Source organism: Lycium barbarum, chromosome 6, assembly GCF_019175385.1.
Source record: "Lycium barbarum isolate Lr01 chromosome 6, ASM1917538v2, whole genome shotgun sequence".
NCBI classification, from domain to species: domain Eukaryota; kingdom Viridiplantae; phylum Streptophyta; class Magnoliopsida; order Solanales; family Solanaceae; genus Lycium; species Lycium barbarum.
Window position 1 is genome coordinate 101,070,567 of NC_083342.1, and position 72,089 is coordinate 101,142,655.

Below are 72,089 nucleotides of genomic sequence, written 5' to 3' on the forward strand. Positions count from 1 at the left end.
ATGGTTGCAAAAGAAATGGTGAGAAATGGGTACCAACCTGGATTTGGGCTAGGGAAAACACTAAATGGGCGGGTTGAGCCAGTCGTTCTCCCTACGCAACAATTTACATTCGGTTTGGGATATGAGCCAACTGAGGAAGAAGTGAAGAAAGCACGAAAGAATAAAAGGAAGGAGATTGCATTGCCAAAACCTATTCCTACCATTGATCAAACTTTCTCAAAACCTTCAGATTTGATTGTTGAAGTTGCCTATGATGATATCGTGGAGGGAGTCAAGAACCTGTTCGTGGAAGATGAAAATGATCATGCTGCGATAATCAAAGACTTTGCTGAAATATTGACTTTATAGGCTGCTGAGCCAGGACCTGAGTTGCAAAATTGAACTTCTATCTTAGCCTCGGTTCGCCGGGAGTTTCAGTATTTTAAGTTTAAATTTCCTTTTGTAGTAGGCCGGAGGCATCAACTAGAACATTTAGTTCCTTTTGTCATGTTGCCTCTATGTTTTGTTACGGCCTTTTTAAATTAAGATTCTGTCATTTTGTTTGTAACGAACTACGTTTGGCCTGACTTCCTGTTGGATACGTAGGCAGCCCACATCGGGTTCGGCCACTTTTTCAAAATATTTCAGTGTTTTGTTGTATGAGTGGAACTACGCATGGCCTGATTTCCTTTTGGATACGTAGGCAACCCACATAGGGTTCGGCCCCTTTTTTAAAAAAAAAACTCAAAAGTCTTTATTTGTATCACGAACTACGTCTGGCCTGATTCCTTTGGGATACGTAGGCAACCCGAGGCGGGTTCGGCCCTTCTATCTTAAAATTTTTATCTTCAGTTTGTCCAAACATTTTGGTTCCTATAAAATACATAAGGATTTTTTATACAAGACTTGGTCTTCCCACCGCTTAAATTCATATGTCTTAGTATCTTGAAACTGGGACAAATTTTTGAAATCGGTCAAATCACTTTCAAAAAATTTTCATTACAATTTTCTCACTTTTCGATCGTTTAGAACCAAGCGTTTCCAGGACTTGAAACTGGGACAAATTTCGAAGTCGGTCAAATCACTTTCGAAAACTTTCATTATAAGTTCTTATTTTTCAATTGTCCAGAATCAAGCATCTCTAAGACTGAAACTGGGACAAATTTTTAGAAGTAGCATAAAAGTGGTTTTAAACAAAAGTCCATCCATATTTCTAAAATGTGAGTAAATTCAAAAATCGAGTCTTCTTAATCATGTTACATATTAGAGCCACTAAGTATTTCCTTTCAAAGTCATCCAAATCTCATTACTTTTATTTTCAAAATACATTTTTTTATAACTGAAACTCCCCGGCAAAGCAAGATATGTGGTGAGACATCGAAGAACGTGGACGCGACCGAGACAAAAGTCAATTCAAGGGCCAAGTTCCCCGATATGCACAAGTCAACCAATTTTCTTTTAAACTCACAATTTTTCTTTGTTGAGACAGATCCAATTAACATGAACACGGTGCATGTATTAAATTATGGGCGTGATCAAAAAGTTAACTTTCTTCAAAATGCAAATACTCTTCAGCGTGGATGCAAAGGTAGCTTATGCCGAACGGTGGGCGTCGTTCCACTCATCACGAAATTTCAATTGCAACAGTGGATACAAGTTCATCTTCTCAACCAAGGGCTGTAAGTATAATTCTTTTAGACCCAGCTATTGATTCTTATCACTAACAGTTGTTTTAGCTCGTGACATTCATCGATGGATCGAATACATATAATCATGGACACTGACCTTGATCACCTGTTATTGGTTAGAATTCCTCAATTTCGTCATCACTTCATACATGTTCAAATCATTATCAAATTCTTTTAGAATGAAGTGTGTTAATAAGATAACAAGATCGAAATATTGCATCGTATATCAAATTGTGGGGGTTAATTATATATTTAACTTCCGTCACAACGGGACATGGATTAAGATGTGGATATCTTTTTACAATACTATTTCTAAAGTGGACGTGGATTTACATTTACATTGTGGATGCGAGCATGGAAGTGGAAATAGAATCATATTACAAAAAAAATATACATATAATTGTAGAAAGTGGATACAGATTTATGTTTTTGAAAGTAAAAGTGAATTTATTTTTGCGCCGTATAATGCAGACGGAAAGTAGATGTAAATTTATTGTTGTACCGTATAATACGGACGTCAAAGTCGACGTGGATTTATATTTTGTACCGTGAAATGCGGACGTAGATTTATATTTTGAACTGTGAAAGTGAACTTGGATTTATTTTTCTGCACCCTGAAAGTGGATGTGGATTTACATTTTTTGCACCATGGGAAGTGGACATGATATAGGCACCCACCTTAAAATGCGGGTATTTCAAAGTTCAAATTAGGCACCCACCTTAGAATGCGGGTATTTCAATGTTCAAATTAGGCGCCCACCTTAGAATGCGGGTATGTCAATTTTCAATATAGGCGCCCACCTTAGAATGCGGGTATTTCGATTTTTAATTTAGGCGCCCACCTTAGAATGCGGGTATTTCGATTTTTAATTTAGGCACCCACCTTAGAATGCGGGTATTTCAATGTTCAAATTAGGCACCCACCTTAGAATGCGGGTATGTCAATTTCAATCCAGGCACCCACCTTAGAATGCGGGTATGTCAATTTCAATTCAGGCACCCACCTTAGAATGCGGGTATTTCAATGTTCAATTCAGGCACCCACCTTAGAATGCGGGTATGTCAATTTCAATCCAGGCACCCACCTTAGAATGCGGGTATTTCAATGTTCAATTCAGGCACCCACCTTAGAATGCGGGTATTTCAATGTTCAAATCAGGCACCCACCTTAGAATGCGGGTATGTCAATTTCCAATTTAGGCACCCACCTTAGAATGCGGGTATTTCAATGTTCAGTTCAGGCACCCACCTCCGAATGCGGGTATCTTATATTTCAAGTTCAGGCACCCACCTCCGAATGCGGGTATCTTATATTTCAAGTTCAGGCACCCACCTCCGAATGCGGGTATCTTATATTTCAGTTCAGGCGCCCACCTCCGAATGCGGGTATCTTATATTTCAAGTTCAGGCACCCACCTCCGAATGCGGGTATCTTATATTTCAAGTTCAGGCATCCACCTCCGAATGCGGGTATCTTATATTTCAAGTTCAGGCACCCACCTCCGAATGCGGGTATCTTATATTTCAGTTCAGGCGCCCACCTCCGAATGCGGGTATATTATATTTCAAGTTCAGGCACCCACCTCCGAATGCGGGTATCTTATATTTCAAGTTCAGGCACCCACCTCCGAATGCGGGAATTTTATATTCAAGTTCAGGCACCCACCTCCGAATGCGGGAATCTTATATTTCAGTTCCGGCATCCACCTCCGAATGTGGATTCAACTTTCGAAGCAGGGTTGCAAGTGTAACTTCTCCAACCCTGCCTTATTTACATATATTTCTTTATTGCTAACACTTGTTTTTAGCTGATGGCTTTTGACAATATCAAAGTTGGCATCACACATCAAATCGTGGAACTATTTCTTCGGCAGCGAACTGGGGCAATTTGTCGGGAAGGATAATCAGACTTCCCAACACGGGTCAAAGATCTATCTCGAACACTCGTCTCTAATTACAAGTATTCTCTTGCGTTCCAACAATTCAATTTTCAGAATTCTCAAGTTTCTATCACAATACCCAGTGTTATCATAATTCAGCACTGAGACAATATTTTGCAAGTTTCGCGCCAATTGGGGTTCAAGTGTCGTAATTGTCCCAGAACTACACTCGACCTGATTCTCGTATAGCCCGAGATATGTAGGCAACTCAGAGACCGGAGTCCGGTCATAATCCTCTCAAGTTTCCTTTAGCCAGGACAAAATAGGCTACTGAGTCAACGTCTTTGCCCGACAATTCTTTTCATCATTACCGGGCAAAGAGGGACAAGTTGTTGACACCCAATTTTGTCCCGCCTCTCCTCCGAAATACCTATTTCGCGCTTCTAATATTTTTGAAAAATAAAATACATATATTATGTTTACTATAATTATTAGCCTCTTATCAATACCGACACTTTATTTTTCTATTATAATAATTATTATTATTATTATTATTGTTATTATTATTTATTAATATTATTATAATTCACAATTCTTATCATTTCGGCATTTTACCAGCTTACGCATTTATCTTTACATAATTAAATAATAGTATTTATTTAGTGCGGATTTTCAAAGAAAAATAATATGTATTATTACACGGCTATTATAACACCATATGATCTTATTACCCGAGTATAATAATCACACATTTTTGGTATTAAGTAATATTTTGTCACCCTCGGTATATCATTAATTAAAATGGGTCTTTTATTCAAATTTAAAAGTCAAACTATTTTTTTGCACTCGGTCCGTATTTTGACTTACCGGACCCCAAATTAAAGTCCTAGTAACTCCTAATATCTTTTGGACTAGTCTATATCTTTTATCTCAATTTTTAGATCAGTCCATGTTTAATTCATTAGCTATTCTTTTAATACCCGGTCTAAAAAATTGACCCGGTCCATTTATGGACCGGGTCCAGCCTATTTTCGTTCAGGATAAGGGAAACCCTTTAGGGTTTCCTTATCATATTTTTTGCCCCTCCGCCGTCTCTCTCTTCCTCTCTCTCACTCTCTCTTCCGCCTCCCCACCTCCCCATCGTCACCTTCACATCCCCACCTCCCCATCGTCACCTTCACATCTCCACCTCCCCATCGTCACCTTCACATCCCCACCTCCCCATCGTCACCTTCACATCTCCACCTCCCCATCGTCACCTTCACACCTCCACACCCATCACTCCACTACACCACGCGTCTGACGCCACTCCCACTATACCTCTGACACCACCCACGCCGCTGTCCTCGCCACTTCATCTTGTCTCCACCCACCTTCGTCTGACACCCCACTCCCTTCGCTCCATCTCACGCTTTCTGACATTTCCACCCACGCCTCTGCGCTCCACTCTCCTTTGTTCCCTCTCCTCTGAAACTCGAACCAAAAATCAGTCTATAAATGTGTTTTCATCATCCATTAGAAAGGGGGGGATTTTTTGGATTGGTGAAATTCATCAAGAACAGAGGATCTTTGTTCGATTCATAAAATTCCTCCAAGAACCTGTTTCCTTTTAGCCGTAGAAATCCCCTGAAGATTAAAGATCTTGAAACCCCAAAATTCTCCGAATATAGATATATATATCAAGTTTTCAGTAGTCGTAAGAAATTCGAAAGGTCGAACCAAAAACATTAAATCAATTTTCTATTTTTTCTGCTTGCCTCTGGGTAGCTTTTAATCCAAGCATACGCAAGTTCGAATTTCAAAGTGTTCGAGTGGATATCGAAACCTTCGCCTCACTTCGCTGCACCCGAAGAAGGTAATTTCCCTCTCTTCCTTGAAATTCATTTTTTTTGTTTGGGGTTTACTTGAACTATTTTCTGCAAAATTGGTTAATCTCAGCTTAATCCTACTCAGTGTAAATTCATGTTCGTTTAGTGTGTTAATCATGTTGTTCAATTGGTAGCTGATTTAGATTAGGCATCAAACCTGTTTATATGTCTAATTAGATACCCATGTTAAGTGTTAATCTATATTCATATGCTTAGTTCAGCGATTAGCATACTTACTGCTTAAAATTCTGAGTCAAATAGGTTCGATGGGTTTTATGTGTACCACGTATTAACTGATAATGACAATCTTGAAACCATGTTACTAGATTACACATGATTAAGTTGTCCTATTTTGAAGAACATGGTAAGTTCGCATTCAGTTAACAATTCTTTCATAAATTTAGATCTGACTAAATGAGCTGTTTTGTATGTTAATGATGTTGTTATTTTAAGTGTGCATATGTCGAGTGAAGTCCAGTCTAAATCATGACTTCTTATTTGGAAAGTCCAAATTTGTTTGTAGAAGGTTCGGCAGAGTCGAATTGTGGTTGTAATGGTCTGAAATGTGATCTGCGTATAAATGATAGGTTCTTCTTTTAAGCCATTTATTTTCCTTGAGCCTTGAAACAGAATGGGAATCATGGTGAATAAATAAATGTATACATCTCTTAAGTGTAAATATCTTGTTCAACATATTTCAACAAAACCAGTAGTTCCAGTACTTTTTTTTATATCAGAAAACTCATTTTTGAACCAAATAGAACTTCTAGGAATGATTTCATCTATGGATTATTGTTAGCCCTGTTTGTATTTCCCACATCATGTTGCATAAGCTAGAAATGACATATCAAGATTCTCTCTTTTCCAGTCAGCTGCTGCTGGTAGGCTTTAAAACAGTAGTAAAAATGACTCTAAATCCTAAGTCTCTTTAAATTTTGGACTGATCTGTTGCTGCTTGATAAATTCATTGTTATGGCTTGTTGTTTTGGTTGCTGAGTATTAAAAGGAAGAGCAAAGCTTAACAAAGATGGGATCTAAATCTTAAACTCATTGAAAAGGAATCATCTGATCACTAGGATTATTTAAAACCTTTGCCTTTCAAAGAGCATAACTGATTTCCTGATATCATGTGCAAGTCTTGACTTCATCTATGCATCCTTGAGATCATTTCGAATTCGATACTCCCTCTGTTTTTGCCTCTGTAATGTACGCATGTATGCCGCCTCCTGTAACTTTTAAAATTCATCTTAATGTGCGCTTCACGATTTGAATTGGGTTAAACCATGCCAAGGATAAATTTGATAAATGTAAGTTGATTGCCACTCAGTTTGTATATTTTTCATGTGTTATGCTAGTTTCTCGATATCTCGCCTATGAGTTTTAATTTAATGCAAATATGAACAAGGAGGATTATTGTTAGAACTAGTATGCGGACCTGTTTTATAAAGAGTTGATTTGGCTTTTCCGCTTCTTTGCATACTAGATTTTAATATGCTAGAAATGATCGATAATGGTTGTTTAAGTAATCCTACCTTTCAGGAAATTTCTTTTACATGCTCTTTCACCTTTAATCCAAGTTTAAATGCATTCTCTTAATAGTCTAGTTAATGCATGAAATGCTGCATATATTGGCTCGTCTGTTGATGTTGAGTCTGGAACGCAATTTTTCCACCGCTGTGTATACCTTTATTCTACTATAATGATAATATATGTTGCCCCACTAATCTTTATCTCCTCTTCTTTACATGTACACTTCGGAGCGAAATGGAGTCTTCATAAAGACTCACTGTCTGAGCAGTCTCATTTTGAGACTATGCCGCCGCTAGACCTCAATGTGCATCTCCATCTCATTTAGTTTTCTCGCTCCCTCGAACAAGTTTGAACAGAAACAAAGAGGAAACCCGGGACTTTCAGTTGCTTCTTAATTCACTCTTCTTCCTCTCCTGGATATGGTCTGAATGAAGGCAAGAAAAGAGGGAGGAAGGGGAGAATAACTACTGCATTGTTTAATTTTCTCTTATGATTAAAGGTCTCGGTTTTTCTATATCTTACTTATTTAAAACTACCAGCCTTAGAAGTTAGAATATTTTAGCTATTAGAAGGGAAATGGGGATATCAGTTTTATAAAATCTTGAGAAATAATATTAGTTTCGACCCTTAGTTGAGCTCACCTCCTGAATGGTTCAACTACTATTTTTTATGACTCTAAAAGCTTCAAAATCAGCTATATATTTCTCAAAGGGAAGCTGAAGATATTTATAATGATTTGAATTCGTCTTTAAAGTTTTTTTTTCCTTGAAAATAAGTTGTTGTTAAGTGCAAAGATAAATGAGATTTCTTATAACTTTTTAGAATTGACGTGATAAAAGAACTACAGGATTCAGTTCATTCGTAAGGTTGAAGTCTATTTTTGTTTCACAATTAATTTTAGGGCTTTGAGTCAAACCAGTTTTAAAACTGCCTGTCAATGCAAATTAGAATCAGATTTTTTATCTTTCATAATAATTTTCTATCTAATTAAGGTGTCAGGAACTTAGCTGGACAAAAGTTTAAATTTTTTTCTATTAATTTCTATCGCTTAGCCATCAAATAGTTTTTCAAATCAGTTAGCTTAACGCTACTTCTAAGTGTATGTTTTCCAACTGTTCCTATTCTTTTTTTAAAAAAAAAATATATAAACATACAAAAAAAAAAAAAAAAAAAATCTTAGAAGTCTTTAACAATCTATTATTTTATATTTAACCTTAATTAATTAACCTAAGTTTGGTCGGATAACCGTAAGTTAACGGATTCTAAAGGATGCCTAACCCCTTCCCTTTAGGATAATATAGAGCCCTTACCTAGAATCACACTGGTTAAGCAGACTATTAATGGAGGTTTAGTTTTAACTTTACCTTAGTTAATATTTAGGTGTCCTAATTCACCGTTAAATTAATTAGGTGGCGACTCCTCAAAACAAAATAAATAGGAATCACCAATATGTCATACTTCTAAATCAACCCGGTTAAAATGGGGTGTGACAGTTGTTTGTCTATTACATTGATAATTGCAATGTCTATGCATATATATATGCATATCATGTATATTATATATTTACAGAAGCTGGTACTAGCAAAAAGCTAAAAAGTAATGCAATCTGCTATTTTGTTGGTAGCAGTCATCTTGCAGCTGTGTTACGCTATGGTTGACAAAATACTTGTTGAAATTTGTAGTTAAAATTAGCGGAAGTGTTTAAGTGATGGATGTAGAAAGTGTAGTAGTAGTGCAGTTGAGTTAGTTGTGTCGCGTACTTTTTCAAAGCGTGAGGCGTCGCATATGCTCGTCTTTTTTTAATCCAGATTTTCAAAAAGACAGTGTTGTGGCAATAAGATAGTTGTTTGTGCTTTACTGTGCTTCAAAAGTTTGCTGGAAAACAAAAGGCCAAAGGTGAGGATAAGAATCTTGCAAGGAGATGATAGTAACAAAAAATGATGAGCCCTGATAACAAAATGATGCCACCATTGTTTAGAAATCAAAGTAATAAAAAATTTGCGGTTGAAGTGACACAAATTGCTTATTTCGAATTCATAATAGGGGTAAATCAGAATCCAAATCCCAAACACGTAATCTTCGAGTCTAACAATCATAGAATCCCAAATGAAAACTCAAAAGCAAATTCAGACGCATGAAATAGGCAGAGGTTTGCTCATTTTTTAAGGAAAAGCCACCACTTTTTACAACTTCATGACTTAAAAATGCATAATTATCAAACACAAAACCCATAACATAAGCAAAACTCATAAATTAAAGAATATATATATATATATATATATATATATATATATATATATATATCCCCACTCCTCTTCTTTTATATTTTTTATATTTTTGAACCTTAATTTTGTTGCTTCTAAAACAACCCCATCAAAAATATTTTTAGCAAAAACTATAAAAAAAAAAAAACTAAACAGAAAGAAGGTATTGATAAAGCGTGAATCTTGAACTATTAATACTAGAGGAAGGGGAATACGAAACACACGAATAGACTTTTAGATTGGTAATTGCAAGCCACGTGTGATGTGAAGTGCAATGACCAAATTGTGACAACTTAAAGGTAAAAAACTTACAATTTAGCCACTGCCAAAGTAGGAAAACTCTTTTTAGGTATGAAAATTGTGTCACCAATTAGAAACATCTAATGGCAGCATGGACAAGTCCTCTTTTGCAGCTAATATTCTATCCATTTGTTCCATTCATTTCTCCTTTGCCATTGCTGGAGTTGCCGAGCAACAATTCCATACATAATCCTGGTCAATCTGCCTTCAAATATTCACACACGAAAAAAAAAAAATTGGTTAGACTTGTTCAAAGCTCTAAAATCACAAAAGGGTCAATCAAAGAAATTAAAATAGAATTACTCGCTAGAAAAGTTAAAGCACATAGATTGTCATCATTTCAACATATGTAAGATGACCACTTATGGTGAGATCCCTTCTCATAAGGCAATGTTTCAAATAGACAGGAGAAAAAAAATCTTTTTGCTTAAAAAGGAAAGATCCTAACAACAACATTTAACTGTTCTGAAGCTATCTGTATTAACCGTCAAATTAGCTTCATATATGCAAAACATGATAGATTGATGCAGTCCCCAAACTGCTGCTATTCCATAAATGACCACGATGAAGCCATTCATGAATAATCAGATTTTGCACCCGAAACAATGTAGCAGTTCCTTTTTAAAAAATAACATTTCTACCAATTATGTCATATTGAACTAAGGGTAAATTATAATAGAAGGAGTTTTTAAAATCTAAATACATAGGAAGAAATAGGGGTCCTCCTAGAAGAATAAATTATACCCTCTTCAATTGAGACCAAGATATAAATTCTAGGCATTTAAAGTGAAAGATTAACATTAGAAAAATCTCATACCTTCTCAGAACATCATATGCTACGATTGGAACTTGAAAATACAAAAATCAGGCAACACGACATCTTTGTGTTTCCAAGTTTCTGTCATCAGGAAAAATGAAGCATAAACAGTAATAATGAACTTAAACTCTGCTGAAACAATTCTCACTTGTGAGATCAAATCACTGGTTAAGTAGTTTCACTTATTTTATTTTTAATTTTCTTGAGGTCGAAGCTAGGAAAATAAAGTGAAGCACTAGAATAGATAATTAAATCATCACAATCCGATTATACAGAAAAGGAACACAGAAAAAACATGGAACAAATAAAATAAAATAAAAAAGAGAAAAAAGCATGGCTAGAAAATCAAGAAGTCATTTTGTTGGTGGCTTTCTTAAAATACAAAAGTTTTGTTACATATGAAGTTGAAGTTCTACTTGATAGTGAAGTTTTAATCAATGAAGGAAACAAACACCAAATGCCAATATTCACATTCTCATAGCAAGTTCAAGCTCCTATGAGTGAGAATTAAAAACTAACCTGCCGAACCCATATAAGCCACAAACAGTCACAATCTTAAGGCAAGGAAAATTTAGGTGAAGTGAAGTGTTATAAATCAATCAATGAAGTAAATCAATTTAACTACACCACCCCGGTTAATAATATCTTATAGCACTTGGATACACAATTGAGAAAATTATAAATGAAAGAACAACTTGTCAGGCTAAGTTTATCCCATAAAATAAAACTTCAGCTCATTAATTGAGCATTTGTGCCGGCACATGCAAGCACATATGAAAATCTACGGCTACTTACCATATGGGCTTCCATTAGGTCCTTTAGCTGTGCATTTGACCCACCAGAGCAACCACGCTCTGGATCTTAACAGTCTCCTTGTTTGCCTTTGTGAAATGGTAAAAGTGCCAGAGAACGTACAGAGAAAAATGCAGTTTCAAGAAACCAAAAAAAATAGTAACACGTGTTGGTAAAGCGGAAAGTCATCTCTCACAACACCAAGATATAGTTGTGAAAATCAGCATTCTAAAACATATAAAGCTACAGAAATATGATCTTAAGGTAGCTTCGGCAAAAGATGAAGTAACATGGTACAAGCTGTGCCAAATATATGAAATAATGTGAAAACTGTTTTATTCAAAACTTTCAGAAATCCATGAAATTTCAAAGCCATTAAACACCCTAAAAAAGCATACAATCTATTGAAAACATATCAAAAATTAATTTAGTTTCAAAAGTGTTCCGATTTATCTGCTTGCATCACTCTATATAATTCACATTATCTAGCCTCTTTGTCATCATATACTTGCTCAAAAGTTTGATTAATTTTATTCAACATTTCAATGAAAGCCTGCTAAGTGCTAATTATCCAACAGGTGAGAGTTTTTTTTTTTTTTTTTTCTCCAGCCCTCAATGGCTACTTCACTCCCTAGAGCTTTCTCTTTACTCTCTTGCTTCGTTCAACCATTAATAAACCTTCCTTATCACCATTTTCATCTCCAACACCTTCTTTCTTCACCATGAAGCCCAAGGTCCCACGCCCACATAATTTCTTGATTCATCTTATTAAAAAAAATAAAAAAATTTGTTCACTTTTTCACATACCCATATAAATTCTTACAAATCCAACGAAAAAACAAAGATGAAGGGAAATAAATTCCTTTTTCTCCTTTTTTTTTTTAGTACCAACTGCGGCAATTATGGAATATAAAATTAAAAGTACCAATTTTTATAGACTACGATATCAACTCCCAAACACAACTTAGAAATTTTGATTGGAAGTTGCTTGTTTGGAGATTCTTTGAGCTGATTTGGTGTGATTTTGTTTTTTTCAATTCCTAATGAAGATGATGATGATGTTGATGAGGATGAAGGAGAATTAGGTATGGATTTTCAGATCCTCATATTGAAAACGGAGTATGGAAAATTGAGAGATTTTTTTTTTTTTTTTTTTTTTGAAGAAGAAGAGTAGATGGATGGAGGAAGGGGAGAAATTAATAAAAAATGGAGGGAAATTAAAGATGTGTCACGTTGGCCAGGTGCGTGTGGACAAACGCCTATTAATAATTGAGAGTTGTCATATTGGACTGCCACATCAGCAAAAAAACGGGCATTTTGATACTGAAAAAATTTATCCAGGAATAATAGGACCCTCGCAAAGATTAGGTGTGTAGTTAAAATTTTAATCAAACGTTCAGTTATTTTGAGTATTTTCTCATGAGATTTTTCAGATGAGCACATAGGGCGTTTGGCTGAAAGCCACGTATAAGAACACGTGTATTGAAATAAGAACAGGACATAGAACCTAAAATGACAAAAATGCCCTTCAACAGTGAGAATGGGCTGAAGCAGGGATGTCGATCCAGTGGTTAAACCCACTCGTGAAATAATTTTACCCCAAAATATACTCAACCAAAACACCAAAATTTGAAAAGTTGATTCGATTAGATATTTAAAAAAATTGTCCTACTCTATTAAATATTCTAAATAAGAAATAAATATTTAAGTAGTAGAACCACATAACAAAAAATGAAATGTATTGACCATGTTATTTTTCTCGGTAATGAAATAATACATTATGGACTTTACTTCATCACCCCTGAAATCTGAATAGATTGAACATGAAAGAACCCTATGTTTAGCCAGGATCTTGTACTAATCACTCTCAACTAGTTTTTGAAGTGAAAAACTCCTCACATGTAACTTCTTAGAGCATAAACCCTAACACTGCTTAAACCCTTTCTGAAATAACTTTAGGGTCCATTTTTAGTTCTTGGGGGTATTAAATTTGTCCATCCAAATCTCCGTGCTATTCCATTTTTTGGAAAGTATTTGAGCAATCAATCAGAGGTATATGATTTACTTACAAAAATGCAAGTCCCAGTCTTTCTTCTCCAATTCTTGTTTATTTTTTTCTTCTTCCTTTGTTTTATCTGATTTTCCTTATTTCATGAAATTGGTTGCAGCCCGGTTATGGTTTTTCTTTGTATTGTAGGATTTTCTAGTTGACCAAGAAAGCTTAACTTTGCAAGCCATATTATAGATTGGTCTTTTATTTCAAATTTAGTTGCCATTTAGTTCTTATATTTCATTGCTTTGCGTTAAATTCTCCATTTGAACTAGTAAAGTTTTGAACTTTGAAAGCCAGAACATAAAGAATTGGTCTTTTATGTCAAAATTTTAATTGTGGTCTATCTTGAAATACTTCTGCAGGACTGTTGTAAGATAATTTGAATAATTACTTACCAAAAATAGATTGTATTTGCAGCCTATTTGTTGTCTGGTACCTAGTATTCTATGTTCTATTCATTTGTTTGTTTCAGGTTGAACTAATCTTTTCCTTTCTACTGTAGGTCTCGACTTCTCGATTTGTCTACTTGACAGGTTGAGATGCTTGCAGGAGAATAATGACATAGCCGCAGCTGGAACGTGCTAGTATGAGGTTACAATTTATTAACAGAGGTACCCCAATTTTATTTTTAAACAAGTCAAATGTTCCCTAATTATTTGGCTGCCTTTTCCTTGGAGAACTGGAAAAATTGGAAGAATTTCTTGCCTTGTGTTGCTTATCACCTTCCATTATCTGTGATGCATTGTTTCCCTTGCTGTAAAACTGCATATTCTGATATTTATGTGTATAGCTCAGCTACAAAATTGGTCTTCAAATACCTACATGATGCAATAGTTGGGATTGATCTATCTTAAGCAATTTTTAGCACATAGCAGTAGGAGGCACAGTGCTGATTCCTAGCTGTTCTACTGATCTTCCTATAAACTCCATTCTGAAAAACGTAGCAAAAACAAATTATTGAATATTAGGATGAAGCAGGTCCAATTGAGCGGAATGGTTATTGAGGATTTATATAGACAACCTCAACTAGTTCAGGATTGCGCGTAATTGTTGTTGTTGCTGTTTAAGTACCTAGGCAATGGTTATTGATTAGGCTTTGAGGATACTTTTTTTGTTGAAATTTACTTAAAGAACTTTGGGAAAGAAGAAACAAATTACACAGTGAGGGGGGAGGGGGATGCCTTGGTCTAAATGCTTTGCCAATAGAGGTACTGATCTTTCTGGAAGCCAGGAGTATTTTATTTCCTTGTAGTCTCCTTTTCTTTCGTTGCAGCACTGTATCGTAGTTGCTTACTCTTTTTATGTTCTGCTTTAGGATTGCGATCTCAGTACAACTTAAAATGCACCCCTGTATTTGCTTATTGCAAGAGGTACTCAGTTTCCAATAATGGAGATTCCAACTTGGATAGACCTGTCAGTTCCTTCATTCCAGAGAGGAACCCCGAATTTTCAGGCCGATTGGAGAACGTGCAGAATGGAGTAGATAATGCGCATGGGTGGAACGAGGCTTTTTCAAGCAAATTGGAGGGTGTAAGACAAGCAGTGGGTAATGTTTGCAAGATCTTGCAGAGTGGTCCTTGGGGACCTTCCATGGAGATTGCTTTATCCAAATGTGATGAAAATCCTAGCACTGAATTGGTCACCGGAGTATTAAGGCGGCTAGAGGATGTCAACGCAGCATTAAACTACTTCCGATGGGCTGAGAAGACAACTCGTCAAGCACATTGCCCTGAAGCATATAATTCACTTCTCATGGTAATGGCCAGGACTAGAAATTTCGAATATCTGGAACAGATTTTGGAAGAAATTAGTCTCGCTGGATTTGGCCCATCTAACACTGTATCGATTGAGTTGGTTGCAGGCTGTGTAAAGAAGCAAAAAGTTAAAGAAGCGTTTGATCTAATTCAAACCATGAGAAAGTTTAAGATTCGCCCTGCATTTTCTGCATATACAACTGTAATAGGTGCGCTGTCTGCTAGACAAGAACCTGATCTCATGCTCACGCTTTTTCATCAGATGCAGGAATTAGGATATGAAGTAAATGTACATTTATTCACGACAGTAATTCGAGCTTTTGCTAGGGAGGACAGAGTTGATGCTGCTTTGTCCTTGTTGGATGAGATGAAAAGCAATGCTTTTGATGCAGATATTGTCCTCTATAATGTTTGCATTGACTGTTTTGGTAAGGCTGGTAAAGTTGATATGGCCTGGAAATTCTTTCATGAGTTGAAGGCGCATGGTATTTTGCCTGATGATGTGACATATACCAGTATGATTGGGGTTCTTTGCAAAGCTAATAGATTGAATGAAGCTGTAGACTTGTTTGAGCAGTTCGAGTTCCACAGGACTGTTCCATGTGCATATGCTTATAATACCATGATCATGGGTTATGGATCTGCTGGAAAATTTGATGAAGCATATAGTTTGCTTGAGAGACAAAGACAAAAAGGGTCCATACCGAGTGTGATTGCGTATAATAGTCTTCTTACTTGCCTTGGGAAGAAACAAAGAGTAGACGAGGCATTAAGGATATTTCAGGAGATGAGGAAAGATGCTGCACCTAATCTTTCAACCTATAATATTCTCATAGACATGCTCTGCAGGGCACGGAAGCTTGATGTTGCTATAGAAATTCGTGACACCATGAAGGCAGTTGGCTTGTTTCCTAATGTATTGACTGTGAATATAATGATTGATCGTCTATGCAAGGCTCAGCAACTTGATGAAGCATGTTCTATCTTTGAAGCTATGGATCATAAAGTTTGTAGACCAAATGAATTCACATTTTGTTCTCTGATAGATGGCCTGGGTAGGCAAGGGAGAGTCGATGATGCATACAGACTCTATGAACAAATGTTGGATTTTGATCTTAGCCCTACTGCCATTGTCTATACATCTCTCATCAGGAACTTTTTCAAGTGTGGGAGAAAAGAAGATGGCCACAAAATTTACAAGGAGATGGTGCGGCGAGGAACTTCTCCTGACCTTACCCTCCTTAATACTTATATGGATTGTGTTTTCAAAGCTGGTGAAACAGAGAAAGGTAGGTCTCTGTTTGAGGACATCAAGACTTGGGGATTCACTCCAGATGTCAGGAGCTATTCCATACTAATCCATGGCCTCATAAAAGCCGGCTGTGCTCGTGAAACATATGAGCTGTTCTATGCAATGAAGGAACAGGGGTACGTGCTGGATACTTTTGCTTATAATACTGTTATAGATGGATTCTGCAAATCAGGTAAAGTGAATAAAGCTTATCAGCTGCTGGAGGAGATGAAAGTAAAAGGTCTTGAGCTAACTGTAGTAACATATGGCTCTGTCATTGATGGACTTGCTAAGATTGACAGACTTGATGAAGCTTACATGCTTTTTGAAGAAGCAAAATCTAAAGGTGTTCCATTAAATGTGGTTATATACAGTAGTCTTGTAGACGGATTTGGTAAAGTGGGTAGAATAGACGAAGCATATCTAATTATGGAAGAATTAATGCAAAAAGGCTTGTCACCAAATGTATACACATGGAATTGTTTGCTTGATGCACTAGTGAAGGCTGAAGAAATAGATGAAGCCCTTGTTTCCTTCAAGTCGATGAAGGAGTTAAAGTGCACTCCAAATACTTTTACTTATAGCATTATCATTAATGGTCTCTGTAGAGTAAGAAAATTCAATAAAGCATTTGTATTTTGGCAAGAGATGCAGAAAGAAGGGCTAAAGCCCAATATGATCACCTATACGACCATGATCGCAGGGCTTGCAAAGGCTGGAAATGTATCAGAGGCTGATAAACTCTTTCAGAAATTTCAAGCCAAGGGAGGTAAACCAGATTCTGCTTGTTACAACACTATGATAGAGGGGCTAAGCATCGCAAACAGGGCAGTGGAGGCATATGAGCTATTTGAAGAAACAAGATTACGAGGATGTAATATATATACCAAAACTTGTGTTATTCTTTTAGATGCATTACACAAGGCTGAATGCCTTGAGCAGGCTGCAATTGTGGGTGCTATATTGAGAGAAATAGCAAAATCGCAGCATGCTTCAAGATCTTTATAATGTTGAAATATGTACTTTGTCACAATAAAGAATTTTTCGGTTTCATAATTCAAGGTCTGATCTTTTATTTCTTATTTATTGGTCAAACAATTGCCCCATTAAATGTTTCTTTCGTCATGCTTTCTGTTCTTCCACTCTGCTACACACACACACACTCGCTTACGCATGATATATAACTACATTTTTAAATGTCTTCTAAGGGGAGTCAGTTGAATATTCTGTAGAGAATCAGCCTCACATAATGGTGTTAGATGCCTCACAGTGCTCGCAATTGAACAGTCATGGTAGAGCAATGTTTTGTTGTTCTCTCTGCTGAAACTCTAAACCCATTGCTGAACTGGAAATCAAAGTCGCTCACTCTCAAAACCAGTCCTGTATCTCTAGTAGTTTAACTACTTCTACACTTTGGCATTTCTCAAGCTTAATGGCTGTGAGGTTAATCTTTTGAAGTTATAACCACTGTATATTCAGTGAGGGAATCTTGTTAAGTTTAGCCTGACATTGATTCTTAGTATATTAAGGTGTTTTGACTATGTTAAATGATGCTTGACATGTTATACTGGTATCAGTCTTTGAAGAAACTTGGATGCTTGTATCTTTGCTTGCGTACTATAATGTGTTTTATCCAGCTTAAAGGCTACAGCTGTGCAAGCCTATGAACAGAACCCGTGCTCTGAAACTGCAAAAACTCCCGCGGTGGGTGATGTAGCAAGAAGCCTGTGATGTACAGGGCGCCACAAATTATGAATTCGCCACTCGGGACACAAAAAGAAATGAAGAAATGTTCTTTTAACCAAACGTGAAAGTGATTTGTCATTCGATGGCTTTTTCATGTAACTTTACTCTCGACTTTGATAAATATCCACAAAGGTCCACCATCAGCCATTCCACATTGTGCCTAGCAGAGACATACGGGCCTTCATGTCCATTTAGAAATTCAGCTGAGGAAGTAGATTCAGTTCGGAGACTTGAAAAATCTTTTTCCTCCCACTGGAATAGAAGAATGAAGGAGTGAAGTTAATTGGCCCTTCTCAGGCTAACCGATATGGAAATCTTACTCAATCTTCAGCTCTTACCATGGTTGTCTAAAACAAAAAAAAGGAGATGAATCTTCCTAAAGTTACAAAGAGGTAATAGGTGCATTGAACCTACATTTACTGGCTTAAAATTCTAGATTTGTCTCTGCTCATCTTCTACTTTAACCAATTTGTCTAGCGTTTGTGCGCTACTCAGAACAACTAAAAGCAATTGTGCTGTGTTGAAATACTTGATAGTAGTGTATTTTTGTTGTATGAAATAAAAATGGTTATTCTAAAACAGCAAGTGACAGAGAGCTTCAATGTTAATTTTGCCTCTCCGGAATTTCAATCTACCTACACATTGGGCACGTTCGTCTTTCTTATATTTCCTGATTGTTTTTTATTCTTTAAGCAAAATATTCACATTCTTAAATATGTTTAATAGCATTAAACTGTGTCCGATCGATCGATTTTACTTAATAAACTTTTAACCTATATGGGAACCTCAAAACAACTCTAGTCCTCCTCCTATGTACTATTGTTTGGTGATAATATACAAGGTAGGGGTAAATGTCAATCCCCCAACACCCTAAGGTACTATAACCTGGGTGAACAACATTAAGATTAATAAAAAAAAAAAAAAAAAACACAACAGAAAACTGTTTTCCTATCGACGTAAGGACTGTGAGAGTTGTACGATCAAAAGTTTTATGTATAGACTTTGTAAGAAATATTTAATAATCAGGTCAGCTATAATGTGATTATAAGTAATCTTATACTAATAATAATAATAATTGGTAACCTATTAGAATAATAATCAATTTACTATCACATGAAACTATATAAAGTAATGTAAAATATGCACACAGTATCGATATACTATATAATTTAAACTTAAAATGATAGAAAAAGAAAAAGTAAAATCTTGGATAGTATACGTTCCCCCTTTACTTTTTCAAAATGATAGTCAATATAGGATTCCTTGTCAATTGTGACAAAATCCCACAAAAAAAAAAAAAAAAAAGTGACCGTTGCAAAAAGTCTCCCTTTTCTTCCTATTGCTATTGCTATTCGTTATCCCTTTTCAAATTCAAAACTGACCGTTGCAAAAATCTATCCTTTTACTAATGCCCCAAACTCCAAAACCCATTCATAAATCACTCTCATCTCATCTCCTCCAAAAGACCATTCCAAGAAAAATTGTACAATCTGAAATTCAAAATGGCACTCAGATCTCTCGATAACGCTCTCCCAGTGGCAATAGACAGACCCAAAAAGCAAGCAAAAGTAGTCATAGCAGTAAGCCAGAATCCAAAACAACCTGATTGTGTCGTCGTCAATGACGAAAACAAGGCCCCTTTGCCACCCGCAGATGCCACCGTTGATTACATCCCATCTGAGAATCTTGAAGCCATTGCTGATCCAGATAGCAAAATCCAAGTATGTCTCACTTTTTTTCTTTTCATTTCCTCCTTAAGTTCTTCACTTTTTCTTGAAATTACGTTTTTAAAACCGTTTCTCTTATTTTCTTCTCTTTTCATTTCTCTGAGCCGAGTATCTTTTGGAAACAACCTCTCTACCCCACAAAGGTAGGGGTAAGGTCAGGTACATTCTACCCTCCCCGGATTCACTTGTGGGATTACACTGGGTATGTTGTTGTTGTACTTCTTAAAAACCATTTGATGGATTTTGTAAATTTCAGGGACTTGTTGGAGGGTTGGAATCCAAAGATTGGTTGGAAATTTGTCGCTCGCTGAATGATACTAGGCGATTTGCACTGTTTCACTCTGCCCTCTTACTTCCAATTCTGTAAGTTCATCTCTTTAATTGTTTTTGTCTGATTTAGTTATTGAAATTTGTGGAATGGGAGATGGGAGATTTACTTTTTGGGGTTTTATAATTTGTAGGGACAAAGTCTTAGTGGTGATAGTTAAGTCAATGAAAAATCCAAGAAGTGCTCTTTGCAAGACTTCTGTCATGGCTTCAGCTGATATCTTCAAAGCCTTTGGTGATGAGTTATTTGAATCACCTTATTCTGATGCATTTGACAATCTGGTATGTATATCTCCCCTTAACGCGGCCTTCCCTGAATAATCGAAGTTGGTAACATTCTGGTAATGTTGGGCTTAATTGGATTATATATGGTTTTTACAGATGTTGCAGCTACTACTGAAAGCATCTCAAGACAAAAAGTTTGTTTGTGAAGAAGCAGATAAGGCACTCAAGACAATGGTGGAGTCCATGACTCCTCTTTCTTTGCTTCATAAGCTTCATACCTATGTGAAACATTCCAACATGAGAATCAGAGCAAAAGCTGCTATCTCAATATCACATTGTGTTTCTAAGATGGAACTGGATGGAATGAAGGAGTTTGGACTTGTTTCGTTGGTTCAAATTGCTGTAAACTTGCTTAATGATAGACTCCCCGAGGCAAGAGAAGCAGCTAGAAGTATCGTGGTTTCAGTATACGAGGCGTTAACCCAGAATGAAGAGGAGAAACAAGAGACATGGCAAAACTTTTGCCAGTCTAATCTTTCAGCTATTCATGCACAAGCCATAGTTAAAATTGTCTCCTCCTAGTAGACTAAGTTTAGCAGTAAAAGCTCTTGTTTAGTCAGTCTTTGGGAGCAGCAGCAGCAGGCTGCGAACTTCATCTATGAATTGTTATCTTTATATATGTAATCTTTCCTAGGTAATTATTATTGGTTCCTAAATTAAAATAGGCTCTCTTTATCATCTTCTTGAGCTCAAGAAAAGCAGCACAAAGTCAATAAAATGCCGACCATGAAAAATAATGCCTCGTGAAATTTAGAGGAGAAAAAAGATCACCAAAGAGAGGCTACGTATGTAAACACAATGCTTGCTGCTGCACTATCAAGGTTATTGAAACAGTAAATTTTTTTTTCAGCTTAGTGTGTACCGCTCAGACTAGGGAATTGATATCTTAGCAAATTCATTGCCAGGCAAAGGTTTTCTCACCCAACAATGCAAAAGAAAAGCATAACCCCCAATAAAATGTTAGCGTTGATGCACATTTCACATGAATTCTCGAAGCTTCATAAATAGACAAAAAAAGAGGGGGCAGCCCTTTCTAAAAGAAAAAGAAAAGGCTATTTGATCTTACAGAAACAAGATTTAGACCACCACATAGAAATCCGAAATGATCCTCATTCTCAACCAAGGACTCCAAATAAAGATTTTGTATCCCACATAGATAAAAATGCTCTTCCGAAATGATCCATCAGTAAAGATAGAGACCCTCATTCTTGTATCTACTGCAACCAAGGATTCCAAAACAAGATTGTATCCCCAATAGATAAAATGCTCTTCCGAAAGATCCATCAGTACGATAGAGACCCTCATTCTCGTATCTACTGCAACCAAGGATTCAGGTGGATTCAATATCTGTTGCAACCAAGGATTCAGGCGGACTCAATCTCTCACTATCATAGATGCCAGGATATCCCCAAAATTTCTCCAGCGACAAAGGTCTAATCCTTTTCTATAGAAACCCTTCATTCTTGTTCTACCAATGAGCGCAAAGCCATCTCAGCATCAGCCAATGGTTGTCCAGCATAAAGCTTCAATTTCCCCTTCTTCACAACGATTACCTTCATAGTATGTGATCTAATTGCCTCACTAAGTTCCTGAAAATATGTAAGTATTGTATGTGACTTCTTAATAAGTGAATGGTCAACATCAAAAAATCCATGGTACATGCACAAGTTGAGGATTTCAGTTATAAATGCAAAGGTTCATAGATAATGTCACATCTTTCAGAGTAACAAATTAACCAAATTTTCTTGAGTGTCAATCTCAACAGTACCAAAAGTCCTTGAAAGGGTAGTAGGGCTCTTGTCATCAAAAAGTTAGTAAGGCCCTCCAAATGCAAGTGGAATAGAATATATTATGCACCGTGTGGAAATGACATAGATATACGCAATACAAGCTTCATATTCTTACTTTAACTGGTAAAGGGACAATTTCAGCACTGAAATCTCCCAAGTCGTCAAAGAAGGACTGTAAGAGATAACAAAAATTGGTGGCATCACCACGATCTTCAAAGGCGACTGTATGAGATAAGCTACCATTCACTTGAGAGCTACTTTTTAAGGCAAATAATCCTTCTGTTCCTTCATCATCATGACCTCTCCGCATGCGTATAGCCTGCATAGAACAATGGCATTTAGTGACAGAAGCATGAAGCAAGAGCCACAGCAAACACATTAATTCAGACTTCGGAAAAATTGAATCAGATAAGAAAAGCAAAAACATATCCATTCTGACATGGAATGATTAAGATTTGTCCACACAAAATCATAATACATAAATATTGTTGTTACTTGTGAATATCCAATATAAGGTCGATGAATCACACAAGACAATTGCCAAATACCTATCTTGCTATACTGCATGACTGGTACTTCAACAACCGGATGTCAGCAATACCCAACTAAAAAGTACTCTAATCTCAGCACAGATATTCAAGTGCCTCAGTAAGGGGTATCCATGAGGTATAATAAAACACAATCATAGGGGAGAGCAACAACCAAAAAAGAAGGGTACAGTAATACAATTGGCAAGACACAAATGGCTGGTGGTTAAGCACTTCTAGCACGATGCTATATAAAATCTGATTAATATTCCTCACATGATAATACAATGATTCCGTTCATAAAAATAATGACAATGCAATTATCCCTAGTTCAAGTAAACTGCAATAACATTAGTCATGGACTCTTGGCTTCAGTTCCACATATTTTTTTTTTTTTTTGAGAAACAAATTCAGTTCCACATATTAGCTTCCTCCCGGACTCGCGTCACTTGACATCTTCCAAAATATAAGCAGGGCTCAATTTTGTGTAGGGGATTGCCCACTTTAGTACATTCCAATCACCATCTTGATGCTGGTTCCTGACTCATTAATAAAATCTCTTGCTTACTGATGAAAGATATATATATATAAGCAGGGCTCAACCATTTTTTTCTTTTGACACTACCAAGTTGTAATACTTAGAACTACATGTGCAGATGCTATCAGATAATCAGAAAGTAAAACAGCTACAGAAGAAAACATTATATAGCACAAATGCAAGCTGTCGAAAACAAACAAGTAGCAAGTGGACATAGATCCCATATACATACAAGAACATAAGGAAGACTGAACCACCAAATGTCAGTATCATTTCCTGATTTCGTACCCTCCTTTGGTTTCACTGCTTTTTGGTCCTTAACCTCCATATTTGAAGTTCCATTTCTATTTGACTTCTTGCGTCTGTTCATCGTTGTAGTACTCTTCAGACGACGTGATTCTCTTGAGTCCATAGCTTCAACCAATGTATTTCCAGTATTTGAAATAGTTGAAGTCTCCTGAATGCTTGATTCGTTTGAGTCTACAGCTTCAAACAAACTGCTCCCATTGTTTCTATCTACAGAAATATCTGTAGGTTACAATCAAACAGTGGTACAATTAAAATGCATCTCTTATTGATTACAGGAGCTAGTGTAACAACAGACAAAATACTGGTTCCCCAGTTTCTCACATTTTTTTTCAACAGGGTATTCAATAGGTGCAAGATACAAATGCTTAACACTATAAACTACATATTCAGAAGGTAAACAATAGAATACAAACCTTAGGCCGCGAGATAGCATGCGATCACACAAAAACGAGTTCTTTGCATTTTGCACCCTTAACATGTGCACAAATTTTTAATTTGCATCTTGTCCTTTTATTTTAAATGATTTACCCCCTATCCTATTTGTTTCTTTAAAAAACTACAACATAGTTCATTTCAGATGGGATAAAGTGGGGGAATAGAGGGAGGAAACACGAGTAAGTGCAGTTAATCTCTGTTACAATAGGATATTGAGTAGTGTAGCCGTTAGTTTGTTTGTACCCTAAGGTTCTAAAGAATGACATTGAGAAGGATGTTTGATGACTTGACATATCTATGAAACTAGCCAAGAACATACACTCTGCAACTAATTTGGAGTTTCTCCGATTCAAACAACTATAGTGAATATTCTCCCCATTAATTGCAACATGATTTTTCTTTAGAATACTTCTTTGCAGTATTTCTTTCCACATGGGAACTAAATCAATGGAAACTTGGGGAAAAGAAGTGGATGAAATGAGGAGGTACAGAAAATCTTATTCTTAATTACCTGAGCTCATTGAAACTGACATGAAACTGCTGATTATTAATTTACAGATCACAGATGCCGCCACTTTGATGACTTGCAAATTATTAATGTCACTGAATTGTCATTGTTAAGTGGCTAGTCTTGGTCTGGAAACTTCTTGCTCCCTCTCTTCAGTTCCTTTTTCTTTAGTTAATTATGTAAGTTTCTATTTTACCCCTCACATAACAAACCCTTGTAAGGTTTTGCAATGAATTATATAGATGTGGGAGTAAACTGTAAAAGATAAGCGGATAAGGTGCAAATCAAAAAGTTGTATACACAATGGGGTGTAAGATGCATAGAACTCCATAAAAACAAAACCAGCTGAAAGGGTTTTTAGAGTATTACCAATTTCTGGTTCAGATTCCTCTAAGTCTGACGCAATTCCTTTTTTCTTCCTCCCGCTCTTCTCCAGTGAGTTCTTCTTGACAGCTTTGATAACATCAACTTTTCCACCTTCGACTTTTTTAGCACTCCTTTCTCCCCTCGCCTTGTTTTCAGAAGATTTCTTCACCCATACAGGTGATTCGGTTTCTGCATCTTCAGTGCGAGAATCAGGGGTGAGCAGGTCTACCTCATCATCACCTGACACATCAACTCCACCTTCTCTATTTCCATTCTTCAGCACTTCGGTGTTGCCTTTCAATGTTTTATCTCCATTTGTACCAACATTTTGATGGTCAAGGGCCATAAAACCCTTTGGTTTATTACTTGGTTTACTGGAAAAATCTCTAAATTTCTGCTTTCTTTTAAATATTAAAGCAGCACTAAGCTCTTTATCATCCAATTTACCACCATCATCCCTGTCATTTTTACCAGCAAAATTTGTAGGCTGTTTGTTGCCAACCTTTCCCAGTCTCTTTTTCAGCTTGATTAATCGTTCATCAACTTCCTTTTTTATCCCCATTTTAACATCACTATCCTCAATTTCTTCCTCGTGCTCCTCATCAACGTCACCGCCCTTCGACTCCAACCTTTCCTTCTCTCTTGCCTCCCTTGCCATATGTTGAATTTCCTCAATCTTCTTCTCCATTTCAGCCTCGTCCACAAAAACAATTCCCCCATTTTCAATACTCTGCTTTCCATCCCCATTCACTAACATTCTCATTTTGTACTTACTTTTACCTTTCGAATCCAACTCCAGGACTTCATTTTTATAGTCATTACGATCCAAACTTCCATTTTTCCCACTATAATCAGCTGACCCAAATACCCAAATAGCACAAACCGTTTGAAATACAAAGGCTCCAAAAACCCATAACCCAAATTTCAGCAACGAACTTTTACCAAAGGTACCTACAATGCCATTAATAACTCATTTTTAATACTCCCTCCGTCCCAAAATAAGTATTGCTTTAGCAAGAACAATTAGCAAAAATAATTTGTCCCAAACTAACTGTCGCTTTGGAAATTCAAGACAAAAAATAGTAATTGTTTCCAACTATACCCTTATATTAAAGAACTACAGTACATCTTTTTAATAGTGCTCAATTCTCAAAAAACATCAAATAAATAGAGGTAACTTAGTAAACTATACCTTGTATTTACTCCCTCCATTTCTAACTAAATGGTTTTTAGGCTTTTCATTTTGTTTCAAAATAAGTGGCGCTTTAGGATTTCAAGAAGAAGTTGATCTTATTCTTCCAAAATTACCCTTATTTACATAATCAAGAGTAATTAAGTAGGTTTTCTTTCTAAGCATTTAATTAAGGGTAAGTTAGTAAAAGTCACTCCTAATTTTCTAGGACTTTCTTAAGGGGTGTGCATAAGCTTAAAAAACCACTTATTATGAAACGGAGGGAGTATTATTTTTCTTAATGGGGGTGTGAAATGAGCTAAAGCAACAGTTATTTTGGAACGGAGGCAGTAATTTATAACGATCAAGATCCAAATTCCCATTTATCCTAGTATATAATCAGCTGATCAAACACCCAAACAGCACAAATCATCTCAAATAAATTTGCTTCAGTAATAGGGTGTTAGAAAATGTACGTGCAGCGGCATTTACAGCTCCGGAGGGACCTGAAACTTCCGAAAGCCGGAGTTCTTGATTTTCCGACGTGTCAAGCTCGTCCCCGGCGGCTAATTCGGAGGGCAAAATGTGGGTTTGTTGAAGTGGGGTTTCACAGAATGTACTTTCAGTTCCTTTGGGGTCTGAAAGCCGGAGTTGTTGATTCAAAATATGGGTGTGTTGTTGAATTGGGGTTTCAGTTAGGGGTATATTAGTAGTGGTTTTGAGTATTTTGGGGCGGAGATAGTTTTTCCTCTTTGTAAGTTTTCTTGGGCGGGGTGTGGTTAAGGCAGAAGCTAAAAGAAGAGGTTTCCTTGAATATGGAGGAGTGATGCAAGCTCCTGCCATGCCTGTGGAGTTGGAACCTCAAAACTCCAAACTTGAATTTGCAAATTCGTTTCAATATAAATGCTTGTTGCCCATTATGCTTGTTATTAAAAGCATAAATTAGCGGATCCACACTCTCATTTGAACCTTCTTGACTTAGAGGACGTTTAGATTGTAAAAAAAAAAAAAAAAAACTACTCCCTCCGGTTCCAAATAATTGAGTTTGGATATATGGATTAAGAAATTCATTAATTTCTAAAAATTTAAGATGTTTTGATTGAAATATTCTTAATTATGATTTGACATAATTATTATAGAAATGGAATGTATCAAGGGCAAATTAAGAAAAAGAAACAAAATATTTTCTTGATTTTGTGAAACCTCAATTATTCCATACTGGAGGGAGTAAGAGTCCGTTTGGATTGGCTTATAAGTTGCTTATAAGCTGTTTTCAGCTTTTTTGAGTGTTTGGCTGGCCAGCTTAAAGTCATTTTGTGCTTAAAATAAGCTTAAAAAAATAATTGGGCCTATTTGACTTAGCTTATCTAAAGCAACTTATAAGCCAAAAAAATAAGTTAAACTACCCAACTTATTTTTTTTAGCTTATAGCTTATAGGCGTAAGCCCATCCAAACAGGCTCTAACTTATAAACTAAAAAGCTAAATGTCATAAGTAAGAATATTCAATTTTTGACTTTTGACTTATTTTGATACTTTTCTTGCCTAAAAGAAAGTGATTTAAGCACTTCTTTTATTTTTGTCAAACACCACAAGAATTTAAAAAAAAAAAAAAGTCAATAAACACTTAAAATAACAATATCTACAAACTCTTTTTTCCAATTTTAAAATTAAGTGCTTTCTACATTCCGGCTCAAATATTATCCAAAGGCCACCTCTCTCACCTTAGTACTTCTAAGATGCTTATCGTCGATTTAGTTTTGAATATTATTGTTTCAATTTATCGGTTATCAATTTGTAAATATACTAAATTGATAATCAAACCAATAAGATTTCGATTATCGGTACTGTTTACCCTGAATTCGGATAATCAATTAAATTTATAAATGGGTATAGGATATGTGTTTTGTTCTTGATGTATGTTAGATAAAGAAAATAAAGATTTGAGGGCTCCTTAGTAAAACGGCTAGTGATGATAGTTTGCTAAGGATATAAACGTTTATGAACAATATATGATACTTGATGAAGGGAATGCAATAATAAATAAAAGGGGTGGCCTTGGCCGAATCGAATGAGAGAGAGATTGTATATATATGATTCTTCTACTGCATGTGTTCTTGGAAAATAAAAGGAGCCAACCCCTCCAAAGGAAGGGGATATGCCCTATTTATAGTGGCACTCCCAAGGTTCTCATCCAATATGGGCTAATAAAATAATAATAAAAAGGACTGCTCTGCACGGATTTGGTGGGATTAGACTGACGGCGCCATCTGACACACGCATGGTAGGTAGTTGACTGTGAATAGACGTTACTGGCGCGTGACTCATCTGCAACGGCCACACGGACAAACGGCCACTCGGGCTAACGGTCATGCGAACCAACGGCCATGAAAGCCCGGGTCCTCGGGCTTGGCCGTTTCAACGATGCAGAAGGCAGATCGGTCGGTGCCCTTGCTCAGCTTCGGCCCTGGCACTGTTTCGGACAAGGGCGAATAGCACCGGACGCATTCTCATTTCCTCCTCCGGTTCCCGTTCCACCGGTTTGACTCACTATTCACGGCGGCGCTACTGTTCACGCCGCCACTGTTCACGGCCAGCCCATTTTTGCCCCCTTCTACACAATTAATTGGAGAGATTTGAAGATTAAGAGGAGGAAAAAGATGGAGTTCATGGTAGCCATGGCTTTCTTGAAGACATTTCATGGTGAAAAATTAGAGCTTGTCTCTAAGGTAAGATTTAATTCTTTTCTACATGTTTTGGAGGTAGTTTAGACTTGTATAGCTTGGTAGATGTGTGTTGAATACAAACGGGTTATGTATGTTGATGTTGAATTATAAATTGAGCCGTGTAAGGGGGGGTGTTTTGAGTAAGAATGAGGAATTGATTTTAGTAGCATTATGTAGGAATTAAATGGTTAAATTTAAATTTGTGTTGTTTTATGGACATATTGCTATCCTTGCTAAATTGAAAGGATTGAGGGTATGATTATGTTCATATGATTATTGTTGTTGTTATCATGGGTTATGTGATGAGAATGAAGGAAATTAATGGTTAGAAACTTTATAGAGGTCGTGTGGGTGTGTGAAGAGGAGTGTGGCCGTGAGCCATATTAATGAAAGAGAATGGTGAATTAAAATTTATTTAGCTTGTTAGAGGTGTCGTTGTGACATTGATGACGTAGATAAAGGGTTAACGAGTTGAGTTGGTGTTGAAATTGGTTGTATGTTGTTATGAGAAATTATGTGATTTTTATATAATTTTTATGCAATTATGAAAGTAAGATGCTAAATGTGAACTATGGTTGTTATTAATGAATTTGGAAGAAAACAATGCGATTTGGTAGTTTCGTTGCAATTGTAGAAGTTTCGAATGGAATATGGAAATGGGCGGAATGGTTCGAATCCTTGGATATTGTTTAAAATGTTATTGAAATATGTTTGGGTAATCTTGAGTTAGTTAATGAATATGGAAAAAAATGTTGATATTAGTTGGATGGTGTGAAGTTAGAATGGAAGAGTTACATTATGTGGAAAGGAAGGGAAAAATTTTGGATTGTTGGAAATGTTGTATGAATTGCTTAGAATGTCTTTAAGTATTGTTGGTATGGATTCGGGTTAGTATTTAAATATATAAGCATCGATGTTGGCTTGAAGGTAAGTCGTCGAGTTGAATTTATGAAAGTTGTTGAATGATGTAAAAGAGAGTTACTATTATTATTTTGCCTTTTGAATTGGTTATCAATGTTACTAGGTTGGTTATTGTGGTTGTTGTTGTTGATTTTGGACGAGTTAAATTCTCGGGTTGGCCTATTTACAGGGGAAATGCTGCCCAAATTTCTGTAGAATTTAGAATTAGTTTGGAATAAATGGCTTAAGTACCTATGGCTAATGTTTGATATTCGTTGGCGTATTCATAGGCCTTGGGGAGCCCGAGGCGTAGGTTGGGATTAATTTTAGTTGGGCAAACTTGGAGCGCGTACGAGGTATGTAAAGCGCAACCCTTCTTTCTTTTGGCATGCCTTAGTTTTCAATAGGCTAGATTATAAGCCTTGAGGAAAATTCTAAGATTCGAAATCCGAGCATGTTATGAGCCTTATAAATATTCCTTGGCACTCTTATGTATGATTTGATGAAATATGAACCATTATGTCTTTGAAATAATCGCTTTCCGAACTTTGCATAAAAAGGTTTCACTTTAAAGAATTTCGTAATTTGTAAACGCCATATCTTTCACAGAAAGGCTCGGATTGCTTCAATAATTTTTGTAGAAGTTTATATGGCATATAATGAGTATGTTTTCCATAGGCGGGCCCGACTCGGGTAAATACCCGTCCGTGGGCCCCGCGACTTTCCTTTATGTAATTCGGGAACTTTTGAAAGAATTCGTTATGACTATTATTTCGATTTTCAAGTATAATCATTTTACTTATATTTGAGTCTATGATAATGATTTTATGCATATGGTTACTCATGACTCTGCTCGTGCGTTCTGTTATATCTTTCGCCGGTTCCCGGGCCGGTTCTGTTATCGTGCGCGCTTTGATATACTCCGGAGTTATGCTGTGTTTATGGTTCTCCGAGCTACTCGCAAACGAGGGTCGGGTTCCACATATATTTGGTGTTATGCTGTGTATGGCGTTATGTTGTGATGTGATATGTGACGGGGATACGGAGATTTGAAACTTTCTGGTGTTATGCTGTGTTATGGCGCCATCGACGGGTGGGCGACCATATTCTTCTGTACCTTATGCATGACTTATATTTTGAAAGTAAACATTTTGATATGTTGGATTGGTACTTATGTTTGGTACTTCCATTTCGTTTATGTCTCAGATTTGCTTTCTGTATATTCTGCTTTGCATACTCAGTACATATTTCGTACTGACCCCCTTTCTTCGGGGGGGCTGCGTTTCATGCCCGCAGGTACAGACGCACAGTTTGGTGATCTACCCATTTAGGACACCCTCTTCTGCTGTTTGGAGTGCTCTTCTCATTTCAGAGCACATATTTTGGTATATATTCGTTCGCTATGTATATATGTATTTGTTTAGGGGCACGGCGGGGCCCTGTCCCGCCATATGATTCGGTTTGTCTGTTTAGAGGTCTGTAGATGTATTTGTGGGTGTGTGTGCCTACTTCTGTACGGATGTGTTTGCATGACTCTATTCGTTATGGCAGCCTCATCGGCGTGCATTTTGTATATGTTGTGGCAGCCTTGTCGGCGTGCATTTGTATATGCGTTTTGGGCCGTTGTGCCATTTGACAGCCTTGTCGGCTTTTGACATATTTGATAGCCTTGCCGACTTTTTGACATCTATACATATATATCCGCATACGGTTGCGTTGAGATGTGTTTGAACAGTTTGATATAGTTTGAGACGGCATATAGTAATTATGGCCGTATATGCTATTTGTGTGTGATCAAATATGGATAGGTATGTCAGGGTGCCCAAGTAGGGCGCCAGTCACGGCCTACGGGGTTGGGTCGTGACAGTAGCCTAGTACTCCCCTAGCACTCATCCGATCTCCGAGGTCGGGTGAGTGCTATTATGTCCCCAATCGGAGGATGCGACACCGGGAGTCCGGGTGCTTGCCCTTCATATTCGTCAAGTAACACGTTGTACTCGTTGCCTCGTTTAAAACCTTGTCGGAAAACCCATTTTGGGACAAAACCGTACTAAGGAAAAGAGTGCAACACGTGTTTTCAGATCTGGGTTCTAATTTTGTCCCACTCTTGCCTTCCTGCAAAAAAGAGAAAAGTTAACGAGAGAATGCGGGGGGACCATACCTTAGCAGTAGTATCTCTTTAGGTGGGCCACGTTCCAGTTATTACGCAGACGCTGCCCGTCCACTGACTCCAATTGATACGACCCTTTGCCCGTTATGCCGGTTATCTTGTACGGGCCTTCCCAGTTCGGACCCAGCTTTCCCTCGTTGGGGTTCTTGGTGTGCAAGGTAACTTTTCGAAGTACTAAATCCCCAACTTGGAAATGCTGAAAGTTCGCTCTCCGGTTGTAATATCTTTCCATCCTCTGTTTTTGGGCCGCTATGCGGACCGACGCTCTTTCGCGCAATTCGTCCGCGAGGTCGAGCTTCACGACCATGGCCTCCCCGTTTGACTCTTCGGTGGTATACCTGAAACGGAGGGTCGGTTCACCAACCTCCACGGGGATGAGGGCTTCGGATCCGTAAACCAATGAGAACGGGGTTTCCCCCGTGCTCGATTTGGACGTGGTTCGGTAAGCCCACAACACCTCCGGGAGTATCTCTCTCCAATGATGCTTCGATGCTTCAAGTCCCTTCCTCAGATTTTGGATTATTGTTTTGTTCGTTGATTCTGCCTGTCCGTTTGCACACGGGTGATACGGGGTTGACACGATTTTATTGATCTTCAACCCCTCGAGGAAACTGTTGACCTTGCCACCCACGAACTGGGGGCCATTATCACAGGTTATCTCGGAAGGGACGCCGAAACGGCAGATGATGTGATCCCATATGAAGTCGATGACTTCCTTCTCTCTTATCTTTTCGAAGGCCTGTGCTTTAACCCACTTAGAAAAATAGTCAGTCATAAACAAAATGAAACGGGCCTTACCTAGTGCCTGAGGTAACGGACCCACAATGTCCATTCCCCACTTCATGAAAGGCCAAGGTGAGATGACCGAATGCAGCAACTCCCCGGGCTGGTGAATCATCGGAGCATGCTTCTGACACCCGTCACATTTTTGGATAAAACTTTTCGTGTCCTCGTCTATCCGGTTCCAGTAGTAACCGGCCCTGACAATCTTTCGAACCAAAGCTTCTGCACCGGAGTGGTTGCCGCAGGTTCCCTCGTGTACCTCTCTCATCACGTATTCCGTTTCACCGGGGCCCAAACACTTAGCTAGAGGACCGAGGAAAGAGCGCCGATACAGTTGACCGTCCACCAAGCAAAAGCGGGCAGCCTTGGTCCGCAGTGATCGTGACTCCTTCGGGTCATTTGGGAGCTTACCATCACGCAAGTAGTCGATGTACTTATTGCGCCAATCCCAGGTCAAGCCCATTGTGTATATTTCGGCGTGCCCGGTTTCTATGGCCGTGTTTGATAAGTGCACCGTTGCCCCGAGGTTGATTTCCTCCCCCTCAACCGAGGATCCCAAGTTTGCTAATGCATCGGCTTCGCTGTTCTGCTCCCTTGGTATGTGCTGCATGGTCCATTCTTTAAATTAATGAAGTACCACTTGGGTTTTTTCAAGGTACCGCTGCATCCGTTCGTCCTTTACCTCGCATACGCCGTTCACCTGTTTCACGACCAAAAGCGAGTCGCACTTTGCCTCGATTGTTTCGGCTCCCATGCTTCGAGCCAATTCCAAACCTGTAATCATAGCCTCATACTCGGCTTCATTGTTAGTCAATCTAGCAGTTCTAACGGACTGTCGGATGACCTCCCCGACCGGGGTCCTAAGGACAATCCCTAGGCCGGAACCTCTAAGATTCGAGGCCCCGTCCGTATGTAGAGACCAAATGCCCGTGGTCTTTCCCGAGGTCAGCAAAAGTTCCTTCTCGACCTCGGGGACCATGACCGGGGTAAAGTCTGCCACAAAATCGGCCAAGATTTGGGATTTGATAGCCGTCCGAGGCTTGTACTCGATATCGTAACTGCTAATTTCTACAGCCCATTTTGTTAATCTACCGGATAACTCAGGTTTATGCATGATGTTTTTTAAAGGGTAAGTGGTTACTGCACATATGGGGTGGCATTGAAAATAAGGTTTGAGCTTTCTGGAAGCACTTACCAATGCTAATGCCAGTTTTTCTAAATGGGGATAACGGGTCTCTGCATCCCCCAAAGTTCTACTTACATAATAGATAGGGAATTGCGAACCTGATTCTTCTCGGACCAAAACGCCCCTTACGGCCATTTCGGAGACTGCTAGGTAGAGGAAGAGTGGCTCATCGGTCCTCGGTGTGTGCAGCAACGGGGGGCCGGATAAATACTTCTTCAACTCCCTTAGGGCTTCTTGGCACTCCGGTGTCCAAACGAAGTCGTTCTTCTTTCTGAGCAAAGAGAAGAAACGGTGACTCCTGTCAGAGGACCTCGAAATGAAGCGACTCAGCACCGCTATCCGCCCGGTGAGCTTCTGTACCCCCTTTATGTTGTTCACGACCTCGATGTCCTCGATGGCCTTGATCTTGTCCGGGTTGATTTCAATTCCCCGGTTTGACACCATGAACCCCAGAAATTTACCAGACCTAACGCCGAAGGCACACTTCTCCGGGTTGAGTTTCATGTTATATCTGCGGAGTACATCGAAGGTTTCCTGCAAATACTTTAAATGGTCCTCTGTTTCCAGGAACTTCACAACCATATCGTCAACATAAACTTTCATTGTTTTCCCTATTTGTTCTTTGAACATCCTATTAACTAGGCGTTGGTAAGTTGCACCGGCGTTTTTTAATCCGAAAGGCATGACGTTATAACAGTAAGTCCCATAACAGGTGATGAAGGATGTTTTCTCTTGGTCCTTCGGGTGCATCCGGATTTGGTTGTACCCGGAGTAAGCATCGAGAAAACTTAACATTTCATGCCCTGCCGTCGCATCGATCATTCTGTCGATGTGAGGCAATGGAAATGAATCCTTCGGGCATGCCTTGTTTAAATCCTTATAATCGACACACATTCGAAATTTATTACCTTTTTTGGGCACCACCACCACGTTAGCAAGCCAATCCGGGTATTTCACCTCCCGGATAGAACCTATATTCAAAAGCTTTGTTACCTCGTCTTTTACGAAGGCGTGCTTTGGCTCTGACATGGGCCTTCTTTTTTGCTTGACCGGGGGAAATTTCCCGTCCAAGCTGAGTTTGTGTGATGCTATTTCCGGTGATATACCTGTCATATCTATATGCGACCATGCAAAGAAATCGGCGTTAGCTCGAAGAAATTCAATTAATTTACGCTTGAGCCCCGGGGTGAGTCCCGTGCCCAGGTATACCTTTCTGTCTGGTAAGAACTCGAACAAGATGATCTGCTCCAGCTTCTCCACGGTTGACTTGGTCGCGTCCGAGTCATTTGGCACGACAAAGGATCTGGGCATCTCGAAGTCGTCCTCTTCATGCACTGGATCCGGTCCAGTATACTTTAGTTGCTATTGGGGGACCTCCTCTCCGGTTGTACCCTTCTCTTCCTGAGCCGGCTTCTCGGGCCGGGGAGCTGCCTCATCTACTGCGAACATTTCCTTTGCTGCGGGCTGCTCGCCACGGATGGTTTTCACCCCCTCCGGAATGGGGAATTTCAGCAACTGATGCAGTGTTGAAGGAACTGCCTTCATGCTATGTATCCAAGGTCTGCCCAATAACACGTTATATTTCATGTCCCCTTCGATCACGTAGAACATTGTTTGCTGAATGGTGTCGTCCACGTTCACGGACAACGAGATCTCTCCCTTCGTGGTTTCACTAGCCATATTGAACCCGCTGAGTACCCGGGCCACCGGTACAATCCTATCAAGCAACCCTAGCTGTTCGACCACTCTCCATCGGATGATGTTGGCCGAGCTACCTGGGTCAACCAAAATACGCTTAACCTTAGTTTTAAAGACAAGTACAGAAATTACCAGTGCATCGTTGTGTGGCTGAACGATGCCTTCCGCGTCTTCGTCATCGAAGAAAATAGAGCCCCTCGTCGAATGGTCTCGGATGCGTTTTTCACGAATAATTGAGACCTTGGTCCGTTTCATTACCGGTCCTCGAGGGACGTCAATACCCCCAATTATCATATTGATTGTATGCTGGTGTTCAACCGGTTCGATCCTTCGATGAGCTTCCCTTTCTTTGTAGTGATTTTTGGCACGCTCGCTCAATAGATCTCGGAGGTGGCCGTTCTTTAACAACCGGGCTACCTCTTCTCTCAACTGGCGGCAATCCTCCGTTTTGTGACCATGGGTACCGTGATATTCACATACCACGCTCGGATCCCGCTGCCCCGGGTCTGACCTTAGTGGTTTCGGCGATCGCACATCCGGGACGCGGCCGATGGCCGATACAAGGCCCGAGGTATTGACGTTGAAGTTGTACTCCGAAATATTCGGTGGACCCTTATTGTTGACGGAACTTCCGGCGTCGCTTCTGAAAGTGAGTCCCCGGCTGTTTGACGGGCGCTCGACCCGCTTTCTACCTCGACCGGAGAGGTGGTTTGGGCTTTCCCTTTGCCTTTCCGACCTGAAATTTGGTCTCTCCGAGTGGGAGTATGGCCGGAACCTTTCTTTTGACGATTCCGACTTCACTTCATAACCTTTCCTCGACTTCTCGAACCCTCTATCCACTTTTAACTTTACCGGAGAGAGCTCGAACTGATCATCCTCTACCCGAATCTTTGATTCATACCGATTGTGGACATCGGCCCATGTCACGGCCTCGTATTCCAGCAAATTTTCTTTCAATTTGGCCGAGGTAACTGAACTTAGCATGTTGAGCCCTTTTGTGAAAGCTTGTGCGGCCCATTCTTCTGGCACCGGGGGGAGTTCCATCCGTTCCCTCTGGAACCGGGTAACGAACTCCCGTAGTAGCTCATCGTCCCTTTGAGTTATCCGGAAGATATCGTCCTTACGGGCCTGTACCTTTATCGCACCGGCATGTGCCTTTACGAACGCATCGGCGAGCATTTCGAAAGAAGTGATCGAGTGCTCGGGTAGATGGTCATACCACGTCAATGCTCTCTTTGACAGAGTTTCCCCAAATTTCTTCAGCAATACCGACTCGATCTCATCTTCTTCCATATCATTGCCTTTTATGGCACAAGTATATGAGGTCACTTGCTCGTGCGGGTCCGTGGTGCCGTCATACTCCTGTATGTCGGGCATTTTGAACCTCTTCGGGATCAGTTTCGGGGCCGCACTCGGTGGGAAAGGCCTTTGGATGTACCTTTTCGAATTCGGCCCCTTCAGTAAAGGTGGAGCCCCCGGTATCTGATCCACCCGAGAATTGTATGTCTCGACCCTCTTTTCGGTCGAATCCACCCGTTTCGCCAAGGTTTCGAGCATCTTTAGGACCTCAGTTGAGGAGCCAGCTCCGGAGCCATCGCTCTCAACCATTCATGCTTCGTTTCTTCCGGTTTCGACTGTATCCTTTGCCTTTACCGGCCATGCTTCACCCTTTCCGCTCTGCAGTTGGGCAATTGCTAATCCTTGCTCGGCGATTGCCGCCCTCTGCTCCTGCAACATTTCAAAAATTAAACGTAAGTTAATGCCGTCGTTTGATGCGTCCGGTTCTCTCCGGCCCCGATCCCGGGATAACGTAACGAAATGGTGAGTGTTTAGAGGATCGGTGGCCGGTGGGGCGGCGTTCTCTTGATCTACGGTATTTTGTCGGTTGAGTCCTTCCCTTGAATCAACGGGGTTCGGATCAGCGGGGTTCGGCAATGCCCGCAGTCCGCTCCTTTCGTTTTCCGCCACGATCTCGGTATTATTGACATGACCGGATTGTTCGACGTCAGCCATTTGGACCGTTTTCACAGAGATGGGTAGGGACGCTTTTGGTTTTGATGAATATGGTAGAAATCAAGGCCAAAGACCACTATTATCCTAGCCCCACGGCGGGCGCCAAACTGTTTACCCCGGATTCGGATAATCAATTAAATTTATAAATGGGTATAGGATATGTGCTTTGTTCTTGATGTATGTTAGATAAAGAAAATAAAGATTTGAGGGCTCCTTAGTAAAACGGCTAGTGATGATAGTTTGCTAAGGATATAAACGTTTATGAACAATATATGATACTTGATGGAGGGAATGCAATAATAAATAAAAGGGGTGGCCTTGGCCGAATCGAATGAGAGAGAGATTGTATATATATGATTCTTCTACTACATGTGTTCTTGGAAAATAAAAGGAGTCAACCCCTCCAAAGGAAGGGGATATGCCCTATTTATAGTGGCAGTCCCAAGGTTCTCATCCAATATGGGCTAATAAAATAATAATAAAAAGGACTGCTCTGCACGGATTTGGTGGGATTAGACTGACGGCGCCGTCTGACACACGCATGGTAGGTAGTTGACCGTGAATAGACGTTACTGGCGCGTGACTCATCTGCAACGGCCACACGGACAAACGGCCACTCGGGCTAACGGTCATGCGAACCAACGGCCATGAAAGCCCGGGTCCTCGGGCTTGGCCGTTTCAACGATGCAGAAGGCAGATCGGTCGGTGCCCTTGCTCAGCTTCGGCCCTGGCACTGTTTCGGACAAGGGCGAATAGCACCGGACGCATTCTCATTTCCTCTTCCGGTTCCCGTTCCACCGGTTTGACTCACATCCGGTTTTTACCGTATACAGGTACAGTTATCAATTTAACCGATTGTCAAACCTCAAAATGGGATAAGACGTGCCCTAATACTCGATCAATACTTATCAATTTGCACCGAGCGAACTTATATCCATAGTAAGTACCTACGTCGTGCTCATGTATCCCAATTTATTTAATTAACAACAATACCAAATGTTTAAAGTAAAGTGAATATCATTAATTCAAAATTCAACACATTCATTAATCAAGATACAAAAATAACTATGTCATTCACAAAGTCGTACGAGTATGCATAACCCGAAATAATACTTTCTTTGTCCCGTTTATGTGACACACTTTCTTTTTTAGTTCGTATAAAAAAGAAAGGTCACCGTTCTACATTTATAAATAATTTAACTTTATGAGATAATTTACAACCACACAAATATCTAAGACTTGTTTTGGAACATAAACTTCAAAAGTCTTTTTTCTTTCTTAAACTCCATGCCTAATCAAATGGTGTCACGTAAATTAGGACGAAAGAAGTACAGGTTTATCGACAGAGCCTCAATGAAATAAATAAAAAATGAGGTTAGCCCACCCTATATAAAAATACTAGACGGCAGCACGGGCCCAACACTTTAGATTATAGTGCATCTATGTGTATATAGTTGTCTTTGAATAGTGATTATATATATATATATATATATATATATATATATATATATATATATATATATTATGTTCAAAACACGATTAATATAACATTGTAGTTTGTGCTCCGTATGTAAAACTTTATTATATTAATGTTTGCTACGAATACAAAATGACAAATTTATTGATATTTTTTAAAAGAGAAGACTTCTTTAAAAGGAAACTATTTTCCTCTCTTTGAGATAAAACAATAGCAATATTTAAGCATCAGTTGATACTTTCAATTTTAATTCGATTAATTTAAAGGTGTAAAATACTTATTATTTTTTATCAAATTTTGATTTGGATAATTCTAATTCAAATTATTAAATTAATTTTACATGTTTAAAACGAAACAAAGTAGAAATTGATTTTCTATTTAAACGAAGAAATACTATTTTTTTAATTTTTGGTAAATATTCTCGGTTTAGCTCATTTTACTTGTCATGTTATCTTTTGCATGGTTTTTTAAGAAAACGTCGATTAGAATTATAATTTGACTAATTTACCTTATTCATTATTTGATATCCATTTGATATATTTTTTTTACGACATTAATCTCTTTTCACATTTATTAGAGTAAGAATAAAAATAAAAAAGTAATTAAATTCTATCTTATTTTAAAATATAAATATTTTAAGTATATTTATTTTAGTAAACATAACAAATAAATGACATGGCGGAATAGGAAATACAACAGTTTAATATCTAGATTAGATCTCAGACTAATATAAAAAAAGAAGATGATTTTGATAATATAGGGTCCACTTTTTTTTCCCATGAGTTTGGAGATAGTGAGTTCCACTTTTTTTCTTCCTTTTTTTTTATTGCTCGGTGTTATTTTGTATGGGGCCCACCCTTTTTTTTAAGGAACAACAGAGGACGAAGCATGGGTCTAAACCCATGCTTTATATATATATATATATATTATATTGCTTGGTGTTGTTTAGTATGGGGCCCACCCTTTTGGACATTATTAGTTTGCACTATTTTTATGCATATAATATATATATATATATATATATACTATGTTCAAAACACGATTGATATAACATTGTAATTTGTGCTCCGTATCTAAAACTTTATTATATTAGTGTTTGCTACAAATACACAATCTGCACTTTTTTTTTACATTGTTTATTTTACTTTTTTTTATATATATTACTTGATTTTGTCAATATGGGATACTATGTTCAAAACACGATTAATATAATATTGTAGTTTGTGCTATGTATTTAAAACTTTATTATATTAGTGTTTGATACGAATACGCACGCGGCAATGAATCCATCATTATTGACTTAATGAGATACTTTAGAAATTACATGAATGTTGTTTGATTTTTTAATACGAGGTGCACTTTTTTTTTTTACATTATTAATTTGCACTATTTTTTTTTAATATTAGTTGTTGTTTAATGTATATGGTGCCCACAATTTTTTTTTTTAATATTAGTTGTTGTTTAAAAAAATTGATATTGCTTGATTTTGTTAATATGAAGTCCATTTTTTTTTACAGTGAGTTTGGAGATGGTGGGTTCCAATATTTTATATATATATATATATATATATATATATATATATATATATATATATATATATATATATATATTGCTTGATGTTATTTAGTATGAGGTCCACCATTTATGAAGTGCACTTTTTTTTTTTTTACATTATTAGTTTGTACTATTTTTATGCATATAATATATATACATATATTATGTTCAAAACACGATTAATATAACATTGTAATTTGTGCTCCGTATCTAAAACTTTATTATATTAGTGTTTACTACGAATACGAAGCCAGTACGTTTTCTTTTAACATTATATTTTTTTTAATATGGGGTTCACTTTTTTTTATTTTTTTTATATTGCTTGATTTTGATAATATATAGGGTCCACTTTTTTTTTCCCATGAGTTTGGAGATGGTGAGTTTCACTTTTTTTTCTTCCTTTTTTTTTATTGCTCGGTGTTATTTAGTATGGGCCCCACCCTTTTTTTTAAGGGACAACGGACGACGAAGCATGGGTCTAAACCCATGCTTTATATAGTTTTTTTTTTATTGCTTGGTGTTGTTTAGTATGGGGCCCACCCTTTTGGACATTATTAGTTTGCACTATTTTTATGCATAATATATATATATATATATATATATATATATACGATGTTCAAAACACGATTGATATAACATTGTAATTTGTGTTCCGTATCTAAAACTTTATTATCTTAGTGTTTGCTACAAATACAAAATCTGCACTTTTTTTTTTACATTGTTTATTTTACTTTTTTTATATATATATTGCTTGATTTTGTCAATATGGGATACTATGTTCAAAACACGATTAATATAATATTGTAGTTTGTGCTCTGTATTTAAAACTTTATTATATTAGTGTTTGCTACGAATACGCACGCGGCAATGAATCCATCATTATTGACTTAATGAGATACTTTGGAAATTACATGAATGTTGTTTGATTTTTTAATACAAGGTGCACTTTTTTTTTTACATTATTAATTTGCACTATTTTTAATATTAGTTGTTGTTTAATGTATATGGTGCCCACAATTTTTTTTTTAATATTAGTTGTTTTTAAAAAAAATTGATATTGCTTGATTTTGTTAATATGGAGTCCATTTTTTTTTACAGTGAGTTTGGAGATGGTGGGTTCCAATATTTTTTTTTTATATATATTGCTTGATGTTATTTAGTATGAGCTCCACCCTTTATGAAGTGCACTTTTTTTATTTTTTTACATTATTAGTTTGTACTATTTTTATGCATATAATATATATACATATATTATGTTCAAAACACGATTAATATAACATTGTAATGTGTGCTCCGTATCTAAAACTTTATTATATTAGTGTTTACTACGAATACGAAGCCAGTACTTTTTTTTTAACATTATATTTTTTTTTCATATGGGGTTCACTTTTTTTTATTTTTTATATTGCTTGATTTTGATAATATATAGGGTCCACTTTTTTTTTCCCATGAGTTTGGAGATGGTGAGTTTCACTTTTTTTTCTTCCTTTTTTTTTTATTGCTCGGCGTTATTTAGTATGGGGCCCACCCTTTTTTTTAAGGGACAACGGACGACGAAGCATGGGTCTAAACCCATGCTTTATATAGTTTTTTTTTATTGCTTGGTGTTGTTTAGTATGGGGCCCACCCTTTTGGACATTATTAGTTTGCACTATTTTTATGCATAATATATATATATATACACTATGTTCAAAACACGATTGATATAACATTGTAATTTGTGTTCCGTATCTAAAACTTTATTATATTAGCATTTGCTACGAATACAAAATCTGCACTTTTTTTTTACATTGTTTTTTTTTTTTTTATTGCTTGATTTTGTCAATATGGGATACTATGTTCAAAACACGATTAATATAATATTGTAGTTTGTGCTCCGTATTTAAAACTTTATTATATTAGTGTTTGCTACGAATACGCACGCGGCAATGAATCCATCATTATTGACTTAATGAGATACTTTGGAAATTACATGAATGTTGTTTGATTTTTTAATACGGGGTGCACTTTTGTTTTTTGGACATTATTAATTTGCACTATTTTTTTAATATTAGTTGTTGTTTAATATATATGAGGCCCACAATTTTTTATTTTTTTATTTTAGTTGTTGTTTAATATATTTGGGGCCCACATTTTTTTTATTTTAGTTGTTGTTTAATATATATGGGGCCCACATTTTTTTTGGGCCCACAACAGACGACGAGAAAGTGAGCTCAACTCACTCTTCTTATGGGTTCCAATTTTTTATTTTTTTTATATTGCTTGATGTTGTTTAGTATGAGGTTCATCCTTTATGGGGTGCATTTTTTTTTTTTTACATTATTAGTTTGTACTATTTTTATGCATATAATATATATACATATATTATGTTCAAAACACGATTAATATAACATTGTAGTTTGTGTTCCGTATCTAAAACTTTGTTATATTAGTGTTTGCTACGAATACGAAGCCAGTACTTTTTATTTTAACATTATATTTTTTTTAATATGGGGTTCACTTTTTTTTTTTTTTTTTTTTTTGATATTGCTTGATTTTGATAATATATAGAGTCCACTTTTTTTCCCCATGAGTTTGGAGATGGTGAGTTCCACTTTTTTTTTTTATTGCTCGGTGTTATTTAGTATGGGGCCCACCCTTTTTTTTAAGGGACAACGGACGACGAAGCATGGGTCTAAACCCATGCTTTATATAGTTTCTTTTTTTTTATATTGCTTGGTGTTGTTTAGTATGGGGCCCACCCTTTTGGACATTATTAGTTTGCACTATTTTTATGCATATAATATATATATATATATATATATATATATATATATATTGATAACGTCCAAATACACTCCTCAAAAAGAAAGTGTACACGGTCGTATGCAATATATTTACCCAACTATGAGTCGAGGTCGATCCCACAGGGAACAATATGCTAGGCGATTAAGAAAGTAAGGAACTTTCACCAACTGAGCTAAAGCCAAACGATAAATGATATTTTGGGTTTTTGAGAAATTTATGACTAATGCGGAAATATAAACTAACCTAGAAAGAAAGTAAAATGATCAATGGCCACAAACATGGATACAAGGGAAATTACTCTCTAGTAACGATCCAATGTATTTTACAATTTTACAACTAAGAGCGGGTTTATGTTAATAGATAATGATTTCTAAAATCTCATTGAAAGTCTTCCAACCAAATCAATGAATTTCACTCTAAGCTTTCTCAAGCCTTAGAGTGTGATGTTAAACACAATCAATTCAACCTCAAGTTAACTATCCTATCTCTAGCTCAAGTTATTAGATGGATTTAATGACCCAAATCCTTGCTATCAAACTCTTTTCCTAACTTTCACTTTCTTTCTCAAGCAAAGTAAAAGTACTTAGGCACAAATAATGTTTGCAACCATTAAGAGACATTTAAGCATGAAGAGTTAATAGAGAAACAATAAACCCACTTCATTAGAAATTAAAATCATTCAATACATAAGCAAACTGAGAGATTCATCCAAACCAAATATATGAATATTTGCATAAACAAGATTCAAGTAATGGAATAGAAAGCTACACACTTAGATATACAATACAAAACAAGGAATTGAAGAAAGTATTAACAAATATCTCATTAAAGTGCTTCCAATCTCCTCCTCCAATGGTATAGAAAACCCTAGCCTCCAAGAAAATGGCAAAAGATGATATGTTTTCCCCCCCAAGTCTTCCTTTTATGTTTCCCAATTTTCCCAAGTCCAAACAATGACAAAATATGCCCCAGATTTTTGTATTTGCAGTTCTGTCCGTTTTTTGCAAATCTGTCCCGTTTTTGCAAAACTGTCCATTTTTTACAGTTTTGCAAAACTGTGCAGTTTTTGTCCAATTTGGCCTCTTTTTGACTTTATTTCACTTGGTTTCTTCCGATCACTTTTAAATCACATAAACCTATAAAATGGAAGTAAACGATATTAAATGCACTATTTTCTCAATCAAAACGTAGCAAAAATCTAAGATTAAAGAAAAAATAAGTTGGTAAAATACCAACTTATCAAACCCCCAAACTTAAACTATTGCTTGTCCTCAAGCAAATCAAATTATAATTTCCTTCAAAGGACTTCATTCAAAAGTGCATCAACATCATACCAAGTAAAAATTGGTCCACTTTAAGCGCAAACACATGACTTTGATTGGTACCAACAATTAATCCAAGACATATAATTCACTAACTTCTTTTCAAAAACTTCATTTTCATTTCAAGTGCTCAAACACCAAGTTAATCAAAGTAGCAATCAAGTCATGACACTAATGCTTCAAAATTTGCCTCCTTATCACAAAACAACTTTCTTTTGTTCATTCCTCTCAATTGGAAAATGGAACAAATTCACAACTTAAATTCTCATGTGCCCTCACAATCAAGAGAGAATCCCAAGCTCACAAAATGCAATTCGAAACAAAAAATGGGATATTAAATGGAAATAATTAACTCTCTTCTCTCACAAAGATGTTCAAATGCACAAGTAGTACCATAAGCTTGCCCTTCATGTATTTCTCCACTAATGTAGACACACTTGGTTCAAAATCAATTAGGATTTAAAGAGTTATAATGTAGGCTTTTGGTTAAGGTAGGGCACAATTTGGATAAGAGTGACTCAGAACCTCCCTAAGCACTACAATTTTTAACATTCAAAGCACACTTCCTTTGAAACTTTTCCTCCCCTTTCTTCATTTTTCATTTCACCACTTAGTCTTCCCATTATTCACAACTCTTTTTTTTTTTTCACCTTTCAAGCAACTTCCACATCACACTTTACCAACCATCACCCCCAAACTTAGGCTTTAAGCCTATGTTTAAACTTTCAAAACACTTAGGGAGGTATGATGCCAAAAGATAGGTCAATGAAGAACAAAGGGGTAAAGCTCAACATGGTTGCCAAAGAAAAGGTTAAAGGCTCAAAAGGGGTTGACTAGGGGAAATATGCAAGGGTAGGAAATTAAGGGCACAAAAATAACGATCCAAGGAAGGCCTAATATCATTTTCCAAACCAAGTTAATTTAGGATTTCGCCTTAAAACACATTCCGGGCAAGTTCTAGACCACAAGTTATGCAAAAGAACTCACAAATAAACCTCACCACACATGGCACATGAAAACCTAAGTAAAATATGTATCCAAAACCCAATTGAAACAAATGAACTCAAAAAGTTACTTCTAGTCTAAAGAGACTATTTAGTGAATAAAAGAGCCAAACATTGAGTCTAAAAGTCACAACACGAATCCTTACTTCAATCATTTTCTTTTTCAAAATTCAAGAATTCATATGCCAAGGTTTAAATATGTTGGTACCAAGTAAGCCAAAAGTTAGTCAAGGGGCAAAAAAAAATCACATCCCAATATCATTTTTACTCCTAAACTACCTAACTAAGAATGGAAATAAAATAATTAAAGTGACTAATCCACAACATGTCAAAAGAACGACATTTTCAAAAATTTGAGCAAGTTCCATTTGTAACAACGTCTATCCACAGCCACACCGACAATCACAAAATAAGCCCGACAAGGGCACAAATAAAGCATAACCAAAATATAATATGCTAGCTACCACATGTCACCCCCAACTATAAACATTGCAGTGTCCTCACTGCACATAATCAAAACAAAACATAAAATAGTAAGGAAATTTTTTATTTTTTTTTACTCTCTGGCACGACCTGCGACCCAACCTGCGATTTCGCAGGTCGCAGGTGATGCTGAAAATTTTTTTTTTTTTTTTTTTAGTCTCTGTCACACTATGCGATCCGACCTGCGATTTCGCATGTATGACCTGCGTTTCGCAGGTTATGCCACCAGATTTTTTTTTTTTCAGCTTTTACTGGTTTGGGGGCTGTCCGGATATCCGACATGCTCAAAACAACTCCAAAAATTCTGAAACTTTGCAGATTAGTCAAAAACCATAAAGTAACTTATTCTAAAAAATAAAAATTCAAGAATGATTAAAAAAAAATTAAAACGATGGGTTACCTCCCACCAAGCGCTTGATTTAACGTCGCGGCACGACGGTTACCTTTACCACTTTTCCTTCCACTTGGAAGATATGAATTTGCGCCCCAACTTTGAATCAAGATTATGATGACGCTCATGGGGCGGTGGTAGAAAAGCAAAGAGGCCAACTCTCGGGTGTCGCATTTTGCACTTCTTGGCCCTTAAGTGAGGCATGCCATTTTGTCTTCTTGGCATAGCAAACTTCAAAATGAAAACGCTTTCTTCTTCATCTCCAAAATTCTCCATTGGCTTGATTGGTTCCACTTTCATATCATCAAGCAAGCACAATGTTGAAAAATGGTTAGAATGTGGTCCAATGCGCTTCAATTTCAAATTCACTTCATTTTTGACATCCTCACCCAAAAATGAACTAGAGTCTTCAAAAACCATTTCATGAACTTTTTTATGCAACTCTAGTATCATTTCTAAAATCTTGGCATCTTGCATTATTTTTGGATTGGTCGGTTGGCAATTCATCATTAGCTCTTGAAAATCAATGTTGATCACTTTTTCATTGGAAACTAACTTAAAACTACTATCCATGACTATTTGATGTTGAGTATTGCATACCTCAACTTTTGTATTCAATTCGGCTTTCAAGTCACGGATAGCAATTTCAAGTTCCTTCAACTCTTGACTTTGCTCAACATGGATTTTTAAAAATTCTTCCATCATCCTTGAAATGCCTTCACGATGATCTCCATAGGCTCCAAGTTGTTGAGCTTGAGTCATAAGCCAATCTTGGCTCACAACTTCCACTTTGTCAAGACTTTCTTCAAGTTGAGGGTCATTCAAAGCTTGTAAAAATTCACCCTTGGAGAAATTCATGTTTTGGCCACTTTCTTGTCTACTTTCAACATCCTCAAGTTGTTGAGCATTATGAATCTGAGCCAATAATTTCATTTGATCCTCCAAGGTGTGAATAGCTTTGTCATTGCAATTAATTGCTTGCCTCAAGTCATCAAGTGGTTGCCTCAAGTCCTTAACCGCTAAGTCCTGTTTTTCAACTTTTTCAAGGATGGTCTCTAACATGAGCATTATCCTCTCATTTTGAGCATTTGAGGCTTCTTCCATTTCCAAATCCCTACTATCATCAAAATCAAAACTAGAATAGTCATAGTGGGGGTTCGGGGAAGGGAAGGACAAATAATCACAATTATCCCAATGACCATTTTGACCACCACACCTATCACATATACTCCACTCATAGGTTTGGGATTGTGCACACAATCCGCCCCCGAGAGAATTCAAACAATTTTGCCATGAGTGTGGTCCTCCACAATAAAGACAAGGGTCATCAAAGTATGCATAACTACCATCCGACCAATTTTCATTATATGATGCAATTTTTTTATTTTATTTTTTATAAAACAAAAATTGGACAGTTCTGCAAAAACTGGACAGTTCTGCAAAAACTGGACAGTTCTGCAAAAACTGTGCAGTTTAGCACAAACTGATATTTTTTTTTTTTTATATATAAAGCAAAGAAAGTTTGGACCAAAGCAAGTTAGCTTAAATCCCAAACTAACCCAAATACGCCAAATTGTTCCCCGGTAGCGGCGCCATTTTTGATAACGTCCAAATACACTCCTCAAAGAGAAAGTGTACACGGTCGTATGCAATATATTTACCCAACTATGAGTCGGGGTCGATCCCACAGGGAACAATATGCTAGGCGATTAAGAAAGTAAGGAACTTTCACCAACTGAGCTAAAGCCAAACGATAAATGATATTTTGGGTTTTTGAGAAATTTATGACTAATGCGGAAATATAAGCTAACCTAGAAAGAAAGTAAAATGATCAGTGGCCACAAACATGGATACAAGGGAAATTACTCTCTAGTAACGATCCAATGTATTTTACAATTTTACAACTAAGAGCGGGTTTATGTTAATAGATAATGATTTCTAAAATCTCATTGAAAGTCTTCCAACCAAATCAATGAATTTCACTCTAAGCTTTCTCAAGCCTTAGAGTGTGATGTTAAACACAATCAATTCAACCTCAAGTTAACTATCCTATCTCTAGCTCAAGTTATTAGATGGATTTAATGACCCAAATCCTTGCTATCAAACTCTTTTCCTAACTTTCACTTTCTTTCTCAAGCAAAGTAAAAGTACTTAGGCACAAATAATGTTTGCAACCATTAAGAGACATTTAAGCATGAAGAGTTAATAGAGAAACAATAAACCCACTTCATTAGAAATTAAAATCATTCAATACATAAGCAAACTGAGAGATTCATCCAAACCAAATATATGAATATTTGCATAAACAAGATTCAAGTAATGGAATAGAAAGCTACACACTTAGATATACAATACAAAACAAGGAATTGAAGAAAGTATTAACAAATATCTCATTAAAGTGCTTCCAATCTCCTCCTCCAATGGTATAGAAAACCCTAGCCTCCAAGAAAATGGCAAAAGATGATATGTTTTCCCCCCCAAGTCTTCCTTTTATGTTTCCCAATTTTCCCAAGTCCAAACAATGACAAAATATGCCCCAGATTTTCGTATTTGCAGTTCTGCCCGTTTTTTGCAAATCTGTCCCGTTTTTGCAAAATTGTCCACTTTTGACAGTTTTGCAAAACTGTGCAGTTTTTGTCCAATTTGGCCTCTTTTTGACTTTATTTCACTTGGTTTCTTGCGATCACTTTTAAATCACATAAACCTATAAAATGAAAGTAAACGATATTAAATGCACTATTTTCTCAATCAAAACATAGCAAAAATCTAAGATTAAAGAAGAAATAAGTTGGTAAAATACCAACTTATCATATATATATATATATATATATATATATATATATATATATATATATATATATATATATATATACTATGTTCAAAACACGATTGATATAACATTGTAATTTGCGCTCCATATCTAAAACTTTATTATATTAGTGTTTGCTACGAATACAAAATCTGCACTTTTTTTTTTACATTGTTTATTTTACTTTTTTTATATATATTGCTTGATTTTGTCCATATGGGATACTATGTTCAATACACGATTAATATAATATTGTAGTTTATGTTCCGTATTTAAAACTTTATTATATTAGTGTTTGCTACGAATACGCACGCGGCAATGAATCCATCATTATTGATTTAATGATATACTTTGGAAATTACATGAATGTTGTTTGATTTTTTAATACGGGGTGCACTTTTGTTTTTTAACATTATTAATTTGCACTATTTTTTTAATAGTATTTTTTCTTTTATGACATTAATCTCTTTTCACATTTATTAGAGTAAGGAAAAAATGAAAAAGTAATTAAATTCTATCTTATTTTAATATATAAGTATTTTAAGTATGTTGCTGTACAATAATTTCATTTGCTCCCACTAATGGGTTGATACGCATGTGGCAATGAATCCATCATTATTGATTTAATTGTTTAATTTTCTAAGCACTTTTTTTTTAACATTGTTTGTTTTTTAATATGGGTTTCACCTTGTTTTTTAATATTGCTTAATTTTATTAATATGGAGTTCACTTTTTTTTCCTGTGAGTTTCGATGTGGTGGGTTCCACTTTTTTTTTTTTTTTTTTTTTTAAATACTGGTTGGTGTTTAATATGGAGCCTAAAATTTTATTTTATTTTTTAATACTGGTTGGTGTTTAATATGGGTCCATGAAGAACTTCTATTTTTTTAATTTTTAGTAAATATTTTTTGTTTAACTCATTTTACTTGTCATGTTATTTTTTACAAGATTTTTTAAGGAAACGTCAATTAGAATTATAATTTCACTAATTTACCTTATTAATTATTTGATCTCCATTTAATAGTATTTTTGCTTTTATGACATTAATCTCTTTTCACATTTATTAGAGTAAGGAAAAAATGAAAAAGTAATTAAATTCTATCTTATTTTAATATATAAGTATTTCAAGTATGTTGTTGTACAATAATTTCATTTGCTCTCACTAATGGGTTGATACGCATGTGACAATGAATCCATCATTATTAATTTAATTGTTTGATTTTCTAAGCACTTTTTTTTAACATTGTTTGTTTTTTAATATGGGATTCACCTTTTTTTTTTTTTTTTTAATATTGCTTGATTTTGTTAATATGGGGTCCACTTTTTTTCCCGCGAATTTGGATGTGGTGAGTTCCACTTTTTTTCTTATCTCCCTTTTTTTTAATATTGGTTGGTGTTTAATATGAAGGCCATTTTTTTTTAACTTGGAATGACGACCAAAAAGGAGCCGGTTGGACGACGAAAAAGGTGCCCAACCGGCTCTTCTAAATAGTTAGAAATATATATATAAATAAGCTTGTAGAAATATATATAACTATTATAGAGCACCATAAGAAAGCTTGTAAAATAACAATTCCGTTAGGATAATAAATAAGCCTAGAAATATAGATACCTTAAAAAATCTAGAATACTTAGACTTAAAAATATACCCAGAAAAGAAATATAGAGCATTAACAGACCATAGTATTATTATAAAGTGTAATTTTAGTAACGGAGATCATATATTACATAGTGAAGACAAACAGTTGAATACATTAGTAGATTTAGTCATAAATTTCAGTGAAAAATACAAGAAAATAATAAAGATATCACTAGAATATTAGAAGTGGTAGCTGCATCTCAGACTAAGCAAAAGAAAACCTTTGAAAAATTAGAACAAAACCTAGATTACTTAAAAACACAAGAATTAGAATTAGAAAAGAAACTTCAGATTCTAGTTAATAAATTTAATCTAGAAAAATTACCTAAAAAAACGGAGATAGAAAAGTTAGTTAAAATTATTACAGAAAAATCAAAAGAAATAGAACTAAAAACAACCCACATAGTCTCTAAAATAATGCAACAAGTAGAAGTTTTAACTAGTGACATTAGAGAATTAAAAAAGACAGCAGCAGAACTAAAAGAAATCACTCTTTCATGAGTAGACCAACATTAGCTCAAGAAGAAACCTCGAAATTAATAGAAAAGTCTATACCTTTACTAGCAGACTATAAAGATTATATACCTAACGCTAAATCGGACCAAATAATAATACAACAAAATATTACTATAATTTCATTAATATTAGAAATAATAAGAAAATAGAAATAATAGTACCAAGGTTAGAATTATTAGATGAACGCATTCGGTGGTTAAGTGAACAACGGAGTGAGAAAAATAAAGAGACGTTTAAAAATAAAGAAGTTGAAGAATTAATAGACTAGCTAAAAAAGATAGAAATAACACCTCAAAAAGAAAAAGTTAAAGTAATTAGAAAACCACAAAAATGGACTTTCTTTCAACTAAACCAAGAAACGAAAGAGGATCATAAAGGCAAGAAAGATAAAGAGTAAGTTTTTCAGATAATAGAATAGGTAATAATTTCTTATCAAGAATTTTAAGTAGAAGAACACCAGAAGAAAACAATCAACAATTAAGTGAAGTAATAGACGTAGACAGAGATATACAAATCTTCCAATAGAACCAGTTAAAACTATTAAATCTAAAAACTTTATACAATATAAGACAGTTTTCAAGTACATCCCAATTATATAGACATTATAGAGAGGAACAAATATCATCCATAGGAACTAAAATTACTACCATAAGTTTAATAGACCCAGTAGCTGCAAGACAAATAAAAAATACTGGAAGAAGTTTAATGCATATGGGATTAATAGTAGTAGGATTAAAAGGATTAACTAAAAAGAACTTAGGAACTAAAGTTTTAATAGTAATTTATTGCTCTGATACCACTTCTTTTTCTGAAGTGTCACTAGCATCTTTTTATCCAAAGTATCTTCTCTGAAACATCACAAAAGTCTTGATACAAAGTCACGAAAGTCTTCTATCATTGTCTCATCTTCCTTTACCTTTCTGAGAAATGATGTCAAATGTCATTGTCTCTTCTTTTAATGCCTTTGTCTTCCTTTCTTTATGTTTCACTGAACCATGCCACTAAAATGTCTTTTTCAATTCTTTTTCCTTTCATCTACCTTTCTTGAAATGTTTTCCACCTTACTTTTTTATTTTGTCTTTTTGCTGGCTAATGTCTTCAATCCTCGTCTTTCAATTAGGCTATATTATTTCCTCTATTAACTGATCTAAGTGTCTAAATTGTGTAGAGCAATTGAATCAAAGCTCATGCCTGAGTCTACATCATTTGGATCTTGCGAGTCTTGAAATGCACTGTCTTGAAAATTAATAACATCTCCTTCAAAATATGAATTATGGACCGGTGACATCCCTTGACTTGGAGATAATTCCGGACTAGGATCTTTGACTATATGTTTATCTTGTTCTTTTGTCTGGAAGAATTTTTCTAGTGTCTCTTTTACTATATTTTCTATTTTTTCATTTTTCTTCTTCTTTGCAAGTGTGCTTTTCTTTGTAGAAGTCGCTCCTTGCGTAAGTGTCTTTGGTAGTCTCTGTCTTGTTTGGAGAGATGAACATCCCTCATCTTTACTTTTTGGCAAAGTGACAGCCATCAACGGATTTGATAAGTCTTTACCGGCTACCGTTTAAACCGGACTAGCTGTATCCTTACCTGATACAGTGGGTCTAATTGCATTCATTGGGGAATGCACACCCGTCTCATCCATTTTTGTCTGAGATGGAGAACTCTGAGATTGCATTAATTCGAACTTAACCGCTTGTAGTCTTTGTTCTAATGTCTTCACTTGATCCAAGAGTTTCATTTTTTCCTGAACCAGTGTCTCCTTCTGCTGGTTTAATCTTTTAACCACGTCAGTCATAGTAGAGCAGTGATCACAAAAAATTATCTTGTCTGTGTCTTTTTGTACATTGTACTGAGGGATTTTGTCTGGGTTTTGTCTGAGAGCTGGAGAAATATAGTAGTTTGGACCCAATACTCCTCTAGCATAGTCTAATGCTTCAGTGAAATCATTAAATCCTTTAAAAAAAGGTTTTCTTATGTCTTTAATAGAGTCTACCACTTCTATCCAAGTTTGAAAAATACCATTAGTTTTACCGTGAACTACAACATAAAATTTAAATTTTTTGTCTAAATTTCGGTATGTAAAATACTGACAAAGAGAATTTATAGTAGCTACAAAATGTTTAGCGTCTTTTCTATTATGCGAAATCCATAAATTATCCACTAAGCATCTTTGTTGTCTGTCTATTACATATTCTGGTAATACTTTAAAAGTCCAATTTGATGGCTGGAAAGCTACTAAGTTATTGGCTCCGAATTGTATTCTTTCCATAGTATTTCTTTCTAATAAATATGTAGGTCTAAAATGAAGGTTACCTAATACTGTCTGTCTGTATGTGTCTTGGGTTGAGGCTATGCCTTTCTCCTTGTCTGCTGTCTGAGAACTGGAAGGTCTCATGCTGTCCAAATAAAAAATTAGTTAGCAGTAATCTTTAGTCTGCTTAATTGGTCTGCTAAATTATTATCTTTTCCTTTTATATATTCAAATTTTAAATTATAAATTGAAATGGTATCTAAAAAATTTAGCCATCGTCTTCTACTGCTATTTTTATCACTTATCTTTTGATAGAATTTAACTATAGCTTCGCAGTCCGTTCTAACTAGTATTTCTGGTTTATTTAGAATATATAGTCTAAAACTATTTAATCCATATATTACAGCTAAAATTTCCGCATCTATACTATTCATGTTTCCTTTTTATTTATACTTACCACTTTGATAAGCACATATCTTTTCTTCATTTTTATTACTATATTTATTAGGTTTTGCTTTTAGTACTGCTCCCCATCCTTCAAAACTACCGTCTGTTTCTATAATTAAATAGTCTGTTTCTAGAGGCATATTTAAATCGAGAATGTTTTTTATTTTTTCTTTTATTTTTTGTACTAATTTAACGTCTTCAGTATTAAAGTTCTTTTGACCATTAGATCTAGTCTTTGAATACAATGATTCTGCTATTTTTCCTAAATCTTTTATAAAATTTCTAGCATAATTGACTATTCCTAAGAATTTTTGTAATTCTTTAACATTGTCTAACTTATCTGGCATTTCTAAAGCTTTTTTGGCTATATGAGTTTGTAACTTTATCTTACCTTCTCCTAGTATTATTCCTAAAAAATTTATATAATTTTTACATAATTTCATTTTTTTCTTACTAATTATTATTCCATTTTCTACAAATAGTCTAAATACTGTTTGAAGGTGTCCTAAATGTTCCTTAATATCTCTACTAAACACTAGTATATATCAATACAAACCTTTTGTATTCTCCAAATATACTATCCATTTTTCTTTGGAAAATTGGCAGAGCTGTCTTTAATCCAAATGATATTACTAACCATTCGAAATGTCCTTTAGGACAGGTGAATGCAGTCCACTCTATACTTTCTTCATGCATTCATACCTGCCAATATCCTGATTTACAGTCAAATTTGCTAAATATTTTCTTTTCTTGTATTCTATTTATTAATTCTGTTTTATCTGGTAACTTATATTCATCTGTTCTAGTGTTATCATTAAGTCTTTTATAGTTTATTACCATTCTCGCTTTTCCCCTTACTATTTCGCTATGATTTCTTACCATAAATGTTGCAGATCTATGTTTAGAAGTAGATCTCCGTATTACTCCTAAGTCCAATAATTCTTTTATTTGTACTTTAAAATCTTCTACATCTTGATTTGTTGCTTCAATCGAAGCTGTTTTAATTATATAATCTGTATTTATTATATCTAATTTACATACAATCCTATTATTTTTCCAATATTTTAATGGTTTTTCTCCTATAATTTCTATTTCATCTAGTATTTTTATTATATTATCTAGGTCTTTTTGATTCTTTATTACTCCTATTCTTTCTATTCCTGTTTTAAAATTATATAACTCTGTTTCTATGTCTATTAAAGTATAATTTTTTTCTAACAAATCCTCTTGGTTCATATATATATATATATGTGTGTGTGTAATTCATCAAGACATTTAATGTAAGCTTAAGATATTTCAGTAGCATTGTTATACTCTTTAAAGTGTGAAAATCATTCGTAATCTCAACATTCATATATCAATCGTCTCATAACATTATATGATGCAATGCATCGAGGTATCATTCATGACGACTGATGTACTCTTCCAGCCAGTTAGACCATATAATGCATCAAGGATTCAAGACCACCGTCCACCCTGCAACCAGTTTGATAAAACAAGTTTCATCATTTTTCAAAATCATGGCCTTTACCCGAATTTAATTTTGTAATGCATCAAGGATCAAGAAGACCATATATCCCCCAACTATTGGGCAAAACGAGTTTTATGGCCTTTAGCCGAATTCTATTTTATAATGCATCAAGAATTCGAGAATACTGATTTACACCTCGACTAGTTAGGCAACACACAACATCATATAATGTATTTTGTTTCAAAGTCTTGGCATTTTAGCTGAATTCACACTTTTTGTAATGCATTAAAAATTCAAAAAGTCCGATCTACCCCCAATCGAACAGGCAAAACACAATTCCTTATATTTTATGTAAAAATCATAACTTAAAGCTGAATCTCATTCTTTATAATACATCAAGAATCCAAGAAGTTTGATCTAACTCCACACATGATAGGCATGATACTAGTGTCATAACGCAATTTATTTCCATTCATGACATCTTAGCTGAGCTTCTCTTTCCTTTAGCTTAAACCTGTTAACTGGTTCGAACCGGACCACACCGGTAACCGGTTAACAAACCGGCCGGTTTCCGGTTTAAAAACCGGTACTGGCCACCGGTTCCGGTTTAACCGGTTTCGGTTTACCGGTTAAATAACCGGATCGGTCCGGTTCAAAAGTGTCCAAAACCTCTTTTTTTGTTTTTTGTATAGTATATATAAATATATATTATAGTATTTATTAGTATATTGTAGGTATATTTACATATGTTATATAAGTTTATAAGTAAAGTTTATATATTTACTGACTAACAGCAATACAGCATATACGTATATATATATATATATATGTTTCAGTTATATGTATACTATATATACTTATATATTATAACTTAAGTTATTTATAGCTTAATTTTTTTCTAAGTTTATAAAGTCGTATTTTATAAATTAAGTATATTTATATTATAAGTATATTTTAGTCATTTTTCAAGTATATAATTTTCTAGTTTTTAATTTAAGTAGATGTATATTATAAGTATATTTTAGGTATATTCCTAACTTAATATCAGTAAAAATATGAACACAAGTAAATAGAAGAAAGCTCAATGAGCCATATATTTTATCCATTCTTGGATAACATTTATTTGCAAGTTGTAGTTTTTTTTAACTTGCAAATAATACATGAGTTGCAAAGAAATAGTAGAATAATAAAATTACCAATGCTCAATCATTTGATTAATTCTCTCATATCATAAAATCACCAATTCTCAATAAGACTTTATAATATTTAATTGAGAGAAATTTAAAGTGGCTAATTGTTGCAAAGTAACTATAATTGAGAGATTGAGAGAAAGAGAAGAGTGAATTGGTGTGGATTAAAATGGAAATGGAGAGGGGTTTATACAGGGTGGGGGATGGGTTAAAGTGTTAAAAAAAAGGTTTGGGGGGTTGGAGGGGCCAAAATGTGGGTCTGGGACCGTTTGGCAACTGCCATTTTTACAAATAGACCTTTGGCCAACGATCCAACTAAGCAGCCCAACGGCTACATTTAAAAAAAAAAAATCGACCGGTTTATCGGTTTAACCGGTCCGGTTTCGATTTTACCGGTTTAACCGGTCCGGTTTCGATTTTACCGGTTTAACTGGTTCCGGTTCCAAAAAAAATTGAAACCGGACCGGTATTTAATAAACGGTTAACCGGTTCAACCGATTCCGATTCTGATTCCGGTTTTACCGGTCCGATTACCGGTTTAAACCGATTAACTCGAACCGGTTAACGGGTTTACGTGTCAGCTAGTTGGTTTCACTACTATAATGAAAATCAAGAGAAAAGAAGCGTAATGATATCTTTTAAAATATACCATAAGCTTTTTGTCATCAACAATAGAGTAGAACAAGTTTAACTATCACAAGGCGTCATAATCAAGTAATCTATTTGTGTCAATTTATGGGATATTCTTTTCTTTTTAGTTAGTCTAAAAAAATAAATATTTAGTAATAATTTAATTTTAAAATACCTATTTTACCCTTAATAAAATGATTTATAGCCACACAAATATATATGAATTATTTTAGAAACAAAGCTTCAAAAATCTTCTAAACCTCGTGCCTAATCAAACACCTTCACATAAAAATTGAAACGGAGGGAGTAATTAAATCGATGAAAAATTCATTATAAAACTTGTAGTTTCCAACCAGTAGCGGAGCCAGGATTTTGGCGAAGGGTATGCAAATTTTCTTCTCACTTATGTTAAAAGTGTGCAAAATTAAATATATACTCATATGATGCCATTAACATTTGAATCAATGCCATTATATGATGCCTTTCCTTTTAGTTCGACAATACTTACCTGCACCGAATGTTTACAGCAAATCAATGCAGCTTATCGTAGTTAAGTGATCTAATGAATTGAATATATACATTAATTAAACATAATTAAGTGATAGTTATGTACATTCATACACATGACATGCATTTATTGGTTTAGTATAAATATCCGGTGCGGATAAATTTTTACCTAGTTGGTTACTTTATCTGGTTTCATTTATATCCAAATCAGGATGTCAAAACTAATCACAATTTCACAGCTAGCCATTGGTAAAAAGGGGCAGATTTAGAAGGTGCCGAGGGTGTTCACCTGAACACCCTAGGCAAAAAATTGCAGTGTATATATAGGGTAGATTCTCTGTGTTTATGTACATATATTAACTTTTGAATACCCTGAACAGATGTAAAAGGTTAACTCAAGCGGTTCAGGGTGTTTAAAATTGTCTCTAGCATCCTAGGTTTATTCACATTGACAACATTTTTTTATTTTATTTAGCTTTTATTTTTTTTTCAACCCCCTGAATGAAAATTCTAGATCTGTCATTGTTGGTAAATCATCCATCAGTAATAACAATAATTACAAAAATTAATAATGATGACATACTTCTTGGGGAGAAAGGCCAAGAAAGTTATTATAGATTTATTACATTTTCACCATTCTACGTGACAAATGTATAATAATGAAAGTTTTTAGGAAAAGACACGTTACAACTTACAAGTAAAGCATTTGAAGTAATAGGAAAAACACAATCCACGTTTTGGGAGGAAACACAAAAGGCAAAAGAAGAGTCACGTGACCCATACGTGTATGATTATTTTATACAGAGAGTCATGCAAAAATAGAACACAAAGAGAAGGTTTCAAATGAGCCGAAAAGACCTCCAAGAAAATTAAACCCTCTCACCCTTATCTTGTGCACTGCACCATTTTTTTATGTTTATTTATGTGCAAGCTTCTCTATCCACCATACCAACTAAATTACTCAACCAACCATGAGCTCATACACCAACAACAAACACAAAACACCAATCTTGGAAAACCCAAAAAGCAAACCCTAACCTAACCCCATTTTCACCATTCTACGTGACAAATGTATAATAATGAAAGTTTTTAGGAAAAGACATTTGAAGTAATAGGAAAAACACAATCCACGTTTTGGGAGGAAACACAAAAGGCAAAAGAAGAGTCACGTGACCCACACGTGTATGATTATTTTATACAGAGAGTCATGCAAAAATAGAACACAAAGAGAAGGTGTCAAATGAGCCAAAAAGACCTCCAAGAAAATTAAACCCTCTCACCCTTATCTCGTGCACTGCACCATTTTTTTTATGTTTATTTATGTGCAAGCTTCTCTATCCACCATACCAACTAAATTACTCAACCAACCATGAGCTCATACACCAACAACAAACACAAAACACCAATCTTGGAAAACCCAAAAAGCAAACCCTAACCTAACCCCATTTTCACCATCTTTTCCAAAACCCCAAGACTTTTGCTTTTCCAAATTTTCTTGGTACCCTTTTTTCTGTTTTTGTGTTCTTGTGTGTGTTTTTATATTGACTAAAGAAATATTGTTTGTCAGCATGGACTCAAAGATTTATGGTGTTCCACTTTCCACAACACAAGGGAGCCCATCTCCCCCACCTGCAAAGGTCCCTCTTTTCACCACCTCAACAACAGGTATTAGAGCTCCTCTCACTATTGATGATTCTGACTTTGAACAAAAGAATAGTTCAGCTAGCAGTTATTATGGTAGTGACACTGGTTTTGACTCTGAAGGTTTTGTTAGTGGTGAAGATGACTTTGAGACTGCTTCTGAAAGGCTATTTGTGTCTGACCAAGATGACCAAAATCTTGGAAAAACTAATTTTGTTAACCAATTTGTTGTTTCTAGACCATTTGTGAAAGCCCCAGATGAAGAAATTGTTAGTAGTGTTGGGGATTATGATGACTCTAGGTCTTATTTAACTGACCCTTATGCAGAAACACATGATAGTATTGATGAATATAGTGTTAGACCTTTTGTTGTAGATAGTGAAATTGTTGAAGGACATGATAGTAATGACGAATATAGCGATAAAGATATTTCTCTTGCCGGAACTAGAGTGGTTGATAGTGCTATTCCTTTGATCCCAATTCGAGCGCAGTTGTCCTGGGACAGTGAAGATGATGATTACTTGAGCACTGGTGTTCTAGAAGACAATGATGTTTTAGGTGCCATTAGGATTCCAAATGCTGTGGTGTTGGAGAGGTTAGATGGTGCTCCAAAAGTTAGAATCTCTGTTGTTTCGGATAGTGAGGAGGATGGAAGAGAGTCTGTGAATTCCGACAGTAAAGCAGAGGATAAAGCTGAAATTGACACTGTTCAGAATTTCATAATGGAGGGAGGTGAGGCCAATGTTACTTTTGAAGGAGGAAAAGTTGTGTATCAGGTTGCAAGTAAAGAATCTATTTTGTTGGGACAAGAGTTAGACAATGATGAAAAGCTTTTAGCAGAAGCAAGTCAAATTCTTGATACTAGTGCAGAGGCAAAAAGTGCAGATTCGTTTCCTGATTTGAGGCTTTCTGATACTACTTACAGCATCCCAAGGGAAGAAAATGGAGTATCAAGTTTTGGAGCTGATGAATTGAACTCTGGAAACAGCGACAGTCAGAAATACAGTCAGAAATTAGAAAGTAAGGACGACGAGATTTATCAAGGAAGTGATCGTCAGGATATTGCCACTGGAACTGAAACTGAATCGGATCATAAACCCATCAAGAATAGGGAAGTAGAGAGCTTGGAGTGCACTGAAATTTCAGTACCACCAACAGCTGAAGAACAAGTATATTCTAGTGCAAGCTCTTCATCAGATGTAACTTGGTCATCCACGGTTGAAGATGATCTTCCTAAGTTATCAGATAAAGCACAACACATAGAGGCTTGTTTAAATCCAGACATAGAAATCAACTGCAAAGACATTGATCCAGTCAAATTGTTCAATAATGAAGAAAACAATGATGAAAGTTTGACCTTTGATGGATCAGATGGTATGAAACTTATCATTGATCAGTTGGACCAACAAATAGACACTGCCGACTATGATGGAGAGGTTTCTCAGGGTCATTTACCAAAGGTTGATGGCGAGATTGTGACGGACTCAGATGAAGAAAGTGAAGAGAATGAGATGTTTGATGCAGAAGCACTGGCTGCGCTGCTGAGGGCTGCCGCCGGTGTTGGACCTGAAGGTGGAAATGTTACAAATCCATCGGCTGATGGTATGCGGGTTTTTCCTCTGGAGCTTTCTAGTAGCTGGGGATCCACATTTCACTCATCAAGACCTGCTCAGCCAACCAATGCAGATAGTTTCTCCCTATCTGAGAATAAGAGTGAAGGTATAATTTTGAGTGAAGAAGAAAAGAAGAAGCTTGAGAAATTACAACAGTTACGAGTAAAATTTTTGCGGCTCATCCACAGGCTAAACCGGTCTCCTGAAGATTCCATAGCTGCACAGGTCTTATACCGGTTAATTCGCGCTGCAGGGAAGTCAGCCTCTCAAGTATCGAGCCTCGATTTTTCCCAAAAGGTAGCTATGGAGTTAGAAGCAGAGGATACAGAAAGTTTGAATTTTTCTCTGAATATCCTGGTTATTGGTAAAACAGGAGTTGGTAAGAGTGCAACAATAAACTCTATCCTTGGCGAAGCCAGATCAGTGGTAGATGCATTTGTGCCCGCAACTGCCGATGTGAAGGAGATAATTGGACAACTGGATGGAGTTACATTGAACATCTTGGATACTCCTGGTCTCAGATCTTCCCTGCCGGAGCAATCCATTAACCGGAGAACTTTGTTGTCCATAAAGAAATATATGAAGAAATACAGTCCTGATGTAGTCCTCTATGTCGACCGCATTGACACACAGTCTAGAGATCTTGGTGATGTACCATTATTGAAGTCCATCAGTAGTTATCTTGGTCCATCAATATGGCGTAACGCCATAGTTACCCTGACACATGCTGCTTCAAGTCCTCCAGATGGACCCTCTGGATATCCTGTAAGCTATGAAATGTTTGTTGCTCAGGGCTTCCGTATCATTCAACAGTTAATTGACCACTCCATTGGTGATCAGCACGCGATGAATGCTGGGTTGATGAGTCGTCCATTTTCTCTTGTTGAAAACCACCCAGTTGGTCCAAAGAATGCCAAAGGAGAAATATTGCTTCCAAATGGAGAAAATTGGAGATCACAGCTACTGCTTTTGTGTTACTCGATAAAGATTTTGTCAGAAGTAGATTCCATCATGAAAGATCAGGACCTTCTTGACCACAGAAAGCTTTTTGGCTTCCCCGTGCGTTCACTTCCTTTACCATACTTTTTATCTTCACTATTACAATCGAATGTTCATCCTAAAGTCGAGGATATGGACTCAGACATTGAGCTGGCATATTCATCTGATTCCGACCAAGAAATTGAAGAAGAATATGACAACCTTCCACCTTTCAGACCTTTGAGGAAATATCAAATTGCAAAGCTAAGCAAGGAGCAAAAGAGAGCATATTTTGACGAGTATGATTACCGTGTGAAGCTGCTTCAGAAAAAACAATGGAGGGAGGAGTTAAAAAGGCTTAGGGACACGAAGAAGAAAGGCGAGGCAGAGATAGGTGATTACATGGAAGAAGGTGCTGACCAGGAAACAGGGAGAGTAGCAATCCCTTTACCTGACATGGTGCTCCCAAATTCTTTTGATGGGGACAATCCCAGTTATAGATACCGGTCTTTAGAACCTTCGTCTCAACTTCTTGCAAGGCCTGTTATGGACTCCCAGGGCTGGGACCACGATTGTGGATATGATGGTGTGAGCATTGAGGATCACCTCGCCATTGCAGGTCAGTTTCCTGCAGTAATAGCTCTTCAGCTCACCAAGGACAAGAAAGAGTTCAGCATCCACTTGGATTCATCTGTTTCAGCAAAGACGGGGGAGAGAGGATCAACTATGGTAGGGTTCGACATTCAAACCTTAGGAAGGCAACTTGCCTACATTTTGAAAGGAGAAACAAAAGTGAAAAATCTGAAAACGAATAAAACAGCTGCGGGGGTATCCATTACTTTCTTGGGCAACAATATAGTGACGGGATTGAAATTGGAGGACCAATTAGCCATTGGTAAACAGTTAGTTGTGGTGGGAAGTACTGGCACCATCAGGTCTCAGGGTAATGCAGCATATGGAGCCAACTTGGAGTTGCGTCTGAGAGAGAAAGATTACCCTGTTGGCCAGGACCAAAGTTCACTCGGCCTTTCTTTGATGAAATGGAGAAATGACGTCATATGGGGATGCAATCTGCAATCTCAGTTCTCTGTGGTAAGGAATTCCAAGATTGCTGTTAGGGCCGGATTAAATAGCAAGAAAAGCGGACAAATCACAGTTAAGACAAGCACCTCAGATCAACTACAGATTGCTATTTTAGGACTTCTGCCAATCGCTAGAGCGATAATGATGGCCCTTTTTCCACAGACAAGTGAAAAGAACTTAATATAGTAGTTGTATCTTGGACAAGTGCAAGTTGCACCTCCATTTTTTGTGTTTTTAGTGGTAGTTTTCTTGTATTTGTCCATTCAATCTCTCAAGTTTTCAATAGAAATACTTCCTTTCAGATCATGAGTTGTACCATACTTGCCGTACCAGTCATCAAATGTTGTGGGATTTTGTGTTCAGATTTTGAGCTGCTGCGTGGGACCTTTGCTACGTTAGGACTCCGTATATGTGATCCAAAGGATAAAGGCGAGGGCATATTTCCTCGACAACTTAGACGGAGGATAAATATGAACAATCTTTCAAAGTACATGAATAAATTTGACCCTTTTCCGTATGAAGCATAATTCAATTAAACTGCTGCATATACACAACAGATACTCCGTTTGTTTCATTTTATATGACTTTTTAGTTTGTTAAAGAAAATGACGTTTATATTTGAAAACTCTTTATTTTCAAACTACTCATTTTACTTTTAATTAGATGCTTCGATAGCCATAAAAATGTTAATAATGTCATGACATGTTTAAAGCTACAAGTACTAACGATGCTTTTGATACGTGTCAAAGAGTTATCTCAAAACTTAATGTCTAATTAAACATCGTCACTATATAAATGAAACAGAGGTCAGTAGAAAGATTCATGTAGGAGGGGATAGTGAAGATAGAATATTGATCTGCCATGAACATCAATGGTTCTTTTTTTTTTTTTGTTTTCCCTATCAATGCAGATAAAATAATTAATTTGTGTTATCTTCCATCATTTAATGTACTAGAATGCTAGTCATTGGCATCTAGTAGTATTCTACGTTCAAGGTAGCCAATTGCAGGTTAATTTTAGTTCGTACAATTGCGCCACCTTTAGTTTATTCAACCCTGTTCTAATGGCAGCAGCACTCCAGGAAATAAGTGGTGTAACATTTTCCAGCCAGCAACAGAAAGAAGAGAATTGAACACAGTTATTTCTGATAAGCTAAAACATAGCAAACTTAGAAATTCTGGTCCTGCAATACAAAGGACAATGCTGCTGCTTTCAGATCATCTACTCATCTAATGTTCAAAAATTCAACTGATATATGCAAACTAAATCTCAACTATGAGGGTCTACTCAAAAGGGAACTTTTCTCCAGACATTGCGGCAGTACTGCTTTTATGATGGTCTTTCTTCAGATTTGAAATCGTAACAACTTTATAACATCATAATGAAGGAGTAGAGATTCAGGCCTCTGCACAAACACAACATCCCATTCAATAGAAGCACCAGAACATGTCCACAGAAGCAGATTAATTCCTGTGCAAATATCAAACAGCACAGTATCAATTTGGCTCTATGTGGCATGAGAGTTTTTACCAAAATCATCCTTATAGTTCCACTACAACTCTAATTAGATCCTTAAGTTTTTGATAAGGTAAGGTAATTCCATCAATGAAAAAGTACCAAGAAGGTTCCAAAATTACAACCAGACAAAAACAACATTCCTAGAAACTCAAACATCTCTAAATGCTGGGACAAATTATCAATGAAACTACTCCTACACCAAAAGTACAAGCTTTGTATACATAATACATCTATTCTTAACAAAAGAAATGTGAAGTTTCTTATCATAAAAATGTCTCCTATTTCTAACTCTAAATACATCCTTATAATTTTCACTGAATGGAAAATCCTTTTAAGTTTTCCAAAATTAAACAAAAAGATCCCTCATTTAAATTTTTCATCCATTTTTAAAGGAGATAATTACTTCTCACGTGACATTCCTTTTCTTTTCAACCACTTTTTTGGCGGCGAAATTCTAAAGCAGGGTCCTCTTTCTCTAATGTTCTTTTTCCCCCCTATCTTTTCACATCACTAATCAGTCAAACCTAATTCCTTTTACCTTCGATTTCTGCAGAACATGAGTTTTCAAATTGAGTTTCAATGCCTTTCCTGGATTGGGTTGTACTATTACATTTTGCTCCCCCAGCATGAAGAATGGTTCAAGTCTGGTTCAAGTCCCTTTTCATTCTCTGTAATTTAATGTGAAAGCAAAGGAGGCTCGGAAATGTAAAAATAAATAGTAAGAGTTGGTATTGGCGTTAGGGAGAATGGTAGTGAGTGGACTTGGAAGCTCAAGCTTGAACGAAATGGAAGCAAGCAAAGGACAATATGGTCGGATTTTCATACATAAGAACCTGCAGAAGTTGGTGAATTCCTTCTGGATGCAAGGTTGTCATATAACAATAATGTTCGTCTTACTTCACTTTAATGAAATTCATCTAACTTAAAGTTTTATTTATTATTATAAGTAATAAAAGAAGGATGATAGTTATGTTTTGAGTAGGCTTTGACGGATGGAGTTAGATTTGGGTTAAGAAGTTATGTGATCTCATTTAAGTGGCATGTGAAGATTGATCTTACAGCAGAGATGAGACCAGCAATTCAGTTAGAAATCTTTTTTTTTAAGGTAGAATAAGTTAGTAGCAAAATAATATGTATCGTTGTTTACTGAACAATTCCATCATAAGCAAGTCAAGTGGTTAACCCAACAACAATGCAATTTTTTGCCCTGAAGTTACAATGCAGTTAGAAATCTATGGTGCAGATTATGTCTCTTCAACTATAAATTGGAGAAGACTATACCGGCAAAGGCAGTTGAATTCTAGTAGTCTTTCTCTCTGATTCTTTCTCACTCCCTCTATCTCTTTCCTAAGCAAAGGGAATATAGTGGTATTGTTGATAAAAAAAAAAAAAAAAAAAAAAAAAAGAGAATATAGTGGTATAATCCATAAGGAAAAAAGGAAAAAAGAAAAAAGAAGACAATCAACAAGTAGCAAATAAATAAACAACCAAAAGTAAAAACATATTTTTGCATCAAGAGTTTAAATGAGTTTCTTTGTAACTTTGTCATCTTATTAAGATAGAAAATACACTGAACCGCTAACCAGCAGATTTTCCACTTCTTGTTTATGGTTACCTTCCTAAGCTACAAGTACTAACCAATATCGATCTAAAGAATCTTTGTAGTCATCAATCTTGATAATTTACAATAAAGGAGGTAGACAACATAATTTCCTCCTGTATCTTAGAGAATCTAGCTAGCAGTTTTACCTTCAGATTGCTTAAAGCGTTATGCACATCTATAACTGTTCCTTAAAGCACCCGCATTCCATAATGCTGAATTAAGGCAAGCCACTAACCCGACTTTTCTTTTTCATGTAATACAGTTAACTGTATATTTTCTCCAAGATGGAAGAACTACCATCACTAAACTCTATGAGGACGAAAAATTACCCTGTTGGCCAGTACCAAAGTTCACTTGCCCTCTATTTATGAAATGGAGCAGTGACATAACAGTATAACACGGGAAAGCAATCTGTAATATCAGTTCTCCATAGGATGGAATTCCAAGATTGCTGCTCGGGACAGATTAAACAGCAAGAAAAGTGTGCAAATCTCTTTTTGATGAACACCTCAGATCAACTACAGATTGCTATTAGAGGACTTATGCCAATTGCTAGATCAATAATGAGGGCCCTCTTTCCAAAGACAAGTGAAAAACAACTTAAAATAGTTGTTGTATCTTAAGCAAGTGCCAGTTTCACCTCTGTTTTGATGTTTTTTTTAGTGGCATTTCCTGTCAGTCTCTGAAGTTTTTATTTAGGTACTTCCTTTCAGCTCATGAGTTGTAATATATTTTGCATTACCTGTACTCAAATATTGTGGGATTTTTTGTTCATTTAAATCTTTTTGCAACATGTCGGTGAACTCAGCATTAGTCTCAACATAACTACTTTGCTAAAGAAATTCTGTAGTAAAATGGGTCTTGAACCCATTCTAGTATGAACTACCAAGATTCTAAAGGACTTATACCTGGATAAACAGCTGCATGACTTGACTCAATTCTTCTTTTTCTTTTTTTGATAAGGTAAGAGTAATTCAATTAATGACCGTACCAAGAAGTGTCTTGACTCAATTCTTTTTTAGACAAATATGTCCTAATATATAACATGATATGAAGTACTCTATGAATTTGGTATTATGTTGGCATTACAATAAACAGATGTAAAGACATGAAATACTGCTGTTTACACTTTAGGCTACAGGTTCATAGACTATATTTTGTAACGTGATAGCAGCTTGAGAAAAATAAGAAAACCAGTGATAATCCTTTAAAAAGGCAACTTAATCAGCTAAAGGTGCATCCTTGATAGCACTGTTGAAATAGTAACTTATCGAAATTGCAAGCATAGATTTCCTAGACAAAAGAAAATACAGCGGCTTTTGAATAATCTAAAGGACAAAGACGATAAATGTGGATAATACAGAGGAACATGTTCCCGTAATACCTGTATACAACATCATCTTGTGCATCAAGAAATACATTAACCCTCAGTTTCGTTGCCAAAGGAAGGAGAGAGAAGACTCTCCCTAAAAGTTCGAACTTCATACATAACAGGAGTTACATCAATCATCAGATCCCTACGCTGCTCTTCTCTCATATTGTAGACAACCAATTCTTCGTCAACATCCAATAAAAGATCATCATCAGTAATGGAACACAATAGTGTACCAAGAGAATCATCCAAATCCGGTTCTGTAATCTTAAATTTGGTCCAAGACTCCTTAACCCCATACTCTATCATCATCCAAAATGTAATTGTGTTTTTGTCTCGGGATATACTGGTGGATATAGAAAGACACCCTCTAATAACCGCAAGATTACACATAAAGCAATTATTACCAAGATCAATGGGTCCTGGTAGCTCCAAGAATTTCTCATCAGTTAAATCAAAAGCAGCAATTACAGTTGAATATTCAGTTTTTCTACAAGCCAACCAATGCAAAACCCCATTAACCAAAACCCCAGAAGCAAGGTCAGTAAGTGAATGATCATAAGGAGTCTCAAGTCTCTTCCAAACACCCTTTCTCACAGAATACATATCCACAAAAGTGTCAGCCTTATATTCACTATGATTCGTATCGTAATAAGAAAGATTAACCACCTTATAATCATCACTAACAACATCATAACCAAAGCCATACATGTTACAGCAACGTCTGTTATTTCTACCTAACAGAGGAAGAGACAAATCAAAGACTGGAACTTTATGGTATTTTAAGGTTATGGGGTTGATTAAAAATATACTAATATTTTCCCTATCAACAACCAAGACCAAACCATTACAAGAACCAGCTACAGTAACCCAGTTATCTGAAAGATGCTCAAAATTAAGCTTTCTTGAAATACCATCAATTTCATCATCGATTTCATTTTCATAAAAGGTGACGGTGTGTAGTTGGCTCAACCAAGTGGCAAGAATGAGTTTCTCTTCTTGTTTATGATCATGAAGGGTGAAATGTGATTTGATGAATTGTGGGTCTGAGAGAAAATTGTTCCACTGCTTTGAAACACACCTACAGCGGCCAATGGACTTAACAGGGAGCAGGTAGAGTATGTCAAATATGATTTCTTCAGGTAAGTCTTTTTTAGCTTTGCTCATCGCCATTGTTGGATTTGGAGGAGAGACTATGTACAACTCCTAAGGTGGTTTTGTTTTAGTACTGGTATTTGATCCACAACTGACTTTAAAGAACATGGGACAAAAAGAGGGTCATGTTTGCCCAATTTTCGCAAAAATTTAGCAGTTGGACTCACATATACGACGTGGTGTTCACCAAAATGGACTAAGATTCAAGGAAAGGCCCAAAATCATGTGTCGCTCGAACAGTTTAGCAAAAACTAAAGGGCAATTCGTACCCTTCTTTTGAGTGGTCTTTAAATTTTGTCCTCTCATATTTGCGGTCTTTAAATTTTACCCCTCATATTTGTGATCTTTAAGTTTTGCCCTTAGCTTGAATACCTAAGGTTTTGGGTTCGAATCCCCGCTCAGGCATAAAATAAAAAAAAAATTCGCAAGGCAGGGCTGGAGGGAGTGTATGCCGGATCCGGCATAAAGTCCTTAAGGAAAAACTAAAGTTATGCCGGAGGGGGCATAACTTTTCCTCAAGGCATAGTTTAGTTATGCCTTAGGGGGTAAAATTTTTCCTTAAGGAACTATGACTTATGGGGCAGACTTTTAATTAAGGCATAACCAAAAGTATGCCTCATAAGGCAGAACTTTTCCTTAAGGCAAACTTTTAGTTATGCCTTAAGGAAAAGTTCTGTCTTATGGGGCATACTTTTAGTTATATTTTATGGGGCACACTTTTAGTTAAGGCATAACTAAAAGTATGCCCCATAAGGTGAAACTTTTCCTTAAGGCATAATTAAAAGTTTGCCTTGAAAAGTAAATATATATATATATATATATATATATGTCTCAAGGCAAAGTCTGCCCCCTCCGGCATAACTTTAGTTTTTCCTTAAGGATTGTATGCCGGATCCGGCATACACTCCTTGAGGAAAAACTAAAGTTATGCCGGAGGGGGCATAACTTTTCCTCAAGGCATAGTTTAGTTATGCCTTATGAGGCAAAACTTTTCCTTAAGGAACTATGCCTTATGGGGCAGACTTTTAATTAAGGCATAATCAAAAGTATGCCTCATAAGGCAGAACTTTTCCTTAAGGCAAACTTTTAGTTATGCCTTAAGGAAAAGTTCTGTCTTATGGGGCATACTTTTAGTTATATTTTATGGGGCACACTTTTAGTTAAGGCATAACTAAAAGTATGCCCCATAAGGTGAAACTTTTCCTTAAGGCATAATTAAAAGTTTGCCTTGAAAAGTAAATATATATATATATATATGTCTCAAGGCAAAGTCTGCCCCCTCCGGCATAACTTTAATTTTTCCTTAAGGATTGTATGGCGGATCCGGCATACACTCCTTGAGGAAAAACTAAAGTTATGCCGGAGGGGGCATAACTTTTCCTCAAGGCATAGTTTAGTTATGCCTTATGAGGCAAAACTTTTCCTTAAGGAACTATGCCTTATGGGGCAGACTTTTGATTAAGGCATAATCAAAAGTATGCCTCATAAGGCAGAACTTTTCCTTAAGGCAAACTTTTAGTTAAGGCAAACTTTTAGTTATGCCTTAAGGAAAAGTTCTGTCTTATGGGGCATACTTTTAGTTATATTTTATGGGGCACACTTTTAGTTAAGGCATAACTAAAAGTATGCCCCATAAGGTGAAACTTTTCCTTAAGGCATAATTAAAAATTTGCCTTGAAAAGTAAAAAAAAAAAAAAAAAAAAAATATATATATATATATATATATATATATACGTCTCAAGGCAAAGTTTGCCCCCTCCGGCATAACTTTAGTTTTTCCTTAAGGATTGTATGCCGGATCCGGCATACACTCCCCCAGCCCTGCCTTGCGAAATTATTTTTTTATTTTATGCCTGAGCGGGAGTTCGAACCCAGAACCTCAGGTATCCAAGCGAAGGGCAAAACTTAAAGAACACAAATATGAGGGGCAAAATTTAAAGACCACCCCAAAAGAAGGGCAATCCGTGCAAAAAAATGAAAACTAAACAAATTTTTTATCCCTAGAAAAGTCAATATATTAAATTTCATGAATCCAAATTTATTTATTTTAAGTAGTGATTTTGCCGCGCTTCGTGGAGTCATAAAAATAAATAAATGAACTTTTAGAAACTTGTTTATAATTTGAATATATTGTGGTACGTTTTAATGTTTTTTCCTATTAACTCCCAACACTTTTTATGTAACCAGTTTCACAAAAAGTATTATGAAAGGAGAAAATGATATTAAGACTATAACGATATATACATAATAACTTTACATATACAACCATTTGTTAACACAACTTTTTTTTGGTGAAAGTAACAATTATTAACAATGAAAACATATATAATAGAACTTTTTTGTTGATTTTAGTCATAAGTTATAGAAGTTTTTTTCCTTCTGTGAATTAATTAATCTTTAAATCGCCATGAAAATTTCCATATCCACCATGTTTAATTATACTTCTTCAGTCAAGCATCATCAATAATTTTATTCAACAAAAACAAAATCATTCATTTACTTCTCCATTACTAAAAGAAAAAAGAAAATTATACTCACTTTAATCAATCTTTACATGTGAATAATGGTGGGTAAAAATTTATCCATACCGGGTATTTACATCAAATCAATGAATACATGTCATGTGTGTGAATATACAGTAACATTACATGAATTTGCATAAACACCCGATATGGATAAGTATTTACTGGTGCGGTGGTAAATGAGCGAGTTGGGTCAGTTAAAATACGGGGTTGACCCATTTTATCCAATTTATATGGCTACAAGAGTGGGAGCTCTATTAATTGTAGTGTGTTAGGTTATATTACTTGTAGCAGCTAAAGTAGAATGTTCTTATGGCTTTTGTTTGCTGTCTCTCCTAAAGTCTCATTAGCAATAGACAATGGAACCTACTAGTTGCCAAAAAAAAAAAAAAACACTTCAACTTGCATCAAAATATCCACTCGGTTTACATGATCACTGAAGCAAAATGAGATTCCATAACAAACTATCTAATAATGTTGCAGATGGAGTCATAAATAAGATAACATAATTAAAAGATATCATTTCCTCTTTCTGGGTTTTATAGAAGTTTATAAATCCCTGAAAGATAATTGACATATCAATATTAACAATTTGATAGGAATATGCCCACTCCTAGCAATTGTTATACCCAAGGTATTCCAAGACCTTGTAGTATTGCCTTGTAAGGGAAACACAATTATCATTAGTCTTGTACGAAATCCCA

At 36.1% G+C, this 72,089-nt stretch overlaps 5 protein-coding genes and 2 long non-coding RNA genes across 10 annotated transcripts in view; 3 read left to right on the forward strand and 4 right to left on the reverse strand.

Moving 5' to 3' along the window:
• Nucleotides 1-9,373: 9,373 nt before the first annotated feature.
• LOC132645054 (uncharacterized) lies at nt 9,374-12,445 on the reverse strand. The gene is made up of 2 exons (XR_009583981.1): nt 10,327-12,445; nt 9,374-9,714 (listed from the first exon to the last, which is right to left on the reverse strand). It is a non-coding gene; the product is annotated as an uncharacterized LOC132645054 (long non-coding RNA).
• Nucleotides 12,446-12,771: 326 nt separating this feature from the next.
• Nucleotides 12,772-17,298, forward strand: LOC132645055 (pentatricopeptide repeat-containing protein At3g06920). Its single transcript, XM_060361810.1, has 3 exons — nt 12,772-13,170; nt 13,674-13,782; nt 14,487-17,298. Exons 2-3 carry the CDS (start codon nt 13,758-13,760, stop codon nt 17,222-17,224), a joined length of 2,763 nt encoding a protein of 920 aa, XP_060217793.1. The 5' UTR covers nt 12,772-13,170; nt 13,674-13,757; the 3' UTR covers nt 17,225-17,298.
• A 1,912-nt stretch (nt 17,299-19,210) lies between these two features.
• Nucleotides 19,211-20,979, forward strand: LOC132645057 (uncharacterized). Its single transcript, XM_060361815.1, has 4 exons — nt 19,211-19,683; nt 19,946-20,052; nt 20,151-20,298; nt 20,398-20,979. Exons 1-4 carry the CDS (start codon nt 19,465-19,467, stop codon nt 20,821-20,823), a joined length of 900 nt encoding a protein of 299 aa, XP_060217798.1. The 5' UTR covers nt 19,211-19,464; the 3' UTR covers nt 20,824-20,979.
• Nucleotides 20,980-21,179: 200 nt separating this feature from the next.
• On the reverse strand, nt 21,180-26,926 carry LOC132645056 (uncharacterized). 3 transcript variants are annotated; one of them, XM_060361812.1, is made up of 5 exons: nt 26,422-26,924; nt 24,778-25,725; nt 23,389-23,672; nt 22,207-22,410; nt 21,180-21,890 (listed from the first exon to the last, which is right to left on the reverse strand). In XM_060361812.1, the coding sequence occupies exons 1-5, from the start codon at nt 26,786-26,788 to the stop codon at nt 21,759-21,761; spliced, it is 1,935 nt and encodes a 644-aa protein (XP_060217795.1). In that variant the 5' UTR covers nt 26,789-26,924; the 3' UTR covers nt 21,180-21,758. The 3 variants fall into 3 exon arrangements, with proteins under 3 accessions (XP_060217795.1, XP_060217794.1, XP_060217796.1); XM_060361811.1 differs by having other exon boundaries at nt 23,389-23,684; nt 26,422-26,921; XM_060361813.1 differs by lacking the exon at nt 21,180-21,890 and having other exon boundaries at nt 22,249-22,410; nt 23,445-23,684; nt 26,422-26,926.
• A 31,824-nt stretch (nt 26,927-58,750) lies between these two features.
• LOC132645058 (translocase of chloroplast 159, chloroplastic) lies at nt 58,751-63,516 on the forward strand. Its single transcript, XM_060361816.1, has one exon. It carries the CDS (start codon nt 59,469-59,471, stop codon nt 63,399-63,401), a length of 3,933 nt encoding a protein of 1,310 aa, XP_060217799.1. The 5' UTR covers nt 58,751-59,468; the 3' UTR covers nt 63,402-63,516.
• Nucleotides 63,517-64,291: 775 nt separating this feature from the next.
• LOC132645059 (F-box/kelch-repeat protein At3g06240-like) lies at nt 64,292-69,059 on the reverse strand. Of its 2 annotated transcripts, none has more exons than XM_060361818.1 (2): nt 67,721-69,059; nt 64,292-64,620 (listed from the first exon to the last, which is right to left on the reverse strand). In XM_060361818.1, the coding sequence occupies exon 1, from the start codon at nt 68,879-68,881 to the stop codon at nt 67,757-67,759; it is 1,125 nt and encodes a 374-aa protein (XP_060217801.1). In that variant the 5' UTR covers nt 68,882-69,059; the 3' UTR covers nt 64,292-64,620; nt 67,721-67,756. The 2 variants fall into 2 exon arrangements, with proteins under 2 accessions (XP_060217801.1, XP_060217800.1); XM_060361817.1 differs by having other exon boundaries at nt 64,292-64,685; nt 67,721-69,056.
• Nucleotides 69,060-71,877: 2,818 nt separating this feature from the next.
• Nucleotides 71,878-72,089, reverse strand: part of LOC132599871 (uncharacterized) — a 1,510-nt gene continuing 1,298 nt past the window's right edge. The window contains exon 3 of the long non-coding RNA XR_009567053.1: nt 71,878-72,089. This exon is cut by the window's right edge and continues 169 nt beyond it. This is a non-coding gene — a long non-coding RNA (uncharacterized LOC132599871).

Coding starts and splice junctions, on each gene's coding strand:
- LOC132645057 (XM_060361815.1), top strand. CDS start 19,465: ATGGCACTCAGATCTCTCGATAACGCTCTCCCAGTGGCAATAGACAGA. Junction 19,684..19,945: donor ATCCAGATAGCAAAATCCAA/GTATGTCTCACT, acceptor TGTAAATTTCAG/GGACTTGTTGGAGGGTTGGA. Junction 20,299..20,397: donor CTGATGCATTTGACAATCTG/GTATGTATATCT, acceptor TGGTTTTTACAG/ATGTTGCAGCTACTACTGAA.
- LOC132645058 (XM_060361816.1), top strand. CDS start 59,469: ATGGACTCAAAGATTTATGGTGTTCCACTTTCCACAACACAAGGGAGC.
- LOC132645059 (XM_060361818.1), bottom strand. CDS start 68,881: ATGGCGATGAGCAAAGCTAAAAAAGACTTACCTGAAGAAATCATATTT.
- LOC132645055 (XM_060361810.1), top strand. CDS start 13,758: ATGAGGTTACAATTTATTAACAGAG. Junction 13,783..14,486: donor GTTACAATTTATTAACAGAG/GTACCCCAATTT, acceptor GTTCTGCTTTAG/GATTGCGATCTCAGTACAAC.
- LOC132645056 (XM_060361811.1), bottom strand. CDS start 26,788: ATGGCAGGAGCTTGCATCACTCCTCCATATTCAAGGAAACCTCTTCTT. Junction 25,726..26,421: donor AGCTGTAAATGCCGCTGCAC/GTACATTTTCTA, acceptor ATGGCATTGTAG/GTACCTTTGGTAAAAGTTCG. Junction 23,685..24,777: donor GGAATCTGAACCAGAAATTG/GTAATACTCTAA, acceptor TGTAACCTACAG/ATATTTCTGTAGATAGAAAC.